The sequence below is a fragment of the Hermetia illucens genome, chromosome 1 (assembly GCF_905115235.1).
Source record: "Hermetia illucens chromosome 1, iHerIll2.2.curated.20191125, whole genome shotgun sequence".
In the NCBI taxonomy this organism is placed as follows: Eukaryota; Metazoa; Arthropoda; class Insecta; order Diptera; family Stratiomyidae; genus Hermetia; species Hermetia illucens.
The window spans coordinates 184,539,914-184,597,078 of record NC_051849.1 but is presented as its reverse complement, the minus strand read 5'-3'; the positions used below and the strand labels follow the sequence as shown (position 1 = coordinate 184,597,078).

General features: G+C 39.5%; 1 protein-coding gene across 1 annotated transcript; it reads right to left on the bottom strand.

The window, feature by feature from the left end:
• Window positions 1–20,550: 20,550 nt before the first annotated feature.
• On the bottom strand, window positions 20,551–37,336 carry LOC119661133 (fez family zinc finger protein erm). The gene is made up of 2 exons (XM_038070334.1): window positions 36,941–37,336; window positions 20,551–22,703 (listed from the first exon to the last, which is right to left on the bottom strand). Exons 1-2 carry the CDS (start codon window positions 36,950–36,952, stop codon window positions 21,204–21,206), a joined length of 1,512 nt encoding a protein of 503 aa, XP_037926262.1. The 5' UTR covers window positions 36,953–37,336; the 3' UTR covers window positions 20,551–21,203.
• Between the last annotated feature and the right edge of the window lie 19,829 nt (window positions 37,337–57,165).

Here is a 57,165-nt window from a genome sequence, read left to right as displayed (position 1 = left end):
CAGTGTCATAAGCTTCTAAGTGTGCATCTATTATGCTTATTCAGTAATTCATGGTAGCGAACGGTTTTTGTATTTTTCCATCGCTCCCAGAGTGAACGGCACTAATGCGAGCCAATGACCATTTCCCGCCATTTCTCTTTCTAAGAACTAGATGACCAAGCTTCTTGTTGGGAGTCTGCTTATCCCATCTGGCTCGGGTTCGTAAGTGGTGCATGCACTCCCGAATCCTTCGCTTCGAACGATAAAGTTTTCAATGATATCAAGGCGTCCAAATCTTAACGTTGTCATCCCCAGTGCAACTCCTGTAGTTGAAATTCTGGACACATCCAAGCATAAACTTTCCGAGTTGGTTGCGACGAAATTCCATTATTATTTCGGGCAACTGATAAGCGGGATCTAATACCGAGAAAAGTTCAATCTTTGCTTAACTCTTGAGCTGGGTTTTCAATCAAATCCATAGCTATCAAAGGAAGCATTACCACGTTTGATTTATCCCAGAGTACCCCAACCGACCCACTTCAAAGTTTCCGAAGTGTTAAGGCTCTCGCAAAACCAGACCTAAAAACGGTCCTGCTTTCGACTTTATTACGAACAAGATGATCCAAGAATATTAGACATATTAACTTAACGCGTAATCTGGGTTACTTTCTCAAATACTGGAAATTATATTTTAGTAAATAAATAACGGTGATCCCGGAGGAAGGTAAAAATCTAACGCTTGTTCCGGCCTAAAGACCCATAGGTCTGCTATTAAAGCTATTTGAGAACTATCGTATTAGCCAAGCTACAACAATACTTGGACGAAAATGATGCTATTCTTTTTCATCAGTTTGTGATCGAGAGAAAACACCATACTGTTGAAAAAGTTCATCAGCTAGCCTTCAAAATAAGCTGTACCTTGCAGGGTAGAAAGTATTGTTTTGAAATTTGAGAAGTTCTGGCATGAAGGCCTCATTTACAAAGTCAAAGAAAGCAAAACAAAATAATTTCCCCTCGTGAGAATCTAAAATCAAAACAAAGGTACCTCAAGGTAATGCCCACATCCGTCTGCTTTACTATATATAGTGCAGACTTAGTCCCACATGAATGCCTATTTATCTCTACTTTTGCCGACGATACAGCGATATTCCGTACACATTCTAATCCTTGTGTTGTACCTCGATACGTTAAATATCACATGAAAGCAATTGAAGAATGTTTGGCCATTTGGAGAATCAAAGTTAACCAAACAGAGTGTAGACACCTTCAGATTAAAAACGATCATGTTTCTCGGTACACGCAATCCTCAGTCTAAAGAAGATAAAATAACTAGGAGGCCAAAAAACGTAGGTCAACCTAAGATTCAAAAACTTCCTTACCTACTTTCTTGCCTACTCAAAAAAATTTCAGACAGTGGTTCAAAATGCTAAAATACATACCTAAATTGGCACACAGCTTCTGTGATTTGTTTATACATCCAATATCGAAATTATTCAAAGAGCGCATGTTAAGATACTGAGAACAATTATTTTCGCACCTTCGTAAAATAGGATCTTCTATATTCATCGTAACTTGAAGATCTCATCTATAAAAGACGAAATTAAAATCAGTGAAGCGGACATATTCTGATCAACAGTCTGGTCAGCAAGCTCTAACATGAAACTCAGTAGCATCGTTTGAAGGAGAAAAATTTGTTTGACTCCCCGAAAATGATGAAAAAGTATAATAATTGTTCTTTTTTTTAGGATTGGGGAGTCCTAAGTCCGCATCCACTTAATGCCTGACCGGACCAAATGGAGAGCAACTTACTTTCACTCTTTATGCTCCGCGGACTCCTCTTTTTGGGTTTAACACCCAAAGTTCAAAAATTGAAAAGGGACGAAGACGGCTACGGTTTTGTACCTGGGCAGAAGCAACTCATCAGACGCTGCTCCCAGGGCAGAGGTGAGGCAGTGTCTGATGAATTGCCTCTGCCCGGATACGAAACCGTAGCCATCTTCGTCTCCCTTTCAACTAAAATAATTGGTTGCGATCTTTTTATTCCCGAACGGTGGGGATGGGTAGTCCTTGAAGTAATTGACCCCTTTCGGACTCTCGCTCTCTTCTCCTTGCAACCAATGTCTACTACTGCAAATTATCATCTCCTTTGGAAAATACTAATCGATACCTTTCATTTGATACCTCAAATGGTTATATTCGTTAAGAAAGCTTTGCATAGGAACCAGACAGGTAAACGAGGAATATATGCATAGCGCGTCAGACTCCCATTTTCCAAGTGGATGGTTAGACGAGAGCAAAACATATCAAGAAAACTGTAGTAGCGGCTAGGCAAATGTTCGATGAAATACTATTGCAGAAGACGATGTCGATTAGAAACGTAGGAGAAAAAGTGACGCAAGTTGTTGAAAAGATGTAAAAGGCATGTGACGCTCCTATGCCATGCCACACTGTATTCAAGAAAGGAATGCCCAACTTCTCATGGAATTCCAAAGTTGAACAATGTCACAACGTCTGCCTTAAAGCCAGAAGACACAGTTAACGTAGCAGGAAAGACTAGGAAAGAACTGCAAGCAGCCATTTCGAGAAGTAAAACTGAACACTTCCAGAGGTTACCCAAGGAAGCGAACTCGAACCCATAAGGAGGGACGTGTAAAGCGGTAATGTTAACAATTAAGAGTAAACACTCAACACGATCATTAGGGTGTCGCGAATAGCGGAAGCAGCAATGAAAACCAATAAATCTGGCTCGGTAATTACTCCCCATTTGAAAAGTGCTTTCAATTCTGCAAAATATTGTAAAATAATGAAGGCTATAGCCAAATTAAACGCTCCCAAATACATGATGTGCATAGTCGTAGAATTCCTCCGGGAGCGGCTATTGTGTTACGATTCTAGAACACATCAGACAACCTGTGGGGTTCCACAAGGATCGGGTCCTCTCCTGTGGATAATAATGTACGACGAAATTTTGAGATTATAGCTCCTTATCGCTCCTTATCGATTTTGCAGATGGTGTCATAGTAAGGAGATTGAGATGTTGACCAACGGGGCAATTAGGAGTGGAAGGCGCTGGTCTGGCGAGAGGTAGTTCTGATCATCAAACGAAAAAAGCAACGCTTAATAAGGGTTAGGATTGGGAAACACCAGTATAACTGGCGCTCATATACCTAACGTCAAGGTTGACAAAACACTAAACTACAAGTCGCATCTTGAGATTTTAGTAACAATGACTTCCAGAGTTGCTATATATTGGCAAAAATCTTACTGAATATAGGTGGTCAGCTCATTATCGTGAGAGTTATCAGTTCTTGTCAGATCTTGCTTTATGCAGCTCAGCTTATGGACCTTCGCATTGAAGCATGAAGTAGATTGGAAAAAATCGCAGTCCCATATCGATTGAGTGCAGCATACAACATAAGACGAAGGAGCATATGTGATACCCAGGCATGGTCTCCATCTTCATTGTGGCGAACGAGGGCTGATGCCTCTATAATCCAATATATGCAATCGGCAAGTCATGTTTCTATCGTTGACAATTGGCACGAACTGAAGCAGACATGGGGGGCATCGCGCGTATCTTTACCGCTACAGGCGTGACGACTTCCCATATTTCCTGATATGCCATAGGATTGCGGAGGATGTGGTGCATATTACTTACCACATATTCTTATGCCGCGCACAAGGCGGAGGTGGAAATTATAGCTGGGGTATTTTAGTCATCCGAGAATATCGTGGACCACATGATACCCTGTGAAACAACTTGGAAAGTGCCGGAAAAATTAGTGAAGGCGATCCACAATATGCTGAGGAAGGAGGAGCTTCGGAGGCAGGTGTTAATTAAAAATATGAGCCGCAGTTCGTAACTGATCCTGCTCCGCAATGTGATTCCAAAATACCAGTGCCGTGGGTAAGCGGAAGAGAAGGGGGATGGTTTTTGTTAGTAAAATTCTGGCGTAACTAGACTTCGGCATAAGGAAATTTTGAAGAAAAGTAACCCCAATAAAGCAATCAAAATTAGCGTATTGTCACAGGACGTAAGATTTGAAATTGTTCATTATCAGTAACAGCAGTTTGAAGCTAAATGTGACATCCACCTTCTAAAGTTTCAACAAATTGCTACCAAAATATGATCAACTAAATATTTGATTAAAGATAGCAATAAAAGCATGAATCCATTGAAACGTATTATTACAGAAGCTTGTCTTTTGAGTTGGAGTTTTACATGTATTTGAACGGGATTCGCAAGTGTGTTATGCAAAGGAAATATATAATAAACTTCTCTTAATGAATTGCCATAGACTGATTGATATTGCATGTGCAATACATGAACACTTGAAAACATTATCTACGTTTTCATGACCTTCACTTTAGTTTTTTTTTTTGTTCCGAAAAACATTAACTACGTTTATATAATCCGCTGAAATTCACGCCCCACTTTACCGAAAGGTGTCCTTTCCAATCAGACTATAAAATTGTGAGTACAAGTGACATAAATCCTTCTTTTACGGCAGAATATTCCATAAAATCACCCTTATCGTTCGACATAACACCTCGATTCATCCACTTGACACCCCAGGAGAGCTCAAGCGAAATCATATCAAATGGTTGTGTATCACACCTCAGTCGTAAACTAAAGTAATGTTGAACGAACATGAGAAATTGGAATTTTAATAAGGCCCAAAACATAAGTCATGGGAACAGAAGGAAGGAAATCATCGATGCTTGCACGCAACGAATGTGGCAAGACGAAGAAGGGGCGGCCAATTCCAACCACAGCCGCACTAAGTCTTCAGAAGACCCTTCGGCACTAAGAACCCTACGACAAATCGTATCAAATGAGCTTACGAGGTATCAGTTTAGTGTAGTGTAAATGTAATGCTGGAACGCATGAGTGAGTACTTGGCCAATTGTCTTAAATTCGCTTTATTAAGTGCCTTACATGTTGATAATTCAATTATCGCCCTCTAAGATACGTCGGCAGATTGCCTTACAATAATTGAAGAAATTCACACATACTCACTGATTTCAAGTATTACTTGATTGGATAGGTTTCCTGTTCAGGGCTTAATTTTTAGTATGAACTTTTAATGATTTCACTTCTGCCCAGTGTATTACACTTCTGTGTACTCCTTTCTTCTTATTATGCAAAACTATTTGTTTGCATATTGTCATCTTCTTAATCAACTGTTCAACTGTAATAGGGATACATTTGGCGGGTATCTGTCTTAGTTTTGTTAACTTCTGATAAGAAATGTTATCAGAACATCAAACTTTATACTCAATGAAAATACATAACAATGACATCAGTGGTGTTGCTTTTGCATTAAATACATATTTCCGAAAATACTATTGAATCAACTACAGATTGTTATCCTTTTGAAGATTCATCCATCCCCTTTTACACCAGCAGCACTAAAACACCATTTCGTATCTTAAATCCATTAAAATAATTACAAACTCTGTTCAAAGTGTTACTACACTCCTTTTGCGGAAGGATTCTTTTCTCATCTTATAGATAACAATCTACCCTACTTTATAAAATAAACAAAAACCTAAAGTGTTGATGAGATAATCCATTGGCAACTTTAATTTACAAATTTGGATGCTTGAAAAATCTATTTTAGGCTTGAGTCTGATCTGGAATACAATAATTATTTTAGCTTGTTGGTCTCATGTATTTCATACTTCATTTACTGATATATAACTGATAAAGCGTAACCACAGATTTGATCGATGAAAAACCAAAGGAGGGATCATGGATGAAGCTAAATAATGGGGAAATATCTTCGTTCAAGCCTTTCCACTTCATCTCGTGCAATTCTACGCATAGTGAACTACTTCTTGGGAAATTAACCTTTTTTTGCATCGAAAGAAGATTAGAAATTTCAATTTTGTACAATTTCCAGCACATTCAATTCTAAAGTAGGCTAAATCGCACAAAATCTAAGAATCGCAGTCGCGGGGCTTTCAAATCCCCATCCATCGTATCAAGCCATTTTGGCAACTGAATTCTCGTTAACACGAATTACATGACCATACCGTGGAAGATGCCTTTCTCGCAATTCTTCCACGATCGGAGCAATCCCATATCGATCACGGATATCCTTATTTCGGATGTGGTCAAAGCGTGTCGTGCCACTGGATAAAGCGGCATCCCACAACTGGAATTCTGTGTAATCGCCGTATCAATGAACGTCTCGAATCTAAAATTTACCGCAATGTCGTCCTTCCTGTCGCCCTCTATGGTTCTGAGTTTTGGCCGACTACAAAAGACAATGAATGGCGTCTTGCGGTAATGGAGACGAAGATGTTCCGTCCGCAAGACGCCGTTCATTGTCTCTTGCAGTCGGCCAAAACTCAGAACCGTAGAGAGCGACAGGAAGGACGACATTGCGGTAAATTTTAGATTCGAAACGTTCATTGATACTGTACAGTATTTAAACGCACAAATATTAAAACAAAAGAAATCCGTTAATTTGTCTTTATTTCGTGCTCGATATTCGACCGAGATCTTCACTCTTCTATAATCTTCTTTTATCTAACTCTTTCATGGCATATCTCTGATTGAGATCCTTTGTTATCTTAAAGCGTAAAACTGAACAAGTGGAAGGGTTTCAAGCTAAAACTCTTTTCACACACACATGTATTATTGGAAGATCTCCGTCAAGATCCATTCCCAATTTTCTCATTTGTGTAGGACTGCAAGCTATGGCAACAAGTTAGTACGTCTACTATTGCGTGTTACCATGCTCGTCCTACACGTTTAACTAAACCACTTCCACGACAATTATTGCATAGTTTTCATCCGATTGCGCATTGATAATCAATGAGTCGGAGACACTTTAACTCTCATTGCACATTCCGAATACGAAATAAGTGAGAGACATAGAGCTCATATTTTCTCTCAGTTTTAGCTTTTTACACATTTCGATTTCACCACTTAACAGTTACGCCACTTCATCCCGGTTGCGTTAATGTGTGAAGCGATTTCATAACGCAGTTCTCCATTAGCTGATAGCATTGACCCGAGATATTTAAATTATTCAGTTGTAGGCAGGTCGTTGCCACTGATAGTGATAGTGCCTGATTCATGGGGATCAATTGTCAGAGAGACCGTGTTGTATGAAGCAATCGTTCCATTTTTGGACCAGTTGTTCGAGATCATTTTTGCTATTAGATGCTAGGAAAACATCATCTGCATAAAGCAGTGTATAAGGCACTGGACGTTGGATGTCCCGTGTGACAGTGTACATAACAAGAAGAAAGAGGAGTGGTGAGAGGGCGCTTCCTTGATGAACACCAACAAAGACACGAAGCGGTTTTGATACACCCGCCATACTTCGAACTTTAGTTTTCGAATCATGGTAGAGCATTTCAACTCAGCGCACTAGTTCTTCTGCCACAAGATTGTTTCGCAGAGCATACCAGATGAGTTCGTGTGGCGCACGGTCAAACACTTTCTCTAGGTCTAGAAATGCAATGTCAAGAGGGCGATGTTTCTGCATGAGTAACAGCGCAGCGTCTATTGCGTCAGTAGTTCCGCAGTTCTTGCCAAACCTGGCTGGTTTCACGAGTATTTCAAGAGTGTGTTCAAAGATCTTCATGGTATGGGAAAGTAACCGGATCGTACGGTAATCTGAACGTACTACTGGTTCACCTTTCTTTTCCATATTAGAACTGTAGTACTTTCTTACTAGTCAGATGGTGCTCTATCTTCCTGAATAACCCGATTGAAGAATTCACTGAGCCACAATGTAGGGTTCGCGCCCTTCACTTTTCAGAGTTCAGATGCGGTATATTCAGGTTCTGTTCCTTTCCCCTATTTCATTCGTCTTATTGCTTCTTCGACTTCTGTGGCGCTGAAAGGGGGAAGTACTTCCAAATGTCTGCAATGATTGTGGATGTGGATGATGAACAAATTCTCCGGTTGAAATCTGCTCAAAATATTTTCGCCATCTATCCGTCGCGGCTCAACGGCCAGCAATCAAAGTACCGTTCTTGTTATTAATGCAACACGCAAGTGTATATCTTGTATGAGTTCGTGCCGGCTTTTAGCAAATCGATACAGATCTCTCTCGCCATCCTGAGTGTCCACTGTATCGTAAAGAACTAAGGTTGCAGCGATCGCTTTCTTTGCTTCCCGGTTGACATTCTCATAAATTTGCCAATTGACGAGTGTGTTATTGTCGAGAAACTTCTGGTGTTGGTTTCTTTTCACGGACCTTCATTTCAAGATCCTCATTGCAAAGCCAGGTCTCCCGGTTAATGAACCGCTGGCTTGGTAATCCCAAGGGTGGCAGAGGCCGCTTTGTGGATCGTGTTTTAACATGGTACGACAATTCTTCCACATAATTATTGACAATCGGCAAGCGAGATAATTTCTTCTTTCTTTTCACGATATCTCCAGCATTTAATATGCGTTCCCCACGCTGTTTTATCGGTGTCTTTATTTGATTTGCTCGGACTAATTTACTTATTGACGCAGTCCATGCGCGACAGGACCGGGGCCCCTCCTGACGCGTCGGCTGAGGTGCGCTCTAAAATTTTTTCGAGGTTTATGATTCAACCCTACGTTAATGTGGTAGATTTATTACTGGGAACATTCAGGTAAACATTATGCATGCACAGCAGGATGTAAAGGAATTATCCTTCTCTCCTAAAGGTTTAAAAAAAAGGTGACAATATTTTAAGCAGGCTTTCGACAATCTTTCCAAATTTAGCTTTTATTGTAATGCAAGACGAGGCCCAATTAGGTTCTTGCTATTAAGGGCATTCTGCTAGGTGTTGGCTTTCATAAAGTTTTCCATTAACAGTAGAATCAAGAGCAAACTTTACCAACCAATGTGAAGCACCATGCATAAAACTTCCTATCGAGAATTATATAATTTAGAATGCATCTTTGTTGAAGTACAAAATTCGATAAAGTAACTCAGATGTTGATTCGAGTCCATAAACAGTAAATCACAGGACGAGGGAGAGAACTATAAATCATTTTGTTGTAAACCACATGCTTATGCGTCATTCCTATCGGTTTCTGACAACGTGCAAGATTGCTCCTCAACCTAAAAAGCCTGCCTTTACTGCGCTACACGATTAACTGATAGTTGGAATGAATAGGTTATGACTTATAGATGAAAAGTTCCAAACATATGTGGTATCCATGACGTCTAGTTTTCGAGGTACATGTCAATCATTATTTCAAGTACACTCACTTTAGGCGTATAAACAAGTCGGAATACCGGAAACTTGTGCTTCAGATATAAAGGTTTTGAGTTCATCTTATGTAAGAAACTTCACCGCACATTTTTCTATCCGTATATAGCTACAAATCCAACAATCCTTCATATTTTTCCAAACTACAAGACATACGTACATATTACAGTCATAGATATTATCCTCACCCTAAACAAACAAACTGCCTATTTCCGAATACTGTACATATATATGCGCGTGTATAAGTTGATCGTACCCATATTTCCGATTTACTTCGTGCACAAAAGCATACATATGTACATATATAGTCCACATATTAAATACGGCTGATTTAATGTACAAATAAATCTATTTGAATTAGACAAACTGAACTATCTGAATTAGACGCAAACTTCATTAGCACGTATATACTATATACCTACATACACACATGTCTGTTTAGAGTATTTGAATTTCTTATACAAATGACTAAAAAACTAAAACAAAATATGAACAACACACATTGTTGTGGTATTGACGAATTGATATGTGGTGATGACGTCATACAAGTTGTAGAATGCACGAAATTCACAAAAAATGCAAAGTTTCACCCCCTATAACTTTGTTAATAATAATTGGGTTTTCTTCAAACATTTTTCGGTTGGATAGGTTCTGAGAACGAGACCTGTTACACTTTTTGATGGTCATATTTTGAGCCCTCACTCCCCTGTGTTTCACGGGATATCAAATATGGAACCAGTTTCGAAAACTAATAATTGAACCCTCCCCACAATTTATGAAAAAAAATGTTGCACCGTCCATTCACATGTATGGGGAGCCCCCTTAAACTTAACACAAGATGGTCCGCCGCTTGCTGTATGTAAAGGGAACAACAGATCACGCGCTCTTAGCAATTTTCGTGACAATCGGTTCAGCCGTTTGCGAATAAATCGGGTGTGACAAAAAGACAGAGAGACATCGGCTCGATTCTATTATAATAAGGTTTCGTTTCACACAAAACCTTAAAAACAGTTGACGTTTTTCATGTATTGTACCTTTTCATGTTTTGTTTGCAGATCGTTTCTATTCGATAAGGTCGATATCTTTGCACATATTCATTTAAAAATCCAATGTTAGGCAACATCCGTGCTAACAATGTGCTGAAAAGCGGCAATTTCTAATAGACATCAACCGAACTAAGCGTCAAATATGCGCTGATCTCAAAGTTAAAGCTATATTACTCAGACTACAGAGTAGGTTTACTGAATACTGTTGTTTTCTTTGTATGTGGGACAACAGATACGCTGAAAAGCACTATCCTCCAAAAGTATGGCTTGAAAGGTCAGAGTTTTTTTTTTGCGGAAAATCTAATGTGAAACATGCATCATTAATAGTTCCTAAAATAGTCATTTTACCATGACTCCACATAAAACTCGGTTTGATGAAAAACTTTGTCAAGGCTATGAATCAGGAGGGAGATGATTTTTCCAGGTTTTGTGTGAATCGAAACCTTATTAAAATCAATTTAATGTCTGTTTGTCTGTCTGTTCGCTCTATCTATACGTCTGTCTGTCTATCTGCCATATCCGGCTGAACCAATTATCAAGAAATTTAGTGAGAAGGTGTGGTCTATGAATCCGTTCACATATGGCAAATGACACCATTTTGGGTAGAGTTTGAAGTTGCGAAAGGGGGGGGATAATTTTTTTATGGTCATGTGGGGTATCAAATGAAAAGACGCGATTGGTACTTCTCGAAACTGTTATTTGGTGAAACATTGGGGAGTGAGGGCTCAAAATGTGCGCCCCAAAATGTGAAGCATGTCTCGTTCTCGGCCCCCTCCCTCTCTAGCCGAAAAATTTTAAAAAAATCACACAGGCTTTAAAATACATCTCTCTCTTCTCTCATAAAGTTAATAATAGCATATTACTATATTTTATCTAAAACCCCTCATAGTTACAAGTACAAGATTTAGCATTGGTATAAGATAATATAACTTTGGGAAGTTGAATGAAATTCAACAATTATTAACGAAGTTATTGGCGTTGATACTTCATCATCATATAATGTGAACTTATATGAATGGCGGGGTCCATGGGAACATTTTACTTTTCTTTTTTTTTTAGCTTTTTTTAGTTATTTGTATATCAGTATCAACTACTCGAAACCGAGATGTGTATGTATATGTATGTGTTAATTAAGTTTGTGGGTAGTGTCCAATAGGAAAGACATGTGCGTATGTTAGTATCAGCGGTATTTGCTTTAAGTACATAATGGTTGCTTTTGTGCACGGCGTATAGTGAAAGTGTGTGAAGATGAGTTAGATCACTTTGGATGGGCAACGTTTGTTTATTTAGGATTAGCACAATATTGATGTCTTTGATATATATAGATATAGATATGCACATATATATATCTGCAGTCTAGGAATTAAAACCATGCATAGGGAGTTCCTCACATAGTATGAACACAAAATCTTTTACCTGATTCATCCAGCTTCCGGTATACCGACTTATTTATATTTAGAGACAGTATTTTCAAAGTTAAATGATACAAAACTCAAAGAAGAACTATTTGTGGCACCACAAACACACACATTGATAAGAGGCCCGAATTTTGACAAAAAGTTTACTGACAGGGAACTTGATGTCTAAAAGCAGTTATAAAGAGGTTTTTAGGGAACCACAGAGCCGAAAAAGTGCAACAACTAGCTAACGACATGTTAAAAGTGTACAAAAAATGGGGCTGCAGAATATCGTTAAAAATTCACTTTCATGATTCTCATTTTCTTCCTTTCCATCTAATCTTGATGCATCCAATGATGGCAGGTTGAAAGGTTTCACCAGGATGTAAAGAAGCTTGAAGGACTATTTCAAGGCCGCGATTACTGGTTGCATTTAAAACAAGAAGATTTTTCAAAGTACAAAAGAAAAAAATAAAATTTCAAGATATTATGGGTTTAAATTTCATGAATTGAGTTTTATTGAATTTTTATACCTAAACTTGATTAATATAAAAAAATGTTCTGGAATTCTAGGTTTTAGACAAAGTAGTGAAAACAGATTTAATGCTGCCGTCAGCATTTTTCGTCTCGCCAATATTCGAAATAAAGACTAGTGAATGCCACCTGGGTAATCAAAACATCTCACAAAAGATGGCGAGTTCTTCAATATTCTTTTCATAAGATAGAAGAAAGCATTACACCTATTACCGGAGAAAAGATTACCGGTGCTCATCAGTCTTGTGTTGTTCACGATAATAAGTGCCACGGGTTATTCATACTGTCTGTGACTTTTTATACTTTCTTTACATTCTAAATTATCTTTTCGATATTTATAAACCTTCTTCCCATTTTAGCTACAAAATAGAGCAGGTGATCCTTTGTACGAGGATGATGTAAATTGTGATAAAGACATTCTTTCTTAAAGTGGTCAGATGTAAGCGAACGATACTTTATTAATAACGGCAAATTGTATTTTTTTTTTAATAAAATCTGTTTCTATTTTGTTTTTTTTTTGTCAAAAAAAATTTCTATTGGGTATAGAGAATATTTTATTCATTTTGTCATATTCAGAGGTAGGATTGGTAAAGGCTAGAACATTGACCGTGAACCGATTAGTTGTTTTGCACGTGGATGATGATGCGAAAATAGAGCAAGGTGCAGCTATAAATAATGAGCGTGCATTATGCGAATCTAAAAAAATTCCATGTTAATTTCGCTTCGGGAACAACGACGCTAATAGCAAATCCTTCTTGCATAAGGATTCCAAGAGAGAAATGGCAACTAGAATGTTTCTAATCAAAAGGCTAAACATAATTGGAAAAGTAATCGCGGAAATAAAAATCCGATGAACAAAGGAAGATCATCATCATCAACGGCGTAACAACCGGTATCCGGTCTAGGCCTGCCTTAATAAGGAACTCCAGACAACCCGGTTTTGCGCCGAGGAAGGTCACCTAATTTAAATTATTTTTTTTTAGAGGCGAAGAACTTTAAATTGGCAACGCTATTTTCTCTGACAGCTGATTTGTCAGTTCTTGGTTGCTTTAAAGTCAGCATAACTTGATCATTCATCATGAATAAACTTACGTACGCTTAAATTGCATTTTATGGTGCAGATAATTTTTTAAGGTTTTTTTTTGGAAAACAAAACCTTATTAAAATCGGTTCAATGTCTGTCCGTCTGTCTGCCTGTCTATCACATGCACTTTTCTCAGAAACGTCTATACCGATTGACACGAAATTTCGTGAGAAGATGAGAACTGTGACGCCCAGACATGCAGTGAGTGGTATCCTTTTACGTTGAGATTTAGGGGGGGGGGGGGTCCCCATACATGCAAAAGGGGGGGTGTAAAAAATTTTTTCACCGAATATAGTCATGGTGGGTATCAAATGAAAGGTCTCGATTTGTACTTTTCGAAGCCGGCCTTAGTTTTGAGATTTATTAGAAAGACGGGGAGTGGAAGGGATGGAAAATGATGATTTCTTTAACGGACCCATTCTCAGAAACCACCCAGCTGAAAAATCTGAAACAAATCAATAAGCTGTCTCTATATGGTGTTCAGGCCTCAAAATACTCTCCATATCGATATCTGCTCAAATCAAGTATTACCGTATTTTTAGGGAAATTGAGTAAAAACCCCCCTTAAGTTTATTCCAGAGTTATAAAGGTAGTAGTAGTATAGAATATAATATGAAGCATATTATCCCTAAGTTTGATCAAAATCATACTATTACTAACAAAGTTAACAAAGTTACAATAGTTGCAGCAACTAAATATCAATATCACACTAAAGTGGGTAGTCAGACATGGTAAATGCATATACATAACGGGCTACATACAAATGGGATAGTTCTGCATTAAAATATACTCACAGAAGAAACAAACAAAACCGTTCATACCTGAAGCACCGAGCTTCCGGCTTCCCACTGGTTTATGATGCAAATAATTCAAGAAACTATGGATGATTTTTATAATACGCTTACTCTAAATGACAGCACACATCCTGTAAGATGTCGTCTGCAAACGAAATAAACTAAAAACAAGTCGGCATTTGGAAATCAACACTCGATACGTTATTGCTTAAATACAGTCTGATTTACTGCGGAAAATGCTTGAAAATTAAATCTCCAAATTACGCCATGTACCCAGCAACTTCGGCTACCGACTATTCCAAGCCAAATGACGCCATAGACAAATACAATATGTTAACAACACCATATCTTACTTAAAAACTTAAGTAAACCGACAACTGCCAATTGTTCATCAAAATAAATTTCGGCCGTGAAATATGAAGGTCGTAACTAGAGTTCTCTAACTACGGGATTCATATCGTATCGACTTCAATTTTTGTCACAAATCAAAAACGTTTTAATTTTACATTAATAACTTCTTTTCTAAGAATATGAACCTCAATGCGGGTCAAAATAAATAAAATTGAGAAGTTTGCAGCTGTTGAAGGAAAATATTTCAATTTTTACCCATATATCACAACAAAGAATACCCTTGACAATATAATATCATTCCAAATGTTAGTTCATAATCTTGGTAATTTTGTAAGGAATCATACCTTCAAATTCTATAATGAAATAGAAATAGAATTCCAGCAAATGTAAAAAACGTCATTTTATAAAAAAAAGCGTTTGATAAAATATAATAGTTGTTTGAAATGTTTCTTTTCGGATATGAAGATGTTTCTCATTCTTAATTACAAACAAAATACAATTGCAACAAATACAAATGCACCTGTAGAAGGGACTGACGCCAAGTAATTATAAATACGCTATTTACTTTCGAACCTGAGCCTGAGCCCGATAATCACTCAATTTTACTTTCATAAAATCTAAAAGAACACAAATTTCGTTTTTAATTTTTTGCAGCGTATTCCGGGATAGCTAAGTTACGATCTCCCCAAAAAATAAATCGATTCTGAAGACCTCGTAATGTGGTTTCCTCCCTAATTTCCTCGTTAGAAACATCTTTGGGTATTGCTCTGCGATTTGGTCTCTCTTCTGCCATAAGTGCTTGCATATATATTATAGTTGCCATTTACCCATTCGAGGGCAATAGGGTGTTATCGGTTACCTGAAATGCGTTTCAGCTTGCCTTGCGGAGTTCCTCGAGATGCTCGTCCTCTACTGGTCTGCGCTAAGGGCCCTTGGGACAACCCACTCGTCGACCATCTCTTGAAAGTGGATTTCACAACATGGCGTAGCCCGCAATGAAATTGTCTTCTTCCTCCATAATGTATGACCTATCCACAGCCACTTCCGTCTTCTGTGCGTAAGAGTGGCAGGCCCGTGCGTCGACCAAGTTTTTTGTTTGAGATAGTTTCAGCCCAGCGTACTCCGATGATATGGCGCAGACAGGTGTCGATGAAAGTTCGGAGCTTTTGAGTAACGGTGGAAGTCACTTTCCATATGCTACTCATATATAGCAACACAGAAATAACATTATCACAGAACAGTCTCAACTTGATCTTAGCGTTGAGATAACTGTATTTCGAGATTTTAAATAAAACAGCAAAGCGGATCTAGCGCTGTTAATGCAGCACATCCAGTTGGGTACCATCGTCGGAAAAAACCACACTTCCTAATTATACAAATTGATCGACGCCTTCGATGTTCTGGCCAATGATACAGATAGGGAGAATGCGATGACCCGTCAGACTGTGAACCTTGGGTTTGTTGGTGTTTATCTTCAGCCCAACTCGACTTACCTTTCCTTCGAAATTCAGAGCCATTTAGCCTGGGTCCATGAACTGGTGAAAGAGATATCATCAGGGTAGTCGAGGTGTTTGAGGAAACAAAGCCGTAGTCCATTGCACTCCTCCACATCCTGCGGTCAAGTCAGCATGAAGAAAGCCACTGATAACAAGTAGAAATAATATCGGTGACAAGATGCAATCTTGGCAGACTCCGCTTTGGTACTCAAAATCCACAGCATATGACATTTGGCGCCATCATATGTCGCTTTGATATTAGCTAATAGTTTCTCCGTAATACTCCTACTGTCTAGATCGCTCCAGATACACTCCCTGTTCACACTATCGAAAGCATTATCGAAATCGATTAAGAGCAGGTCAAGCGAAGATCTAAACTCCGCGCAGTGCTCTAAAATGATACGTAGGTGAAACTGGAGTGACAGCCAGCCTGCTTTCTATCGGTCAAACTTTCGAGATGTTATTTGATGCATTCCAGGATTATTTTAGCTATTATCTTTGCAACAACGAGTAGCTACATCTTCCATTGTCACACTCAAAGCGGGTCCCCTTCCTTCTTTTTCCACTCTCTGGGAAACGTGTCGGATTTCCAAGATTTCTGAACGAATGAAAGTAGAGGATCTGCAATAACTGCAAGTGCAGTGATATAGCCCTGCAAGTGTAGTGGCTTTACTCTGTTTGAGAGCATTGATGACCAAAATGATTTCTCTTCTGCTTGAACGAACAGTCCGTATTTGCGACTAGCTATTTTATCCACAAGAGGAGAAACCTCACTAGATGTGATAAGGTATAAGAACCATGGTGAAGTGTTCTTTCCATCCCATCAATCGCTCGTCATCGTGAATGAGAAATCGACGGTTAATGTCCTTCACATGGCCACCGAAAGATTTCTTATCACAAGCAAGCTCTTTCATGATGCGGTATACACTTCCGATATCATTGCATTTTGCGGCATGTTCCACTTTCGTGACCAGTACAGTAGGAAATTCTTTTTTGTCGTGGTGCACACTATGATGGACTCTCTGGATTTCACTCGGTATAGGAGTTCGAGCGTATTACATTCGCAGCGGTCAATGGAGCCTTCAACCACTTTCATTAATCGATCGATTTCGCAGTTAGCTAGATCTGGCACCTCTTCGAGACTTGACTGACATAAAAAGAGCATTTTTGATGGCATCACAATGCTCATCAATATTCTCAGGTGGGTTACTCAGGGAATCTGCTGTCTGATCAGCAAAATCAGGAAAATAACTCTCCCACTGTCGAGGGACAGCTAGATCTTACAAGCAGTTGATATTGAGCTTTAGGGATTGCAGCTCTCCAACCCTGCCATAAATGGCGGACGGTAACCGACAGCGACCTATAAGTGCCAGTGCTCTCTTGCGTCTCTTTCGTTACGCACATTCAGGAGACAACTTCTAAATATACTGCTAATCGCGAAGTGGTCAATCTTATTGCTGACATTATGACAGGCTTTGTAATCGAACATTGATGGCACAATGAAGAGACGGTGGAAATTGCAGAAATTCAAAAACCTCGCATCCTTACCATTTCGTCCACCAAACCCATGTTTTCCCATCACATGTCCGAGCAAGATGTTGCCAGAGCCCACCTTGGCTTTCAGATCACCCATCACGATTACCATGTCACCTTTAGGAAGCCCCTTCTACCCTATATTGGAAGTCGCCTTTGGTGCATAGTATTGTACAATTGTGATGCTCCTTAACCTGGACCGGAACCTTGCAATCAGAAGTCTGTTAGAAAGCAGCTCCCAGGTCAAGAGAGAGCGCTTTGTGATAGTCGTCAGAAACAACCCGACACAGGACTCGCGTCTACTATCACCTGGCCCTTCGGAGTTCATCGCCAAACGTATAGCAAAAGGATGGGAATTTTTCTCCAAGGTTCCAACATCTTACTTCGCTTAGGCTCAGAATGTCCAAATTATATCGCTGGAATTTCCGCAATGTCGTCCATTCTGTCGCCCTTTATGCTTCTGATGGTTGGCCGACAAAAAGACAATCAACGGCGTCTTGCGGTCATGGAGACGAAGATGTTATGTTGGACTAGTGGCGTAACACCTTTTGATCACATCCGAAATGAGAATATCCGCGATCGTTATGGAGTTGCACCAATCGTGGAAAAATTACGAGAGAGGCATCTTTCATGGTATGGTCACGCAATTCGTGCTAATGAAAATTCACTTGTCAAGATTGGTCTGAACATTGAAGTTGATGGTAAACGACCAAAGGGCAGGCCGAAACAACGGTGGTTTGATACACTGGATGGAGATTTAAAAGCCTCGAGATTGCATCCAGATCAGGCATCTGATAGACCCAAATGGCGGAACCGATCACGACGAGCTGACCCCGCTTATGAACGGGACAAAGGCTGAAGAAAAGAAGAATTCCCGCTAAAGGGAAAGCGAGCATTCTGAGGACGACCGCTACCGTTGTTAAGAAGCGTATATTCCAGAAAGCAATCATAGGCTTTTTTCGATAGCCAAAGGTCGTAGCCGTGAGGTCAACCCTTTCGGTAGCAATAAAGTTTCAAAGTTTGCTGAATGCTGGTCCAAAAATTTTAATCACTTCTTACGACATGCGGGGAAACCTTTGAATGTACTTTTAACCTCGAACTCACAGGGATTGTGTTGAACTACTTGTTTTATCACTAACCTGTTGACTGCGGAGCCTAGGATCGTTTCCTTTATGACAGGAAATTTTTTCACAAATAGTTTCAAAAATTTAAAAAGAAAATATTGCTATACGGTATACATAGCCAAGAAATTGGATTTAAAATCTTTTCTTGAGAATCTTGGAGCTCGGAGAAAATTCAAAAGATAAACCTTAAATCTACTTGGGACCGTTTAGGCTCGCCTTTTTGCGTTCAGAGTTCTTCTTTCTTTGTAATATGAAACTTCACCATAGTCTGACCGCCGGCAGTGTGTATTAACAAAGGAGGTCCATACTGCAAGGAACACAGAATGCGCTCGCTTTAAGTCAGCTGAAGTTTTATACTTGCTATGGCAAGTTCTATGTTCAAAAGTTGGATAGAGAAACAAATGTAGGAGAGATTGACGAGGTTTTCACCAAGAATTACCACTAAGACATTTCAAGATACTTGTTCTTCATAAATCGTTTCCATACCATCAAGATTTTTGGACGCATTTTTGGCAACCGTGTTCGGGATGTCGTTCAAACAACCGTGAATCAATTCGAGTTCTGCAAAACTGCGGATGTAATACATGTTGCGTGGTTGTTTATGAAGAAACACCATTTGAAGCATAGCCCTCTTCATATTGCGTTTTTGGATCTGGAGAAGGCGTTCGACCGTGAGCTACACGATCTCATCTGGTATACTCTACGGCAATACCTAGTACCAGAAAAACTGGTGCTCTGGGTTAAATTTCTGTTGCGTTTATATCAAAACCCTTTCGTGTCTCCGTCGGTGTTTCTTATTATAGATGCTCTCACACAGGGCATCCAGCGTCTAGGATCCAATATACAGCTTTATGCAGATGATATTTTCCTGCCGTCTCATAGCAAAACTGATCTAGAACGATTGGTTCAAAAATGGAATGACCGCCTCATACAACACGGCTACAGATTGAATCTGAATAAAAGGAGATTTTTGATGATCGATCCCAATGGAAAAGGCACTAACACTGCCAGTGGTAGTGACGTACTCAAAACTAAAAAATTTAAATATCTCGGATCAATGTTATCAGCCAATGGTGAACTGCGTTATGAAATTGCTTCACGCGCCAGTGCGACCTGGATGAAGTGGCGTTCTACGTGTTCTTTGTGGTTGACATGTCAACGAACGTTTCGAATGCAAAATTTACTGCAGTCACGTCCGCCCTGTCGCCATCTATGGTTCTGCGTGTTAGTCAACTATAAAAGCTAATGAACGCGCCTCGCATTAACAGAGACGAAAATGTTGTGGCGTTCATTACCCTCAGGGTGTGTTACCTGAGGGTAATGAAGATATCTGCGGTTGATATTGGGTTTCACCGATGGTGGTTATGTAATTCGCGCTAAAGAGAATTCACTTGCCAAAATTGGTCTAAACATCGAACTCGATAAGAAACGACCATAAGGCTGGGAGAGATAACGGTGGCTCGACACATTGGATGGAAATTTGAAAGCCTCTCGACTGCATCCAGATCACGCATTTGACAGAGCAAAATGGCACAACCGATCAGGAAGAGTTGACCCCACTTCTGAATGGGTCAAAGGCTGAAGAAGGAGATTTTTGCAACATTTATAACGTAATTTCTCCTGAATTACATGGTTTATACCTTTTTGACCCAGCATCTACCTCCAGCTTTTCAAGTGAAGGGCAATTTTTTTTATCACATCCATGTTATGAGACGCGCAAATGTTTCCAGATTAATTAGACAATAGCGACTCTCATCTTACTTGACCGCGGCTTTGGTGGTCGTGTAACTTCACTATTCAGTTATTGCAAAAATGATAGTCGTAGTAGTTCGGGATCCATTGGCTTTGTTAGATTGGATCTAGGTGGGTCTAGGGAGGTCTAGGATTAGGTACTAGGAAATCAAGAAATTCGTTAGTATTATACCACATTATCACAAATTAATCCTAACTCAGCATTTGGTCGCTTCTGCATCAATTCAGAACTCACTATTATTGTTCATCATAATATTTATTTCAACTAGAATTTTTAATTTTCATTTTTAATGTAATTATTTCTTTTTTTACATTTTACACATTTATAATTTTCATTTGGTTTCTATAATATACAAGAACAACGAACACTTAGAAATTCCTACAATTTCATTCATCATAAATATTTACATCGAGTTTTCTACTTAACAAACTAACACAGGAAATGAGATTACAGATTGAGTGAATGGGGTGAATAGCTACGACTAGCTGCCATTTTAATTTTCATTGAATTCTTCCACTAAAGGCTATTCGCAAATCGTAAATGCAAATTTAATAAAGTCGTTGGGCTATGCCAAATTCTTGTGCATCATCACAAATACGGAAGGTTCTTTTCAAGTCGTCCAAGTGCCACCGATTTTTTTTTAAGTTCACAGCATTATTATGAGAACTGTCAGATGTCGGTGACCGAGATTTCCGCCCCTTGAAAAGTACATCCCATATTGACCTTTTAAATCTTTTCTAGCAAACCGTCTTGCTGCGTTTGGAATGCTAAATGCAACTGCACTGTTCACCATTCTATTGCAGACTTCACGCCGATTACTACCTACAAGTTGTACGCTAAAGTCAGTCCATGAGCATCCTTTTAGGTTGCTGCGCCAGCGAATCCATGTAGTATCTTTGTCAGAAGACTTTCGCTATAAACGGGTTGCTATCCATTCTTTGAGCGCTGGCTCCGCTTAGATGCATGAAGGCTGTTGGATAGTCAGACCGTAAAGCTCCAAGGCTGCCGGTATGAAGACTTGGTACCGGGGCAGTATGCCATGGTCCATGGGTGTTTGGCCCGCTGCCAGGAATACTTGCAGAGCCTTGATCCAAGTTTGACGAGTGGAGCTTATGAGCGGTTGAAGATCCAATTTCGTGAAGTTTTCGCATGTGCTTCTTCAAATCGAAATTCCGGCAGAATCCTTTGGCGCAAATCTTACAAGTGAAGGGTTTTTTGTCGTTATGTGTATGCATATGGAAGGTCAGATTGTATATTTGATGAAACGCCTTATTGCATATTGTGCATTTGTAAGCCTTTTCGCCGCTATGTGTTAGCTTATGATTCTTGTAATTGCCTTTTTGGTGGAATCCTTTCCCGCAGTATTCACAAATGAAAGGTTTATAGCCTGCGTGTATTCTTGCGTGAGTGTTGAGGGTAGAGGATCTGTTGAAGGCCTTCCCACATGTGTGACATTTGTGCGGCTTCTCAGATGTGTGGATGATTTTGTGCCGACAAAGTGTAGAAGCTTGTCGAAACCCCTTTCCGCAGATCTTGCAAACAAAGGGTCGGGCTCCGGTGTGAACGGGCATATGACGAGTTAAATTGTAGTGAGCATTAAAAACTTTTCCGCACTCCAAGCAAGAGAAGGTTTTTTGTTTTGCAGATGCCGCCGCAGCGGATCCTGCCGCAGTTGGGGACAGAGGACAGGCTGGATCCTTTGGACTATCGGAGGGGGTTGCTTTTCGTCCACCAGATGCAGGATGACTAGGCGCAGTCTTTTCCTGCGGCACTGCTGATAAATTCCTTCGCATGTGTTGCGCTGGCATATGTTGACTTAAGGATATGTTGAGACTAGTAAGTTGCAAGGAGCTGGTTACACTGTTGCCGGACAGAAGAGAAGTTGCACTTGTATGTTGCGTCAAGGCGGCATATTGAGCTGCTGCTGCAGCGCACATCAATTGGCCCGGATAATAAAGGAGGGGGTACTGGGATAGCAATTCCTGATGTCGACTAGAAACAAATTGTTGCATACTTGAAGGCGTGGGAACATACTTTTTAAACGCTGAGTCATAATTTCCGCCATCGCTATCTACATCCGATCCCGTCGCTCTATCTTCAGGGGGTGGCGGACTTAGATTCTGCGGTACTGGACTTGAACTCGTTGCATGCTTCTCGTTATCCCGCTTTTCATCTTGTTCCATAATTTTCGCTATGGAGAACTTCAAAGGACACGATCGTTGACTAATTGGATGATGGATGGATTCCAACGGTTCGGAACTAATGCTCGTATTTCCGACGGTTGGATTATCCGTGTTCATATTCCCGTTCCCGGCAGCCGATTCCATCGTAGGGCTTTTGGCGGATGGCATCATTGCTACTATTCCAGGCGGACTGCAGGGTTGCATGCCACGAGGGCTCTGAAATAATACAAAACAAAACATAGGCAAATCAGAAAGAGGTGAAATTAATTCGAACAGCAATCAAAATGTGCATGCGCAAAAACAAAACGTAGATTTTTTACTTAAAGTTTATATTCGTGCAAATTATAAAAAATAAACGCAGCACGACTTCCCAATTAAATCTTCACTTCTTAGCTTTGTGGCTCTCCTTCGGAGCAATTGATACGCATCCAAGTGTAAATAATTAACCGCGATGCGTCAATGCGTATTCGAAATGGGTTAAGCCCCTTCTTTGCATGTCGCGTAAATAATAATTGAAACCCATGGAGCCAGATGTAATGAACATATTTTGATTTCATGATTTCGACTTGTGATTCTGACGACTCTGAATTGCTTTTCTTTTTCATTCCCGACTTTCTTCAAAAGAGGACTTTTCTGTAAACATTCAATACTTGAAGAGTTTTTTTGAATTGTTTTCGGTAACCCTTTTGTGGTTTACCTTAAATACTTGGCGGGAGCCTTACTTTTTTTCCTAAGGGTTGGAAGGAGCGTTAGGTTTTGATCCGTAGAGGTATAATCACGGGGAAAAATAGATGAATTGTCGGAAAAATCACACCCTTTAATCCGAACAGATTGGATTGGTGCATCAAATCGTAAAGTGGAATAATTGGAACAGTACGGTTTCGATATTTGAATCCCGAAAGGAAATTCTCCTCATTCGAGTTTTGGGTAAGAGTGGATGTGAGTGAATATAATGCATATAAACTGACAATGGAGTCCTTTTTATTTTTGTGAAATTTAGTGTAGGTTTTCATTATTCTAGGAAGCCTCTCGTCTCTCTTATCTTTAATCATGATATGTGTGTATCTTTTTATATATAGGCCAGGATAAAACGATTTGGCCTGACAGTTTTTACTTAACTTTACCATAAAGAATCAAATTTGATGGTTACTGTTTGGGAAAATGTAATGTAATTTTTTTCAAGGAAATTATCTGACAACAGGATTTCATTTTAAATCAGCTAGTTGGTTTGCTACTATATTTGTTCATTGTTATCGTTATCCGTTTATGCGAAATTTTCCGCCCTTTATATTTTTATCATTTATTTAAAAAATGAAAGTTTGAAAGTTTTGACCATATAATGGTAGTAAACCGTAGAGTTTAAGTGTTTTTTCCCTTAAAAAAGGGTTTTAATGAGTTGAAAAAAATAAGTTCTACAAAATTTATTAAAATATTCAGTTGTATCCTAAATGTCAAATTAACTTAAAAAAGAATAGTTTGTTAAGTGGTAAATTTGGACCCTAACAAGGAAGAAAACTATTGGTAGGCGGAACTATTATTTGTAGAGGGAAACGTAATTGCATTCGTCTTGAGTTAAAAAACAAGTCGGGAAACCGAAAGCTGGACGCTTCAGGTATGAACAGGTTTTGTGTATTTCTTTTATAAAGACATATGAGTGTGCATTTGCCCATTGGTACCTAGCACGTAATATATGCAGATATTATGTGAAAATATCCCCATTCAGGTGATATTGACATTGAAAGTCTTGAATTTTATGCAAAGAAGCGACAACTTTGAGCTATTATAACTTTGTTAGTAATAGTGCGATTTCCATCAAATTTAGTAGGATTGCGCTCTATGTTATACCCTACTTTGATGCTTGAATGAACTTAAGGGGGTTTTGCAGCCAATTACTAAAAATTATAGTAATATGCCATTATTAATTTTATCTGAACAGATAAATTAAATTTGATTTAGAATTATGTAATTCACTGCATGCGTTCACAGTTCCCATATTTTCACCAAATTTGGTGTAAATCGCTACAACCGTCACGAAGAAAAATGCGTGTGACTGCCAAACAGACAGACAGACAGACAGTAAACCGATTTTAATAAGGTTTCCTTTTAAACCAAACTTTAAAAAATAAAATAAAAAACTTGTGTGGAAAGAATATAAACTAAACCGAGTAGAAATAATGCAAAAGAGGATCAAGGAAGGATAGCATTGGAAAAAATGTTGTAAAGGAGAAAAAGTTTAATCTTATTAGATTAGCTGATATTCTTGGATTGATTAGGTATCTGATCTGTTGTTAGTGCTGAAGAACATCAGGCATGGTTTCGTCATGCATATTTCTGTTTATTTGAAAAAATTGAAAGTCAAAAGCCGGAATTGGAAAATATATGACACTAAGAACACAATATTCCAGAGAGATGCAGCTATAGTTCATACTTCGAAGTTTACTTAAGTTTACTTGAATTTTGAATGCATTAAGGATGCAATTTATGAGCGATACAACGACCTTTTGTTTGTAGATGAAATCTGGTTAGGTAGGCTATAGTGTGCGGGTCACCTAGTCCGTATAGGTAAGGATGATCCAGCCGCGAAAGTCTATAGAGACAATATCCACAGTAGAAAAAGAAAACTTGGCAAGCCTTGCTTCGGATGGGACGATGCCGTAGACCACAATTCTAGGCACCTTTTAGGGATATGGTATTGGTGGACATCAGCGTGTGGAGCTTTTCACTAAGGCAGGTCTAGATTATTTACGTCAATGTGATACCGGCATTTTACCATCTAGTGTGGGGTAGTTTAACACGAAAATTATAACTTCCACCTATTATAACTTTGTTGGTGATAATACTATGAAAAGAGGAACGAAGACGGCTACGGTTCGTACCAGGGCAGAGGCAACTCATCACACGCTGCCTCACCTTTGCCCTGGGAGCAGCATGACCGAAGCGGCTCGCAAGTGTTGTGCGCTCCCTTTTGTAATTCGTAAAACAGCGTCTGATGAGTTGCCTCTGCCCTGATACGAAACCGTAGTCGTCTTTGTCCCTCTTTTCATTTGTGAACTTTGGGTGTTAACCCAAAAGGAGGAGTTCGTGGACCATAAAGAGCGGGATCAAGTTGCTCTCCATTGGGTCCGGTCCGACATTAAATGGATGCGGACTTAGGACTGCTCAATTCCTAAAAAGAAATTGTCTAGATAATACTATATTTGGGCCAAATTTCACAGTAAGGTGTCCATATTATGGCCTATATTATTGCACTAAGTGCCTTTCTCTGAAGACGAACTTAATGTGAAAGGAGCGGGGTTACAAATTTATTGTATATATTTTTATTAACTTTATTTGAGAAAATATCAGGATGGAAATTATTTTAGGGCCTAGATGTCATGCACAGGCTATCGCTATTTTTCCCCCTTCTACTACAAGAATTTTTATTTTTGGGCATCAGGTTTAATAAGAGGAAGGTGAGAAGGGGATTCTTCCGGCACAGAGTTTCCTCTGGAGTTTAGAATAAAAATTTCAATGAAAAAAAGGATAATAGGAGGCCCGCATAATTTGCATCCAGGGCCCAGCTTTTCCGCATATGTATTTATTTCGTGAGCAACCCATTTCCTCGTTTAGTAGTAACTATCGAAATCAAGAAAATTATGCGAGAAAACTATGTTGAAAACAAAACGTTATTAAAATCGGTTCACTGTCTGTCTGTCTGCTTGTCTGTTTGTCTATCTATCACATGCACTTTTCTCAGAAACGGTTACACCTATTGACATGAAATTTGGTAGAAAGGTTGAAGCGTTCAACCCTTACGTATGCGGCGAATGATTTTGCTCTACGTTGATCTTAAGAGAGGGGGTCCCTATACAAGCAAAGGAGGGGTGAAATATTTTTTTTCCACCAAATATAGCTATCTGGAGTATCAAATGAAAGGTATCGATTAGACAGAAAAGCAAATATAAACATCCATGACCAATCGGAATTCGAAATAAGAGAAAAGAGGTCGAGGAACCGACGTTCAATGGATACGGTCACGATGAATTTCAATTTTTCATTCACTTCGGTAAAATCGTCCGCGTATATAAGATACTAAATTAGTCGTATCAGGTGCTTAGATTCTCTATCACTCATGCTTCCCTCTTTGTCTATTCGCAATGAATGGATAAAGGAAAATTAGCCATGGATTGTAAACGGCCAACAATAGTTCACCGAAACAAACTAATGCCATCAAGCTACTACTTTAAGCAATATCAGAAATATTATAGTATCGGTAATAGGATTAGCAAGCCCAAGCGTGTTAGCATATTTAACGAAATCTGATGCCTTATGCCCACACTAACGGCGGCGTCCTCATTTATGCTACAACCGCCTACTTGAACTACCATGCCAAATATACCTATAATTTTATGATAGTTTAATTAGGATGATTTAATATAAAGTATGGCGATTCTTTTCAGCCGTGTTTACTCGCATTGTTTATGATAGTATAAACGACTCTGTGGGCTAAGATAGGGAAAATTTCTATGATCTATTGGCACTTTTTTGAGATTGATCGAAACCGGCTGCAGATGCTGTTGGTTCCGAATATATTAATTCAAAAAACCGAAACGGTAATGAATTATATCGGCAAAAAACCGCTGGTTTGGCGTGGCCTAAACAAACAAAGAAAACTAAAGCGATGACAAATAGGTCCAATATTACAAATTTATTGGGGTCGATACAAACAATACAACTCACTACTCCGTCGAAACTGATGAGTCAAGGGGTAATATCTGTTTGGACCCCCAAAAACGGAGTTTTTTCAAGATTTTTCTATAAGCACATGTTTTATTTATAGTTCACAAGTAAAATATCAATCGATTAAGCAACTTTTCAGCAGTTAAAAAAAAATATTATTGACAACTTTTAACAAAATGGCAGCTGAAGGACTGAAGCAAACGGAAACAGATTTTTTAGAAGTCGTCTTCCCGTAGTCCACCATTTAGAAGCATAACAAAGTTTTTTTTATGAACCATCGCAAAATAGCGGGGCTTTTTTTTCGACAAAATAAATTGATTTAAAAAAATATTAAAAAAAATTCTCTTCATCAATTGCTAAAATCCTATACTTCACTAGATAATCAAATGAAGAAGTTACAATTAAATTTTCATGTCGATCGGATGAAAAAAAAACTCTTCCAGTTCTACTGCTCGCCAATTTTGAAAACGTCGTTTTGAGAAAAACGTGATTGAAGTTAAAAAAACGCTTTAACTTTTCGAAATTATAATAATATCGTTCATAAATTTTTTTTTAACTTCACTCGGCTTCTCACTATCATACAATTGCCCTTCTACAACCATATTTTGTTTTTATAGTTCTTTTCCGGGTGCTGTAATGTTACGCAGACTCTTACAGACTCTTCGCTATATTGAAAAGTGAATTTTTTTATTGCTTAAATGAGGCTTTCTTCTTAGGAGTTACTCCGAAACGAATTTTAAAAATATCCTTTAAGTTATTTTTATACAAAACTGCTATTGATTATGAATCAAGGGATGTTTTACACCAATAAAAAAAGTCCAGTAAAAAAATTCAAGCTGATATAACCTATAAGTTTTATAAAAATAGTTCCTTTGTTTACTGTAGTTCTTTTTAAGTAAAACTCTTAAAAGGAAAAGTTTCCAGTTTAACTATATATTTTATTTATTTAAAGATAGCAAACACGTGTTTCGGACACAACAGTGAAATAAATTATTACAAAACCAGCACTGAAGAAGGACACATGTTGTGTCCGAAACACGTGTCTGCTATCTTTAATAAATAAACAACTTTTCTTTTTGAGAGCTTTACTTAGATAAAACCCCTTAATCACCCTAAACCAAAAGGCATAAAATAGTTCAGAAGAAATATAGGCAGGCTTTTCTGGAATGTTTAAGGGCTGGTAAAGATGTACATACCTACAAAACCGTAGAAATAAAAACACGGATGTCTAGCACGATACACTATCAAGAGTTTCCTGGTAAACATACGTATAGTGCCCCTGTCTTCTTGACTATCGAGGGAAATGTCAGCAGTATATAAATTTGAAAAACTTAGTGCCAACCAATCTATGCGAAATTTTTCCGAAATAACTACGCAACTAAAAAATCCAAACAGGACTTCTGCGAATGATGGTGGATACCGAATTCAGATAATCACCCTTAAGTGCAAGAAATTGAGCGGAATAACATCTGGCAACTTGAAGAAAGGTTCATAACAATGCGTAACAGCTGCAAATAACATTATAATGAAGAGTGGGCTGAAAATTGGGCATATCGAAATCAAGTGATTCTTTTGATATATTTTCGATAGGATTGTCAATATCCCGTCGGGATAATCGGAACAGAGAACATCAAATCATCTTGTACCTAGAATCAAAAAGCTCCCTAAAATTCATGGGGAAGGCAACAAAGTTGGCTAAAATATCACACATCAAACTAAGAAGTGACCATAAAGGGCCCTGAAAAGGTTAGTTTTGCAAAAAGGGAAATCAGGATCAGTAAACAGCAGAAAATAAGTCATCAATAATAATAATCGTTGGCGCGACAATCCAATTGGATCAGGGCCTTGAAGTGCGTTAGAGCACTTCATTCGAGGCCCTAACGGTTCACTACAGGATTACAATACCCTGTAGGAGGCACCCAAGATTACTACCCTGATTAGACTCAGGTAATCATTCACAACTGAGTCGATTTTTGAACTGTTTATTCAAGAACGTAGAATAGTTAATTTGACCAAGAACAACTAGTTTCCAGAGGCATCAGGTTGCCGACCAAGTCACAAATTGTAACGAAGTTGCACGTCTAAGTGCCAGTTGTTCGTTTCGGAGTCTTAGGTTGGCAACCAAGTTGCATTGGACTTGGTTTGTAACTTAAGTTTAGTAAAGCAACAATAAAAATCGCACATCACACAATCTCTACTCTTCAGGAAATGAGAACTTACTGAAATTGCTAATTAAGTTGCATGGTCTGTGGCAAGTACGCTTTTTATGGTTCTGAGAGAATCAACGGTGACTTGTGGTAATAGAGACAGAAGTGTTGCGTTGGAATAGTGGCGTGACACGCTTTGATCACATCCGTAATTAGGGAACCCGCGATCGATATGGGGTTGCACCGATCGTAGAAAAATTGCAAGTATGTTATATAATTTATGGTACGTCATGTAATTCACCCTAATGAAAATTCACTTGCTAAGGTTTGTCTGGACATCGAAGTCGATAGTATGCAACCAAAAGGCCGGTCGAGCCGACCCTGATTGTGAACGGGGTAAAGGCAAAAGAAAAGGAAGATCTGTGACAAATAAATTGTAACTTGGTTGCCAGCTACCAGCCAGTCTCTTACAATTGTCTAGTATTCTTTAGTAAAATTTGGGGTACTATTATCCAACCCAAGCCAAAGTCACTTTAGAGATTAACTAGAATAGACTACCACTAACAGGTAACTTATTCCACCTTAGGCGTTAATACTGGAGATAAAACGCATTTGTCGAACGGTTTTCTAAAGTTGATTCTATCCATTGCAAGCAGGGAACTTCGAAGAAACCCTGAGCTTGATATTTTATTTAATGGTCACGGCAGTGTAACAGCGAGAAAGAAAAATTCAGTAAGTAAATTCAGCAGCACTATAGATGGATCGAATCGGAAAAAGCCAAAAAGCGGAAGGATTTCACAAAAGTCTGGCGGTGACTTTTGTGAAATCCTACCCATCCTACTTGTTAATAATACCGGAATCTCTATCTAAGGAGCGCGTTTCAAGATAATCGTTTGCTCTTACTATAGCTATGTATATAAAACAGATCGCTTTTCTTTTTTTAGAACACATATATATTTCATTCTTCACAGACAGTATTTCGCAGCCCAAACACTTGCTTCTTCAGTACTTAGTCATCATACCTTACACTGAAGATGGGAATAAATTGCCCCGGAAATACAAGTATGTTATCATTGATATTATGTGAAAAATTGAATATACATATATTTCCGTAGAAAGGAAAGCGATCAATCAATTAGTTTTTTGATATTTTGATTTTATTTCTCACGTCTAAACTCAAAAGAAATGAGAAAGGAACTTCTCATTACCGACGTCCTTTGAAATATTAAAAGGGACCTCTCAACTAGGTTCGCAGTAAGCAAGGGGAATCATTTTTCATAAATTAGACAGCCTAGATATAGAGCGTCACAGTGCTTTGTTAATACAGGAAAATGATAAGGAATCCACAACGTTTCTTTGCAGGGAAGAAGTCACCACAAATGTGATAATGGCCCAGTCGAAAGTCATGAAAAGTGAACTTAAAGTATTGTTTATTCATCGAACCAGCCAAAAGATCAACCAGATGCTATAATTTGATTAACGTGAGCAATTGGATATTAAAAATAGTAGTATTTTGTGTTAAATTCTTTTGAACTTTTTTCAGTAGTCAAGAAAAGTTTGAGTGAAATTATGCGGTGTAATCGTTGGAAACACTTGTTCCCTTCATCAGTGCTAACAAGTTTCTGCAGCACTAATGAAGGGAGCAAGTGGTTCCCGAAATATCGGTATTTGCAAGAATAAATATCCACACCAAGGAAAAAGAAACAACAAGTATTTATTACTTCAATTAAGAAAAGTTTATAAAATCAACAAATTAACCAACATAGGGAAAGATAGAATAAATATTTTATGGACTCTCCACGCAATATTTTCAACCTCCGTGAATACACAGCCATTAGGAACTAGAAAATGGAAAGTATGTATATTTCGAGAAGAAGAAGAGTTGCTCCTTGCCGCAGTATATAGGAAAAAGTTTCCAAAAACTTAAAAAGGGAATCGCGAAGATTCAATTTGCTTTATTTCGAATCGATTAACAAGATAAAGCTGAGCCAGAGTGGAGAAAGAAGTATAGCATTAGTAAACTACCTCCGTATTTCTTCAAGAGTTCAAATCTATAATGAATGTTAAAGTTTCAAGTAATTGAAAAAGAAAGGAATTGGCATTCAATATAAAAGACGGAAATATCAACCTCAAGGGTTAAACACAAGTCCAGAAACTGGAAGCTAAATGCTTCAGGTATGAAAGGTTTTGTGTATTGCTTATTTAAGCATATTAGGGCGGGCATTTGTCCCATTTGCAATTGTACCTAGCTCACAATATTTATGCATCTCGTTTGTCAAACCATTCATTTTAGTATGTTGCTGACATTCAAAGTCTGAGAATGCAATAAATTTAGTTAAAAGTGACAACTTTGACCTCTTCCAACTCTGTTAGTAATAATGCGATTTCCACCAAATTTGGTAGTATTATGGTCTATAGTATAGCCTTCATTACAGCAAAACTTAATTATAGAATAAAATGGGGGTTCCTAGTCAATTTCTAAAAAACATACTTATAATAAATATAATACTATACTATTATTAACTTTATTTAAACAGCTATCGATATGGAGAGTATTTTGAGTTTTAGATAATATGTGCATAGACCACTATAGATATTTGGGTTGGTATTTTCTGAGAACGGGTCGTTGAAGTAACTGACCCATTTCGGACACCAGCACTCCTCACCTTTGCAACCAATGCCAAAAGTAATATCGGTTTAGGAAAGTACTAATCGAGGCCTTTCATTTGATGCTCGGCACAACTATACTCAGTGAAAAAAAAATTTACAACCCCCTTAAATTCAACGTGGAATTACGTTACCCACTGCATGTAATGGGATTCACAGGTCCTCTAATAAATTTCGTCTAAATAGTAACAATTTCTGAAATAATAAACCGTAAATAGTAAACCGATTTTAATAAGTAAAAAGTAATCTTAAAAACCACAAACCTATGGTATATGTCCGGAGAGATTTAGAGTACCAGACTATCGTAGCGGAAGGTTGTGCTTCAAATAATCACAGGCGAACTGAACTACTGAACCCATTGCCTTCTGCGATATACCATATTCCGGCAGCGTACCGTTGAAGTGTCCATACACGCTTCGGGGTTCAGATCCAATTGAATTCCCGCACCTACGACTATTATTACGATGTAGTACGAATGAGCGGTCCAGAAACACTTTATAAGGGGTGATAAAAATGAGCATGAGGAACGGTTGCTTTACAATTCGAGACACTGGTTTCACCCGAAATCAGTCCCATAACTTTATTTTTGCCAGACCAGATAGAGAAGTTTGGACTCGAAATGGGGTACCCGTTAGAAAGGTTCGCTGTTGGCTGGGGATCTCTTACCTCTTGTTTGTTATAAAAATCGGGGGCTTATCTTACTTGATAATGTTGATTCTACTAAATGATGACCTGCAATTCATCTTCCTCAACGGCTACAGTTCGTATTTGGTCATTGCCTTCCTCAACTTCTTCTTTGGAGTACCTGGATTTTGACCTATTTTCGATAATTCTTCACATTCAGTAGCTTTCTGGCATATTACACTATTTTCTATTTCAATCTGAGTATACCGTTTGGTCTTCTTCTATCTGGCTTTGAATCGACTTTTCTCAGGCCAGGCTTTAAGAAAGTTAAGTTGATTGTGTTGAATTGAAAGGGCCCACTGCATCCGGGTCTACTTCTTGAACTTTTAAATCGTAGACTTACTAAATGTCTACAAACAATTGGCAGACACTGTATCATATTCCCAGTATTTCTAGAACATTTACCAGTCAAGTTATTGCCCCTTTTGAAACCTTCTTCATACTCTTCTATAATTTTTCTATCTCTATTAAAATTCCATAGGATTATCATATGCTCTCAGAGGGCCATCATGATCTCTATGGTACCAGATAGCCTCCGGTGAGGTTTCGTAGTAAGATCCAGATAAGTCCCACTGCAGATTGGGGTCTGATCTCCCATCTTGAGTTTGTGGAAATGGCAGCAAGGAGTCAATAAAAAACATACAATCGTCTGCTCAGATAATTGTGAGAGTTATATGGGGGAGGGGCGTTCAATAAGTCCTTAGAAACTCTAAGAGATCACAGCCATAGCATCGTATTTTCGACTTGATACGAAAAATTGCGCGTCAAAAAACAACAAAATGTGTGCTGTGTTTGCACGCAATTCTTTGGCCGACCTTTTCAGCATTTTGGTAATTATATTTTTATCTTTTAAAATTTCTATTATTCGCCACTACAGAGTATACATTTCTTTACACAATTGGAAAAAGCGCTCAATGTTAATTTCCCTTAAAAAGGAGACAATTTTGTGTTCAGATTAGAACGTAATACAACAGAATAGATCAGAGATGCCGTTTAATAATAATTTCAAAGATGTAATAAACAAGTCAGGAAAACGGAAGCCTGACGCTTCAAGTATAAAAGGTTTTGTGTTTCTCTATGTGAGGAGCATAACGCAGTTCTCCATTGACTGGAGATATTTAAATCGTTCAGTCCTGTCAATAGCAGTAACCTGCCCAGAACAGAGCGATTTAAATATTCCGGATCAATGTTATCAGCCAATGGAGAACTAAGTAATGAAATTGCTTCAAGCATTAACGCAACCTGGATGAAGTGGCATTCCACAACTGATGTTCTTTGTGATCGATGTATCAGCGAACGTCTCAAATGTAAAATTTACCGCAATCTCGTCCATCTAACGCTCTCTATAGTTCTGAGTGTTGGCGGACTATAAAATACAATGAACGGCGTCTTGCCGGAATTTAACCTACAACAGATACAAAAAAAGGCAGGGGAGAAGATTCTTCATTAATAGAATTTTAATATTTCATTTGAATGTCAATTATTTAATTATGAGGTCAGCATCTTATTTGTATGGCTTAGAATGCGGTAAATTCGTACAATGGATAAGTTTGAATTGCTATAACTTTGACACGAATGGTCGGATTCCCATAAAACTTGGCACATGTATGCACGAGATTGTCCTCCGTTCGGAAAGTACTAATCGGGACCTTTTATTTGATACCCCATACGACTATACCCGGTGAAAAATTTTTTTAAATCCCCCCTTTGCATGTACTCGTATACTTGGGATTTCATAGTTTCCATCTGTCCACAAACTTTCGTTCGGATCGGTTTAGCCGTTTTGGATAAAAGTGCGTGTGACAGACAGACAGACAGTGAATCGATTTTAATAAGGTTTTATTTTACACAAAACCTTGAAAAGCCAGTATAAAACTGATTTTTGAACACCAGAATCGAATTGGAAAGTGAAAATGGCAACCATTTGCTTATTACTTTGCTTATTACCAAACGACAGAAATGTAGAAACTTCTATTAGGAACTTCATGTCGTTTTGCTCCATTCCAGGAATGATCGAAACATCCAACCAATTCTGCCCTGTGATGCAAAGCGAAATTTTTTGGATAGCCGACGGTTCTTAACATGTGCAATGAAGTGGAATTTTCTCGATACTATCAAAATTCCCCAAAATATTGGTAACTGAATGGTGATATAACTTGGTTTATTTCATTGTATGCTTCCCAAGATAAAGTAATGTTTTTCTTCACTACAGATTGACATTTCATATACATGACTTGGTCAATGTTCCAAGGAAGGTATTGTAAAAACCACCAGACAAACAAGTAGTTAGTAGCTTTGTACTGATGAAAGGGGTAAGTTGCTCCCGAAATATATATCTGCACTGTAAAATAAAAATTGTAGTTTGGAGTAAGCTACTGGTTTATCAATTTTAAACAAGTACATCCTGAGAATTTCCTATATCTACAATGTCAAAAGTTGATATTTTTTTGTAATAAAACTTGTTTTTACTCTGGGTTCAAAAAAAAAATATAAACGTTTAAAATTCAAAATAGAAAACTGCAGTTATTTTCCAGACAATCTATAAGTCTTGGCGTGTGTTGTTTCATTTCAATGGCCGCATTAGATTCAATATGCAGACAAACATGTTTTCAAAACTTCTGCAACCATCTTGCAGGACAACCTCTGTAAACAGGAATAAACAGTATCTCCTTGGATGATCTTTAGCACATGCCTGACTCAGTAATTAGAAAGGAAGAATCACTTGGCTTTAAATGAATATTTAATTAGCTCTCGAAAATATTAATCACAGCAACTTCAGAAATTCTTCTAGCAACCCAATATTCACTAGCAAATTGTTCATAGAATTTGGGGGGTTTGACACTTTTAGAAACTAGTAACAGGTGATGAAGCTTAATTTTCTATGACCTGGAAGCCAGGCGAGCCATTTTACGGAGTGTCACATTCAATGCATCGCATTAAGTGATTGAAACTAGCATCTTTATTGGGCTGAGATTATGTTTAGAACTATCTAACACATATGGGATTTAACGGCATATAATTTTTCGTTACCATTAACAATAGAAACAGAAGAAATTTAAAAGCAAAAGCCTTATCCACAATGGAAAAACAATCAATGTTATTACTATTATAAAATATGCAGAACTATAATACTTTAAGAGAGAAATTAAAAGTGGTTTGGGGATAGCAATTCTAGCGGCTATAATATTATGTTATATTGAAGTTAATAATGATTCACTTGAGAGAATAAGAGAATTATTAAAAATATAACTGTAAAGTTTTTGGGTGTTTTCTAAAGCCTACCAAACAAGTTTGATTGAAATTAATTTTGGAGAACCAAGCCACGAAAAATAAAGAAAAGATTTATAGTTTTTTGAACTTAGATTTTCCACGTAAACTATTTTTTTAATTAAAAGAGTCGTAATTTATTTATACATTTTTTAGCAGATATTCATGTCAAACGTACTTAAGGTGGGGTATCTGGCATCCCATATATTGATATAAACAGAATAAAAAAATAACTGTGCTCCATTTTAATTAAAAGAAAAAAAATGGTAATCTAAAAGGTTTTATGTAGATTATTAAGTTTTTATGAATGATAGCAGAAAATATAATAACTAATAATCGCATAATGATCTTCATAAATAAAATAAATTTATAGTTCTATAAGTACCCCAAACATGATGTAACGTAACACTGCATTTCTAAATTATTTATTTACGAAAAAAAATAGAAGAAACTTAAGAACATCACAGTCATTTTCTGAATATATGAAGTCTACATTGCTCTTGTAAATATAACATAATTTATCTTTGCCAAAATTAATATTATCATAAAATTATGATATATGAATGATAGTCGTTTTGCAAATGTTTGTTAAAAAGACCTCAGAGGGGCAGATGTAGTAAATAGAGAATAAAATCTCGATCGAAATTGGCAGAATTTTAGATAGAATATACATAGGTCTACCATTTCTAAATACCAAAATCTTAATATGTCCATACTTTGGATAAATTAGAGAAATTGCCACTTCTCTTCGTGATAAGTATATTATTTATTATTATTTATATAAAGAATAGAATATTACGATCAAAAGTAAATAGATGATTAAAAAAAACATTTTAAATGTTTGTGACACAAATTAGAGCTCAAACAATAAAGCCAATAAGAATAGATAGGAAAATCATATTATGCATTATATAAACATAATACTTTCTCAATAACTTAAATTTAAAATATCACAAACAAAATACGTACAAAGTAGACCATTTCAGCTGAAATCCTTATGCGTATTTATAAATCCGCTCACAGCTCGAAAGTACTCAATTCACCAACTTTCCTTCTAGTTAAAACGCCACGTTCTTAATCCTTTTACTATAAATCAACAACTATTCACTATCAATTCACATTAGCACCCAACGAAACAATCACATTCGAACGACTGACCAACAGACGGACCTTCTCTCCTGAACGTCACGAATCCTTTTCTCAACTGTCCTGTCCGTCTTTTCGGTCATGTATTTACTCCACAAATCGAACAGTGAAATCTGAGTCCCGGCTAAAAGGCCACTACATCACTAAATTCATTGTCGCTTGATCCCACGCTTTTCGAACGTCACCGCGTCAGGGTGAGAATTGAAATGAGCTTGAACCGACGTTCGGGAAACAGTAGCACCCCGAAATGCCGAGACTGTCAACAATTTATTATATTGTAAAGCATAAAAGGGAAGACCCCGAAGGCTGCCTGAAGCCAGAACTATTCATATAAGACTCCGCCCCGACATCGACAGCCACATTACAATCTTTTGCTCTGAATTTTCAATGTATGACGAGTGCTTCCATCGGCTTAAGGGTTGTCGGCATAGAAAGGGCAGGATGCAAGGGAGGATGCCGACATGTAACGAACATCGCGGCGAGGGTTATCTTGAGCAAACACTTGTGACACCCCTGATACATAAGTCGGCCACTGATCCTTCGTGCGAGTATACCCTGGGCTGAGACCTGTCTATATACGTGCTGCACGTATGTAGGCAAAAACATCGCCATATAAAAGACACTCTCGTAGAATCCTGGGGGAATGCGAATTGAAACAAAAAAAAGAGGATACGAAAAGGACCAACAGGACGAAAATGACAGCTGAGTGAAATAGTGTAGAGCGAGGCGGGGTAGAATGGCACAGCGAATAGGGGAAGCAGTGTCTGTTTCGATGTTCAAGTGACGAACGGTGATGAGTCCTTTTAGCCTTTCAGCCCCGGGAAGGGAATGCGGGTCCTGAATTCTACCGGAATGGAACTTTTTGCCACTTGAGGATTCCTCATTTCAGGTAATGACGCGTTTTCCTTTTTTGACAGCGGGCGATCTGACTTGGTAACGTGCTTGTTCAAGAAGGATGAGTGGGTTGCAATCTCAGATTTGTAAAGTTGAAGCATTAGACAGGTCAGAATAGGGCTTAGAGATTATAGTGCGATTTTATAATTGAATGTGCTGGTACTATAAGATACAAATACAGTTGGTGGCAATATTCGGTGAGCTGTTCAATATTTCCAGATTTATCTTGAATGCAAAAATAAGAAACTTTACATTTAATATATTTTAAAACTAATTCCGCTTATATATATGTATACCGATATATAGGACCTGAGCTTTCAATTATTTAACATTGCATGGAATAAACGTGCAGAATAAGTTTAGGTTCGGTTTTTGTTTGCATTCAAAATTAAAATCAACTGATATTCCTAAATTTGGACTTAATTATTTGCGAAATAGGACTAAATGAATATATACTACAAAAGCTCTTTAGTTATTTAGAGTACGCAAAGAATATATATAATGGGTGGACCTTGGCGCAAAAGGTAGGCCCAGATCGGATACCGGTTGTTGCGCCGTTGGTTTGAAGTGGAAAATGTCAGTTTTTTTCTCTGAGGAAAATAGGAGATTTCAAAGAAATTGACAGAGCGTAGGTTTTAATGCTACCTTCTAATATAGGAAAGTATTACTCCTATGCAGATGACAGATGACCTTCCACTGTTGTCTCTAATATGTGCCATGAAAATTTAGGACTGTGTCAATTATAGTCCCTGCCTGGCAGTTGCTCTTTCATTTTACTTCTCTTCACGAAAAGTTACAAGATAGTCTAGATACTAAGATTCATTTTATGATTAATTTCCAACTCCCCACTTTGTTCTCCTCAGTGATTAATGAATGTCATTAGTCTGGTGTATGTACATATGTTGCAAATCAAATGGCCGTGTTGGTACTAAATTTTTAAATGACTGTAAAGTTTACAAAAATTTATTTATTTAATGAAAATAGGTGCCAGTCGATTCAAAACACTTCTCCCAGCGAGATTCAAGAGCATGTATGCCAGTTTCGTAGAAATCCTTCTGTCGGGTGTTGATAATTTCGTCGAAGGCAATTTTGACAGCCTCTTCGTTCCTAAATTATTTTTCCGCCAAAAAATGATACAAATGCTTAAAAAAGTGGTAGTCGGTTGGCGAATATGGAGGATAAGGCAGAGTCTCATATTGCAATTCGTTCAATTTTTGAACCGTTGTTTTGAAAACATGAGGTCGTGCATTGTCGTAAAGAAGTATCACATCATCTCTGTTGACCAATCTCGGCCGTTGAATACCCAATTTTTGGTGCATTTCCTCGAGTTGGGCACAGTATTTCAGTGCATTCATCGTTTTTCCAGGTGCTAAGAAAGAATAGTGGATAACTCCAGCTGTTGACCACCAACAGTTACCATTACCTTCTTCGGATGGAGGCTCGATTTCGGCATATGCTTCGGTGGCTCATCAGCATCTAGCCATTGTGCTGATCGGCGACGATCGTCGTATAATATGCACTTTTCATCACATGTCACTATTCTGTGCAAAAAGAGATCCCTTCTATTGCGGAAGAGTAAAGAACTGCAAATTTCCATTCGAAGCGCCATGTTTTCCTCCGTAAGGGCATGCGGAACCCATTCGTCGAGCTTTTTCACCTTTCCTTACAACAAGTGCGGGAAATTGTCGAATAGTTTCTCTGTAATGTCTCTCACGGATTCGACTAGCAAACGCAGCTCATCGTTCTCAATCGATGGTCCTGGATGTCCACGTGGCTCACCTTGAAGGTTTACGTCGCCTGACCGGAATTTTTCGAACCAATCCAAATGCGCTGCTAATGTTCCTGGTCGCCTCCGCTGCTTTATGACCGAGTTTGAACGCATATAGAAAAAGTATACGTGCTTGGCTCTATTCCATCCTTTTTTCCTTTTCTTCCTCAAAACTGAAATGACTCCTTGATTAAATGTAGGAGTATTTATAGTTCATTATCCGACACCAACAGCGCCAACTGGTGGTGGTTTGATACAGGCAAATCGCAACTCACTTCACTTGATTGTCAAATCGGCCATTGCATGTGCAACAACCTAACACAAGAGGATTGCTGAGCCCAGTAACACATAAGGTGATAGAATATTCTGTATAAAGTGATGTTAATAACTATGAAAGATACTCGTCTAACTGATGTGTTGTTCATCACTGTCGTACTTAGACTTGACTGACCGTCTGGGAACAACCTCTTAAACAGCACTCGTATGAATCTCTTAAATAAATAAATATGTATAGCCAAAAAAGGACTTTTTAGAACTACTATGTATATTTGGTCAGCGAGTTTCCTATTGGAGTACGAAAGAATCCAGCTTGCAATATATTCCGACGTCTGGTAGCCTATCGAACTCCTGTCTCCTAATATTTTCTTATTGAACATCCTGTAGTTGATGCATAATCTTCAGTGTTCACACTTTCCTAATAGGATTACGTGAATGGCGCGTTTGCACGTACTGAGCTTATGGATACTTTTTTTGGGAATGACCGCGGCTATGTCATTCACTTATTTTTGTTATTCTGTCAAAAGCCTTCTTGGATTTTAGAATACTGTTAGTTCGTCCGTTAACATAACTTTCATCTCGATTTCTGTGCTTTTAGCCTTTCTTGGTGATAACCTACCATTTTCCTGATCCCATTCTGTAATTTTTACATTATATGTGGTATGGATATATCATCGCCATGTTGGGAATCCCGTTAATAAATATGGTACTTAAGCCCATGTTTCATTTAAGAACCTCTGATTGTACAAACGTTTCTCCAGGCTTATTCTTGATTAGCGTTGTAGGTTTCCTTCAATTACCAAGTCGTGGCTCGGAGACTTACCTGGCAAAATATTGATGTAAGAAGTGTAGGTGATTCCGTCTACGTATCTCTATGGCTGTTCCTGTGTGTAGCATTGGGGCTCCCGGTCGTGCTAATAGGGATAGCCCCCACCAAGCGTTACAAAAGCTTAGACTATGGGCAAACCTCTACAATCTATTAGGGATCTGATAGAAGGACAGCATGGCGCAGGTTGGTAACGGGCTGTAGTGAAAGGAATGCGTTCTCTGTAGCGACCGTCGCTGAACTTGATACGCAGCTAACATGATCACCATCTTAAAAATTAACATGCACCCGGAACTTGTTGCCAAACGCACTGTTAAACGTGCGCAAAACAGACTTGGCATATTGATACGATGGGTAAGTGGAAGGACGACTATTCATGGTTTCAGTCTTGCGCTGAAAAAAAACGGTAGTAGTCATCCTGGCTAAACAAAGAATCCCCACCTTGTGCCCCCATACCAATCAACGAATTGATAAAACCAATGATTATGTATCTAGGATTGACCTTCGAAGTGCAGCGCAGTCTGTTATACGGTAAACAGTAAGCACCCTGCGCAAGTACAGAGACGTGATCACGGGAGTGATCTGCATTGCCTTTCTTGCAAAGGAACGTGAAGCCAGTTACAAGTGCAAGGGAGGTAGTTGTTCATGAGAAAAATCAACGTATTCTAAATGAGTGACAACTCTTTTGGCAAAACGAGACAAGCCCATCTGCCCTTTGCGGCTCATTGGCGAGTTATATGCGTGTCTGAATCGAAAGCTTGGTGAGACTGACTATTTCCTTACCCAGCTCCTGAGTGGGCACGGAAATTTTCAGTCTTAACTGCACAAGATTGGGAAAGCACAATCTACTGACTGTATGTTTTGTAATGGGGACAACGTCGATCACACCTTTTTTTCTTGAAATTGGGATGGGATCCAACAGTTTTATTATACAGAAGGTAGCCTTCTCCGGATAATATTGTTGGGGAGATGCGAAAGATGATAGCAGGCGGAGCCGTATTGCGCATTACATTCAGGTTCGTCACGCGATAAAGGAGATATAGCCCGACCGGTAGAGGGACCGGATTACAGAGGATTCCTTGAACTAATAGTTCCTTTTTTCCTATTCCCTCTCGTTCCAGAGTAGTACTCTGGCGACGAGGAGCCGTTCATTTGGTGGTCCGTTGTATACCGTTGTAGGAGCCGTATAAAGCATAACCGCATTCTCCTACTCTACTCCCAAAAAAACATGTAGCGCAAGTCACAAATGAGGGAACAGTACCCGATCATGGATCAGGCTTCATGGCGTCTTGACTTATCGGGTGCCAATATTATTTGGGTTTGGGGCGGCGCCCAACTTTGATTTTTAGAGATAAAGTTTTGTAGCCTTTATCTAACACCGAATAAGATGAAGCTAGGGCTTTCGACGCAAATCCGATGCTCTGGAAGACGCCGTTTTGGGAGCGGAAGGGTGAATCCTGGGAAAGGGGGGAGTGATTTGAATGCCCTCAGCATCCAGAGGGAAACGAATTCTGAAAATCGCGGTGACAACTCATAGTTTTAAACACCGGATCCGCGCCAACGTTCCGGTGTCTCGCTAACGAACGAAGCATCCCTGACATAACCTTTGCGGAGAGCAGGAGGGCTGGTACGAACCAACATGTCAAAAGTTTTATGCTAGTTCTCTGATATCGAGGAGGTGTTTAGTTGGTAGTCCGACGGCGTACTGTTGTGCGAGTTCAAAAATCCGTGCGTAGTAGTTCATCGCATGCCAGAAGCGCAAAACTACAAAGCATGTGAGGAAAGAGGTAGGAGTGTTCTCTCGGTCCACCAAGCGTTACCACACTATCCATCTCGTTATGCAAGAGTCGCACCTTTTCAGATATTGCCCCACAATAATCGATAGAATCACGCGGTGGCCTGAGGCAATACCTCTGAAAAACAATACTGTACAAACTTGTGCAGACGCCCTCTGTCGAGTATGTATTGCACGGTTTGATGTGTCGGCAGTTATAATCATCTACCAGTGAATGCAATTTGGGGAAACTACTCGGCTCTAAGCGCCACCGGACAACCGCGTATCCTCGCAATTCAATAGAATGCTCGAAAGGTGGTACAGGACGCTAAAGGCCGCTATAATGGCCCAAGACGACCCTTCTTGGTCGCAAAGGTTCTGTCACTCGTTTTACTTAGCCTCCGAACAGCCAATGGAGAGCCTGAGACTCCCCAGCGAACTTGTTCTCGACATCAGGTCGAGACTCAAAGTTACCGGTCTATTGCGTCTACTTAAGGAGGTAATCTCAAAGCTAAAGCCGCCACCACCCGCCAACCATGCGAAAACCGCGGTTGACGTGCCCAGGGATCTCGAAGCCGCTGCAGCCACCTTGTGGGGCCCCTTCGAAGCCCTCGAGCGAAGCTAACATCATTATCACTTTGACTTACGCCAGTCGAGTTGAGGAAGCCGTGCGTCTGGTTGTTCGGTGAAACCACCCTTTGGTTTCAGCTGGGGCTCCATATTTTAATTTAAAAATATTCAATCTCTAATGCAAGAGCGTCACGTAAAGATACATAAAATATTTCAATAGGACCTCTCTTTATTGAAAAACCACTATTTTCAAGCTATAGAATAACGTATAAACAAATTATAAACCAAACTTCAGAGAAAGGACCTTCAGGAAAAGAGTTGAGTAATGCATTCAATTAATTAAAGATCTCCGCTCTTGGAGCTTTCCCTAAACTATTTGTGTGATAGTTTTTGAATTATAAGATGCCATGTGCATCTTTTAAACTCACTCAGTGTACATTTATGATGATTACACTCGTTCGCTAATGCATTCACATAACGCACACATTACTTTGGCGCTTATGTTTGAAAAAGAATCCTGATTCTGACCTACTTTCAAGTTCACAGGTCACAGAGCATAACTAATGACTCAGATGCGTGAAAGCAATGTAATACTAAAAGCATCTCATCTTCTCAAAGTACCAAATTTGATTTTTTTTAACACGTTCTCATCGGCTTAAGTGCTACTGCCTACATTCAGGTTTAGATGTTTTTCTGTTGCATCAGAAGATTTCTTTATGATTTTCTGGCTTTAGAGCAAAATGCATATATGACCCTCATTTCAGAACTACACTCCAAAATACTGATCAAAAGAACACGTTTAAGGGTTTTACCTAGCTCTTGCCAAAGAGCAAATAGTGGTGAGTATGTAAGGAGGGATGACTTTGTCTAGTGTTTTAGTAATCTGAGTAGAAACAAAGATTAATGATTCTAAAAAGCATTCATTGACGAATAGATTTGAGAACCTTTGGGAATGAAAGGAAACAACATCAATTCATATCAGTTAATGTTAAGCAAAGAGATGAGACCCAGTTAACTCTTATATGAGTCGATACATTATGGATTTTGACCGGAAATATGGTCACCGGATTATTCAAAAACAATATCATTTTTGCATCTTCAAAAATAATTTTTATTTAGAACAAATATCGAACAGTAGTAACGCAGATTGAGGAACGTGAATGAAAAATAATCTTTTAATTTAATAAGAAAAAATACAATAAACACTATGGCCGCTGTGGACACAGTTTTTTGCTAATAAATAACAAACTATAATTAATATAACAAAATACATTAAATTGTAAAAGAATATGTAAGTTGTCGGGAAATAGCCAAAAACCCGACAAGGTTAGCTGTGCCTTCTTGACGAACAAAAATAGTAAAAGAAATACCCTAACCTAATTCTGCCTATAATAAAATATCTAATATCTCAACACCCGTACAATATTTATATTATTTACATAGTCTCACCATGAAACAAATGACAGAACTGAGCACGGCCGCCTCCAGTCAGCATCCCGAAGCCACCAGTTCCAGGATTTCGCCTTTTCATTCCGCTTAACATCAATTATCCTCGCTCTGGAGTATCTTCAGAGCGAATCCCGGAACCTCCGCAGTCAAATTCCGGGGATATTCTATCTTTTTGTCGGTGACTCGTCTATATATATGATACATAACCGGGTCACTGGTAAAATCAAGGACTAAACCGTTCCTATCCAGATACATGAAAGGTTCGCGGGGAATGAAGCCTCTCGTGCGAGTTTCCTCGAAATATTCCGTCATTTGGGTGGAACGGCTGCGAAACCCATGGGTTCTCACCATGCGAAGCGGATCGCACTATATGATTCCGAATCAATTTAACGATAACTGTGTCGACTCTCGACACAGCAGCATACATGATCTCATTAGTTACACAATGATCGTAATTTGACGAAGCAATCTTGCTAAGCCCCGTGCAAGTTCGCAGACATTTCCTTTCAAAGATCTTTATTTTTTCCATCTGGCTAGCACTTACCACCAAATAGGACACCCGTAGGTGGCTGGTCTAACCAGAGTAAGACAACAAATGATTTTAACCTTTCGGCTAAGATGTGGAGTATGAAAGAGGTTTCGAAGAGATGAATGGCTTGCAAGCGCTTTCTAGCGCAACTTTAACGTACTCGTTAAATTGAGGACGATCGTTAAGACGCATACCCAGATATTTCACGTACTTCCTATGATAGATGCACTCAGAACCATCTTCGTTCGCGGGACTGTGGAAATCTCTCCTTTTCAAGTTCCTACTGGCGTACACCAAGGAATGTCGAAACAGAATCATTTCACACTTTTCCGCATTGATTTTCATCCGCCAGCTGTTCGTGCAGAGCTTAATGTCATTGAATATCTTCTGACGTTCAACTTGCACCTCAGTTACCTTCTTATGTGCCGCGAAGGCTATCAAATCTTCGGCGAATGCAATCGACGATCTTTTCGGAGATGTATTGAACTCAATTAATAATTCGCAGGCGAATATTCCAAAAAGTGTAGGCGCAGTCACTGTTCCTTGCTGCCATCCATTCATAACATGAAATTCTCTATTAGTAACGAAATTTCCATCTGTGATGACAAAGCATTTGCCACACAGCATGCCACACATCATTGCTACGAGGTGATTGAGCAATTCGTTCTTCAAGAGCCTGGAGATTAGGCCATTCAACCAGACGGTATCGGAGGCCTTCTCCACGTCTATAAGGCAAGCGCACTCATCATTGTTAATCCGCCAGCAAATATCAGACGTTGCCTTCGTTATTACAAGTATTGCCGAATGTCCAGATCAAAATCCGGATTGCCCGTTTGACAATAATTCCTTCCTCTTGATATGTCCGTTTAAGGCCTTCAATACCAAAACCTCAAATACTGATTGGGCGGTAGCTCTTTGGACTGGATGACTACTTCCCTCTCTTTAAGAGCGGGAACACTCGGACTTTCTTCCATTGTCCTGGAAAGAAGGAATTGTTCAATAAATTATTGAACAAACTGGCTATGGCTGAGTACCACGTTGGGAATGCCATCCATACCGGATGATTTCTTATTGTTTAGCCTTCTAAATATGGAAGTTAACTCCACACACGAGATAAAGTAATCAAGCATCTCGGTATGAGGTTAGCCTGCAACGCAGAGCTAAACTGGAGAACTATATTGCCGTTCAGGTTATATTTGAAACTGTGGACATTTCGTTCTATAATTTCCGAAAGTCACGTTGGCTCTAAGTCCGTTCTGGGCCGATGCGCCGATTTAAAATGCTCCCCTATAAGTTCGAGTTTCAGAGCATCATTTATCAAGATGTAATTGCCTTGCGCATCAACAGTTACACTATTCGTGCCTATATCTAAGTCAATGAGGGTACTGTATCTCCCCACCACTGACTTTGATTCTTGACACAGTTACTCATGACTTCTCCAGGAATAACATATTTGTCTTTGTAAATATGGCATCTGAATCATCATCATCATCAACGGCGCAACAACCGGTATCCGGTCTAGGGCTGCCTTAATAAGGAACCCCTAACATCCCGGTTTTGCGCCGAGGCCCACCAATTCGATATCCCTAAAAGCTGTCTGGCGTCCTGACCTACGCCATCGCTCCATCTCAGGCAGGATCTGCCTCCTCGTCATCTGAATCGCTTTCATTTATGTAATATTGGCGGATAAGATCCCACGTGATCTTAAGGAGTGATTTGAACTCAACCAATATGGGATGATGATACTCCCCATATCTTCAATAGATTTTGTTGACGCAAGTGAGAAGAAGACTTCCTACTTTTTGAGCCGTTTTATGGGTTTCCATATTATTGCGAGGTTTAATCCTAGGGACGACTTGTTCAACTGTATCCAGTGTCAAGTTCTCCATCTTGAAAAGATGCTGAAGTATTTCCTAGTTACTCAAGCTTCTCTTGGAATTTCTTCCAATCTTTTTATTTAAAGTTCAGCCTGTGGGCGCCGCTATCTATCGGCAGAAGGCGAATTCTTCGTCCATCAAATAGAACCTCAATAAGGATAGCATTATGGCCGCTATCGTAAGGAAGAGTCTGTAGTTTCTGTCAAGGATTCCTAAAATTAAAGTTCAGGCGCGCGTCAGCAATGCGCAAATCCAGATATGAATTTGCCCTGGGCCAGTTTGGACTATCTGACCCGTATAATCCGTATTTATACTCTATCTGGTATTACTCTATCCAAGATTTGAGGAATACTTCTCTAGGATTGTTTGTGGCGTTTAGCCACGAGGTACGTCTAACATTCAGATCGCCAGCTATAATATAATAATTATGCAGCCTGTTCAATTGGGGTATCGTCAGTAGAGAATGGAATTCCTCCTTGAACTTGGCTCGATTGTTTCTCACTGCATAGACTAAGAGAATGTATAAATGCACTTCTCTAGGCAGAGGAAACAGAATAAAAGAGACTTCCATAGATTCAAACGTTTGAAATTCAGGCCTATCAAAATCCGGGAAGCGAGAATGGCGACTCACCCAAGTATTCCAGTACCACCTTACCCATCACAATTTCGTCATTCATTCCTCACGAATTCAAAATCCTTGAATGTAATCGAATGTCTCGAAGTGAGGTGGGTTTCTGAAATCAAGACAATATCAGACTGTTGCCTGGCAGTGAAATTAAGGAGCTCCGCAACTTGGTGAATTCCTTGGATGGAATTCACATTAATCGCGATGATCCGGAGACCATCCAGCGGGACTATTGTATTGCATGTTTTCACACATGGTTAATATTTTATTGAGGATGGTGTTCATCCCACCTCTTGCATCTTGTTGGGGCTTCTTAGCACCCCATTGTCGAATTACTTCCGCAAACGGGATCCCGGAACAATTGGTGCCGAAAGAACGGTATCGTTCAACTCTGATGCCACCTTCGTCCTTTGGGCCGATCCCGGCGCCTGCGGCCTTGTTGTCTTAACATGGCGGTATGTAGGACATCCACGGTACTAAGCCGAATGCCCTCCGCTTCCACAGTGGACGCAGGAGTTCTTTCCCTTACCCCCTGCTTCAGTTAGCCTTCAGCAGGGGCTCAGAACGTGAAGAATTGTTTAGCATTTAAGCGACCTGATCCTGATCAGATCGTTTCCCGGCTCTGAATTCGTTTTTCCAAAACGGATCTCTTCGTATAAAAACGTGACACTGAGAGGAACTTGACTTCAGTTTCCATCTCTCGGAGCATTTTGAACACCTCATCGGGCTCTTCCTCTGCATTCAAGCCTTTCAGAAGGAAGATTTGCACCTTCTCTTCCTTTGGAGTGTAGGTGAAGTGAGAAGCCTTCACTTGCGCGAGGACCTCCCTCCGCTATTTTTTAAATTTGATTTAGACTCTCTCAGCCCTCGTCTTTTTGATAATAAAATTCAAGAGCCCCGCGCTCCCATTAAGTAGAGTGGCTAAATCTCTACCACCAAAATCATATACATTAATGGGGGCACCCTTTCCCTCTTTTCTTTATTTCGGGTCCTACTTGTGGCCCTAATGGGACCATTTTTTAATTTTCAGTCCTACAGTTTCCATCAGTTGCCAATTTTTCTTCATTTTTGTTTTTCTTTTTTAATTTTTTTTATACATAAAGCAAATACTCACCCAGTTTTCCCTCTTCAGGACTATCACTGTCGCGCTTGTCACTACCGCAACCAGCCTGGTTAGCACCCTCGTCTGGGACATTTCGACTGCCACAGTTGTCACTGCCCCTCGTACTGTTAGCTTGGTGGTGTTCTATGTCCTCCATGCCGACAGATTCGCTGCCGAAAATTTGCTCGCCCTCAAAACAACCGGCTCCTCCATAGCTGCAGAAGTATTCGAAGAAAGCTACACTTTTTTCCTGGCTACCTTTGGAAACGACAGGGCCACTTCCCCAGTAATTAGCTGCTCCGTAAGCTTTCCATTTTACTCTATCATTATTAACATTCGATTTTTAAGATCTTCGAGTGCCTTCGCAGCTCGCCATTTTTTCTTTCAAGTTAGGGCATCCTTACTTTGGGCGATCTAGCCCACCATCTGTCAGCGGCTTGCCGGTCATTCCCGTCAGGCAACGCACAAGGCAAACAAAAAAACATTTTGAAGAAATTTTTCGTGGAAAAAGAAACTTAAATAACGAATCGAATGTAAGCAAGCTTAAATTGAGTTTTAAATCATACTGTATCAATTAGGTAATAATAATAATTGTTTTCAAAAATTCAAAATTTTTTCAAAACTCAATAAAAACTATTGTATGCATCGGAAAATATTTATTTATTTTTTATAATGTAGGTACATATCTAAAGTTTTTATTTACATTGTTTTGAAGATCAAATCTGTTAGGTGACGTCCCCCATTCTCCATAAATTGCGTAAACCGATTTCTGGCGTTTGTCATGACTCTTGTTAGCAAAGCGGGTGTTATGTTGGCAATTTCTTCTTGGATGTTGGTCTTCAAATCTTGTAGGGTTCTTGGACAGTTCACGGGGACACGGGATTTAAAAATAAAAACAATAGCACCCTCGGGAACGGCATCAAGAAGAAGCTCACATGCGTTCATCCGAGAATTGAAGTCATTCTGAAAGTTCCTGCACTATCGCCATCTTATAGGAATGAAAATGAAGATCATCACGAAGAATTCTTCTCACAGAACGATCGGATAGTCCAAGGGCAGATGCGTGTTTGCGCGCAGAACGCCGTGGCGATCGCAACATTGACGCTCTCACTGCTTCAATGTTCTCAGGTGATCTAACCGGCCGAGGGACTCCAGTTCTTCCTTTTGTCGCACTTGCAGTTTGTCTGAATGTAGTGACCCATGTAACAATTGATTTGCGGTCTGGGACGGGAGTCAACGGGGCTAAATTAAAGCAATTCCGAAATGCACGCTGTGTTGCACGAACCGAACGGAAAGTAATCCTCAACGGCAAAGGCACGCTCCTCACTATTCCAACGCATGATGGCGACTGAACCGTGTCGGGACAAAACTTTACAGTATCCCCTCTTGAACGAGACCACTAGCGCTCCGCTATAACATCAACTAACTGAGTGGTGCGCATTTTAAAAAAGGAAGTTATGCTGCCGCACCCTGTATATGCATTTAACATATCAGACCACTCACTTTAATGTGATATTGATATTTAGTTGCAGTAAATTTCCATAGTAAAGTCAACTGTGAACTACTATAACTTTGTTAGTAATAATATGATTTTGATCAAATTTGGGGATAACGTGCTTTATATTGTATTTCATGCTCCTCCTAACTTTTATAACTCTAAGATAAACTTAAGTGGAATTTTACTGGATACCATATAGAGCCAGCTTCATAATTTTTTTCATTGGTTGGGTTGTTTCTGAGAATGGGTCTATTAAAGAAATCATCGCTTTCCACCCCCCACTCCCTGCCTTCCTAATAAATGTCAAAACTAAGACCGGCAATACTAATCGATACCTTTCATTTGATACCCAACATGACTATATTCGGTGAAAAAAAAATTTACAACCCTCTTTTGCATGTATGGGGACCCCCTTAATCTCAACGTAGAAGAATATCACTCACTGCATGTCTGGGCGTTCACAGTTCCCACCTTCTCACTAAATTTCGTGTCAATCGGTATAGCAGTTTCTGAAAAAAGTGTGTGTGACAGACAGACAGACAGAGATATAGACGGACAGACAGACAGACAGCGGATAATCTATAACCGGCTATCTCCATTAATTGATAATGGCGGTTATTTATCGAATAGGGGGTTTGGCTTCCGGAAGGCTCGGTCAGTGGTTGATGTTACCAAACTGGTTTTTGAACTAACCAGAAAAGCCTATGACGAAGGAAAATACTGCGCACTGGCGACTCTTGACATCAAGAACGCGTTCAATTCTACCAGATGGGAGCATATCATCGAAGCGCTCGCGGCACAAACACCAAAATATATATTAAATATAATCTTCGATTATTTCCGACAGCAGAAGCTACTTTATGATACGGACGAAGGATCGAAGATGTATGTAATAACGGCAAGAGTTCCGCAGGGGTCTGTTCTGGGCCCTCTGCTATGGAACTTAATGTATAATGGCGTTTTAAAGCTTCCAGTAGCTAAACAAGCCCCGTTGTCGTCGGATTCGCGGATGACGTTGGAGTGGTCATAACATCCAATCACCCCGACGAAGCACAGATATATACGAACGAGACTATATGGACGATAAAGTCTTAGCTTAAAGACCACGGGCTGGAGCTTGCCGAACACAAGATGGATTTGGTGCTCTTTACAAAGCGGCGGAAACAGAAAACTGTTGAAATTTGCATTAGGGCGCATGTTGTTAGCTCTCAGCCATCGCTGAAATATCTGGGAATAATTTTCGACTCCAAGCTGAGCTTTAAACTCCACTTAAAGCTCACTGAGCAGAAAGCGGGGACTATCAGCTCAACACTGGCAAGGATGCTTCCAAATGTAGGCGGCCCGAAGCACAGTCGACGATTACTCTTATCGCGAGTCGTCAGCTCTTTTCTTTCTTTTATACGCGGCACCAGTGTGGGCGTCGGCGATAAAAATCGGAGAAAATCGCAGACAGCTTCAAGCTGCATATCGATTAAGGGCTCTCCGAACATGTTGCGCCTACCGAACAACATCTTATGAGGCGGCATGCGTGATTGCGGGGATGATCCCGGTAGATATTCAAATCGATGAGGCAAGTCGTCTGTATGAAAATTAGGAAGCGAGCCTAAACAAGCAAAGTGAACGTATGCGGTCATTGGATGCATAGCAAACAGCATGTGACCAGGCGGAGAATGGCCGGTGGGCACACAAGGTTATCCCAGATATAAGAATGTGGACTACGCGGAACTACGGTGAGACGAGTTACGATCCTACTTAATTCTTAACCGGGCACGGTGGATATAGGAGTTACCTCTATAGGTTAGGTCTAGATGAATCGCCCGACTGTCCTACGTGTGAAGGTGCAGCCGAAATTGCAGAACACATTTTCTTTGCCTGCCCAAGATTTAAAAGCTCAAGGAGAAAACTTGAAACAGAGCTAAATACTCGTTTAACGGTGGAAAATCGGATAAGGTACATGGTGCAATCAAATACAGCATGGGACGCGGTAGTTGCAATGGTGCAACGGATTCACCAGCAGCTAAAAGCAGCAGAAGTACAGCGGAGACAGGAGGGAAACTACTGCAATTAACGCCACGCAAAGCGGTAGCAGCTCGTTTAGAGTGATCAGCTAAGAACTTAACAGCCCCGCGAAGCAATACCGCAACGGCGGTCCCGCGGGGAGAGTGTGGAGAAAATATGGGAGGTTTTAGTCGATAAGAATCCGGCATGGGTGTCCTAGATTCCAGATGCGTATCCATGATGGATTTCCCCCAGCCAAAAAAAAATAGACAGACAGACATTGAACCAATTTTAATAAGGTTTTGTTTTGCAAACAGAACCTTAAAAGTCGCGAAACCCCTCCCATTTGCTTTTATTATTCTATTTCGAAACAAGACAATGCTATATATAGAAAAATTTATCCTTTTCATGCTTCGCAATTTTCGTCCACATCAACAAATCAGCGAGGACAAATGCTCTATTTCTTTGTACTGGACTTGAATTAATAATTATGAGGTAGCTGAAAAAAATGAATGCCAATTTTATCCTTGAAGAAATCGGATCAAAACAACATTGTCATCGAATTACGAGCATTAGGTGCATTAGGAAGCCTATCATCATTGAAGCTACCAAAGAACTAGCAAGGATTCCCATTGCGACCATTACCATTATTATTACTTTCCGGCTTATAACAAATTATGGGAATTTTCAATTATCCGTCTCTCGATATGAACTCCTCGTCCTTAGCATTGTTTTCCACGCTCATTCGCAAAACTTGAAGAAAAGGAATCACAAGGACCCGACCGGACTCTTTACAACTATTACCAAGTAAGAAACGGTTGAATGAATTTCTTCTCCTTTCGGTTCTTCGTTTTCGTCAGGTGGGACGAAAGTTGAAAGGTAGCCGAGTGTTAGTGAAATTTGTAAGGCGGTAAGATGGTAACCTTTTAATAAAACAATTTTGCAGGATTACAGGCCGATAATAAACTAAAGTAAATCGGTGGGCAGATAATCTGTTTATACTTGTGAGAATGGAAACATGCCAAAAACTAAAAGATGAAAAGCCGCACAGATCTGGACCGAAAGGAATTACATACGAGCGAAGAGAGAAAGGACGATTAGTACCCATTTCATCGAGAAACATTCCTAATCTGAAATGATAATCCCTTAAACCTTTGAACTAAACTTACTATTATACGTGTAGTGAGTGGACCATAATCATTATTATATGAAATCATGTTGTTTACTCATGTATGAACGTTTGTTACATTTCTCTTACACTGTCCGTCTCCGTGCTATTATGTCCTTGTGAATCAGATTAATGTCCTTATTTAAAGATTACATTTGTCGGAGAAGAAAACACCGCAATTGTATTCCGGTCTAAATCGGATATACTCGATTGGAACGGACAGATGGAAGTGTGGGCGAAAAGATTCTCAAAGACTCCCTGCGCTCCTTTTACACATTCAGAGGCTATGCAGCCATAGCGTAGAGGCGGACTACTCATTCTTGGACATTATTGAGATCAAGATCATTGTGTGATTTCGATGCGTGTTTGCGGTAAGCAGTTTAAGGGCAGATGTTAAAGGCCGGAATAATTGAAAATTAAAATAAGACCTTAAGTACCTTTGAATATACTCCGAATACCAATTTTGAACGATAAATTGTGTACATGTTGAAAATTACAGGGAAACTTGAAAAAAAAAGCCGGATTCCTGTTGGCTACCTGTATCTAAATATCTAAAATCTATTCCCTCTGTAAACTACAATTGGTTGCTTGGTGTTATGATACATAAAGCATTCGCCGCTCATAGAGTCATCCAAATATCCTTCATAACTTTCCAATAAACCATATTTTTTCATTTTTATTTCAGTGGTATCTACCAATATAGATTACCTTATCCAAACACAATTCTCCTGGTATAAATATTGACTATATTTTGAATAAACATTAGTCAAATGTGTATTCACTTAATAATTGTTTTGTTTATGGGTTTCTAACATGAAATACGTATAATCCCTTTTCAATATTTACCATTGTATTGGCAAATAGCCGAGAGCTGATTGTTATTAGTAATCCTTCTGCAGAATCGTTCATAACTGATATATCGGTTCTAGCGAAAAAAGGATTGTTTGGTATACTTAGACTTGTGGTATTGATGCATTGGGAAGCCATTTCTCCCATTGATTGTATTGACATGTTTCAAAGATATGAAAGTAATAGTTTTCGGTATTTTTAGAAAACCTTGTTTATGCATAGTAAAAGCTGCCGCTTTTAGTGTAAGGTGATATTTGTGACCATTTTATTTTCTATTGTCGTCAAAAATCAAATATGTACGTACATATATGTAAAAAGATCCTTGCAATTCGTGCAAGTTGTCTCACGGTCTTCTCAGTGACAGTGACAATAGCCAAATTTTGTCCACTAGAGTTGACAGGCGTAACTCCCACCTTAAAGTTGCCCACATCTGGGTACTCCCTTTTTAGAGGGGGAAGAAGGCAATCAAGATGCTGCTGATGCGGTCAACTTTTAGGTGAGAGTTACGTCTGTCAACTCCAGGGGACAAAAATTGGCTACTGGCACTGTCCCTGAGTAGATAGTGATCCAACTTCCCCATTGCGGGGAAATAAAGAACAGGTGGATTATTTACAGAAAATCTAGCCCGCTGCTTTAAGTTCTGGGCATACAGACATATATCAGGCGCTTGCAAGGGGCAGGACGGCAAATCCGGGCACCAAATGAAGACTTGTGATTAGGCGAAGTGCTATGTCCTTTGCAAGGACCATGGTCTGCAGAGAAATGTGGTTCATGCTCCCGGTTCTAGGCATTGTCAGGTCTTCAAGGAAGAATTACAAAAAGCGAAAAGTCAAGCATTATGAGTCATATCCTGCAAGCGAACATGTATAGGAGTGCAACTGCTCACGATTTGGTGGGGCAGATGGTACAAGAAAGAAAAGTTGACTTGTTGCTTCTCAGCGAGCAATACCGAGCTAGGAACTCATCATTGAGGTATGCCGAAGCATGCGCCACTGCTGTAATCTGCGTGAGGGACACGGCTAACTTGCGAGTGCGGTCCCATGGGCGAAAGTATGGTTTTGTTTGGGTTTGTTGTACGGAAGTGAGGTTTTTTAGCGTTTACCACATATCAAACGAATATATGAAAGTTTTTCGGAATAGGCTCGCTGCCTTGGAGGACGAGATTAGAAACACTAAAGGGAGAATTCTAGTGAGAAGAGATTTTAACGCAAGAATGGGGCTAGGACAGGACTTATTGTCCTAAATACCGGCACTCCGAAATTTCGACAACCTGGTTGCGAGGGCACTATCCTTGATGGAACTATTGCTAAGGAGTCCTTAGTGTCAGCGGTCCAACGATCAAAGATATTGGAAGATTTCACGGCCAGTGATTATCACTACATTTCCTTCGAAGTAGCAAACGGTTCTTCCCACTGTTCTGCCGTCCGTCAAACACCAATCGGGTGGAATATCGGGAAAATCGATGTGGCAAAATTTTTCGAAGCTCTCTCAAGAGAAGTAGGCGCAGATAGAAGAACTGCATCTGAATCGCTAGTTCATTCAGCAATGAGCAATTCAGGAGTGATAACACCAGTTAGTAATGCATTGACTCCCAAAAGGAAACTGCGCCCCCAGAAATTACCCGTGTACTGGTGGATGGCTCAAATTGCAAGCCCACGAAGGAACTGCCTCAGACTTCGGCGGATTGCCCAGCGCATAAGAGGCTAAGTCGAGGTGACACTTAGAACCTCAGAGTATAAGAGTGGAAAAAAGAAACTCCACTACGAAATCAACAGGCAGAAGGCACGCTACTGGCAGGAGCTAATCAACAACGTAAACAGAGAACCATGAGGCGTCGGGTATAAGCTGGTTTCCAAAAAACTCGGTGCCCATCGTTCTATAGAAGCAGCAAGATGGATGAAATCGTACAGGTCCTTTTTCCTGTTCACCCCATCTGAACTGACGTCGTCGATGAAGGAGGATATTAGGAAATGCCCCTCTCCACTGCAAAGGAACTCCATGAACGACAAAAAAGCACCAGGACCGGATGGTATTTCGATACGATAGCCTTCCACGCCTCGAAGTACCTAATAAATCGCATCTGGTCGGATATGTGGACGATGTTGCGGCACTGGTTACCGCACGCACGGTTGAACAGGCTCAGCGGACACTAGGGATTGTGATGCGGCGAGTAAGCAGATGGATGGCTGAGCATTGATTCTCCATAGCTCAGTAGAAAATTGAAGTCGTTGTGCTGACCAAGAAGAGAGTTCCCACAGTCTTCCCCCAGGATGGTGGAACTATGGTTCTGTCGAAGCCGGCGGTGAAATACCTGGACATTATGATGGACAAGAAAACAAGCTTCTTCGAGCAGATTCGCAACACCGCAGACAAGGCTCCTGCTAGAATGTTTGTGATTTTCCGGCTGTTGTCCAACGGAGAAAGTCCCTTATCCAGCAGGCATCGCTTGCTGATGAGCACAGTTCAGTACGTCCTCCTTCCCTCAGTAAGGAAATGTACCGTAAGTGCCTAGCGCAAACACATAGGCGAGGGGCTCTGCGAGTTGCTTCCGCCTACCGTACCATCTCGGAGTCAGCTGTAATGGTGATAGCAGGAGTCATCCCGATCGCTCTCCATGCTGCCGAGCGGAGACCTATATACCTCAGGAAAGGTGGTCGTACTATCTGCGCATGTCAGCAATGTTGGGAAAGAGAATCGAGAGGTAGATGGACCACGCATCTCATAATAGATGTGGGGCTGTGGTTCAATCGAAAGCACGGTGAGGGTGACTATTACCTAACGCAGCTGCTCAGAGACACGGGTATTTCCAATCTTACCTGCACATAATCGGGAAATCACGGTCGCT